General features: G+C 40.6%; 1 protein-coding gene across 4 annotated transcripts; it reads right to left on the bottom strand.

Moving 5' to 3' along the window:
• Positions 1-31,953: 31,953 nt before the first annotated feature.
• LOC147887179 (uncharacterized) lies at positions 31,954-45,608 on the bottom strand. Of its 4 annotated transcripts, XM_087394141.1 has the most exons (5): positions 42,790-45,608; positions 42,378-42,523; positions 40,861-40,978; positions 33,077-33,252; positions 31,954-32,514 (listed from the first exon to the last, which is right to left on the bottom strand). In XM_087394141.1, the coding sequence occupies exon 1, from the start codon at positions 45,530-45,532 to the stop codon at positions 43,178-43,180; it is 2,355 nt and encodes a 784-aa protein (XP_087250267.1). In that variant the 5' UTR covers positions 45,533-45,608; the 3' UTR covers positions 31,954-32,514; positions 33,077-33,252; positions 40,861-40,978; positions 42,378-42,523; positions 42,790-43,177. The 4 variants fall into 4 exon arrangements, with proteins under 4 accessions (XP_087250267.1, XP_087250266.1, XP_087250268.1 ...); XM_087394140.1 differs by having other exon boundaries at positions 32,514-33,252; XM_087394142.1 differs by lacking the exons at positions 31,954-32,514; positions 33,077-33,252; positions 40,861-40,978 and adding an exon at positions 41,984-42,172.
• Positions 45,609-72,089: the final 26,481 nt, after the last annotated feature.

Below are 72,089 nucleotides of genomic sequence, written 5' to 3'. Positions count from 1 at the left end.
TAAGCTCCATATCCTCTGGTGCCACAAGTCCAAGTATGCATCTAAGTGTGGTCATCTTTACAAACAAAGAGAAGATCTCATCAAAGTCCACACCCTTCTCTTGCTTGAATCCTTTAGCAACCAAACAGCCTTGTACTTAGCCACATCGTCACCTTATGACCATCATCTTGTAGACCCGTTTACATGGCAATGCTTTCTTTCCATGTGGCAAACAAACCAAGTAGCAAGTCTTATTCTTCATGAGTGAACTCATCTCTAATTGCATAGCATACTCTCACTTATGTTGATCCTTGCACATCCTAGCCTCCCTGTAGTAGTAAGAAGGTTCCCCATAATCAATAATCATCACATAGTCTGCCCCTCGAACAAATCTCTCAGGTGGTCTAGACATTCTAGTTGAGCTTCTCAAGGGCTTTTTCTAGAAAGATGCATTTCCTAGAGTTAGGATCTAGCTTCTTCCGAAGCTCACATGTGCATATGCCTCACACCCAACTATATGCAAATGAGAGTAAGAAGGCTTCTTGCCACTCCATGCCTCTTCAGGAATACCACCATCCAAACTCTTACTAGGTGATCTTTTGATCACATGCACTGCAGTCTTCATTGCCTCAGCCCAAAAACCACTAGAAAGACTTGCATTGGAAAGCATACATTGCAAACTTTCTTGAATGTGCGGTTCATCTTTTTAATAGCTGGATTTTGCTCTAGAGTACGAGGGGACATGAGCTCCCTCTTGATCCCACGTGTATCACAGAAATGCTGAAAGTCATGAGAGAGATACTCTCCACCATTGTCAATTCGTAGGCGTTTAAGCATTCTACCTAACTAAATTTCAACCAAAGCCATCCATTTCTGAAATACCTGGAACACATCACTATCATGAGCCATAGCATAAGCTCACACTTTCCTAGTTGCATCATCAATAAATGTCACATAGTATTTAGCCCCACCTAATGATCATGTAGGAATGGGACCACATACATCTAAATGCATCAAATCAAGATTTTCAAGCTCTTTCTTTCCCCTTCTTTAATGGGCTGATTTAGTCTTCTTCCCAAAGAGACAACTCTCTCAAAGTTCAAAGTAAAAAAACCTCAAATGCGGTACATAACCCAAATGGCATAAGAGTTTCATTCCATTTTGGCTCATATGGCCCAATTGGCAATGCCTTAACGAAGTACTTGGTTGCTCGGTTATTGCAACAACATGATCAGACACCCTTAATACATGTAAGGGATACAAAGTCCCACACTAGGCACCCCTTGCCGAAAGCATAGAGCCCTTCTGAATATTCCAACTCCCAAAACCAAAGATGGTCTGAAAACTAGCATCATCTAGTTGACCTACTGAAATGAGACTCTTGGTTAGCTTAGTTACATGTCTCACATTTTTCAAAACAAATGTAGAACCATTTGCAAAAGAAAACTTTACGCACCTACTCCCACTATGTCACATGCATAGTTATTTCAAAGATGCACACAACTTGTCTTTCCACTGTCATAAGTGGAGAATCATTCCCTATGGGGAGTAACATGGAATGAAGCACCGGAATCCAAAATCCAATCTTGGGAAAATGCATCATCTGAAGTGATAAGAAACTCTGCAAATGGAATAGACATGAAAAGAATGTCATTATCACTATCATCACTGACTGCATCGATCTCCTTGATCTTCAATTTTCCTTTTTCCTCCCTTGGACTCTCTTCCTTCTTATTTGCACCCCAATTTGCATTCTTTTTCTTATCTTTTTGCTCTCTTTTTACCTTGTAGCAATACTTTTTCATGTGGCCCTTCTTGCCACAATAGTAACACTCAATGTTCCATGCCTGTATTTGCTATGAGACTTCCCTCTTTCTTGGGATTAAACTATGATCTTTTCCTTTGCACATTTATAGCTGCATCCTACTTTTTTCCATCCATAGACTTTCATCTAATCTCCTAGGCCAACAAGCTACCCACAACATCATTAGAATTCAGTACTCCACCAAATGCAGAGTTACAAAGACAACTGTACAAAAGGTATCCCATGAGGATGGCAATGAACACAAGAGGAATATTGCCTTAGTCTCTACATCAGAATTCAGATTCTGAGCCTAAAGCTGGCTGAAAATAATATCAAATTCATTCAAGTGAGAATCAATGGAGAACCCTTCCTTCATCTGCAGCTCAAACAACCTCTTCACAAGGTAAAATTTATTAGAGGTAGTTTCCTTCTTATAAGTGGCACATAAGTTCTTCCACAAACTTCTGTAGTCTACTCATTTTCTATTGTGAAATAAAAGATTCATTCTAATAGTAGACTTTGCTAATGCATCCAATTCATTCCAATAATCCTCAAACATAGCTGCAGGCTTAGCTGCAATCTCTTCCAAGCGTTTAATTTCCTTCTTTTAAATAAGCACATCCCTTATCTATTCTTCCCACAGAGAAAAGTTTGTCCCATCAAACTTTTTAATCTGAAAAACTTCTTTTCAGAAATGGAAGAGAATTCTATGATGCAAATAAGTCAAAACCCAAATGCTAGTGCTTGTAATTAAAGAATCACACCAAATACTAGGTGCCCCCAAATATGTTTGTCACAATGAAGGGTAATATCACCAAAAACTCAAAGCTCAAAACATCAAAATGCATTTGACTCATGTGCATATATATGAGCAAATCTGGCCCAAAATAAAATGCCAATCTGCATGACAAAAGAATGGCAAACCCAATGCCAATAAGAGCCAAATGCCTCAAGCATAAACACCATCAATGGGCATAAGAATCAATAATGTCTCATCTAAGAGAGAATAGCACTATCAGTGCATCAACTGCAATGTCTCAAAGCTGTGTTAAGAAACCATGCTCAACATTATGTAATCATGTGCGCATAGCACTAACCGAATAGAGTGCTATAAAGGAAAGGGTTAGATGCCCTAACCCTAACCCTAAAAGGATTTGCATATATTCTACAATTTCAACTAAATCTAGTGTACAGCTAGTCATTTGTGGTGTGCTCTTTAGATGTGCCCTCTCTCCTCATCTCCACTCTTCTCCTCTCCCCTCTTCATATCTTGTCATGGTATCAGAGCTCCCTTGTCTTCCGCTAAGACATTGAGATCCTTGCGAGGGTGTGAGAGAGTGATTATGAGCTTGAAGGCAATTGGGTGTTCTTACACTTCCATAGAGTGATAGAAATTTTTTGTCCGCTGAGAGAATTTTCTACTCGTTTCATCTTTGAGAGTTTTCTAGTTGTGAGAGAGAGCTTGTTTCGTGAGAGAAAGATAAGTTTCCATTAGCTTTGAGAAATTTTCTTTTTGAGATATTTGAGAGAGAGAGAGAGAGAGACAAGTTTCATTCTGAGAGAGATATTGTTCTCCACATAAGGTTTTCTTAGTCCTACCTATCAAAATATGAAGAGGGGAGAGGAGAAGAGTGGAGATGAGGAGAGAGGTTACAATTAGAGAGCACACCACAAATGACTAACTGTACACTAGGTTTAGTTAAAAATGTAGAATATATACAAACCCATTTAGGGTTAGGGTTAGGGCATCCAACCCTTTCCTTTATAGAACTCTATATGTGTTAGTGCTATGCACATGTAATCACATGATGTTGAGCGTGGCCTCTCAAAACCTTTCCTCAAGATCAACATCATGAAGTAGACGTTCCCTCAAGATGATGATTCTGGGGAATCGAAGAAGGACTGAACATTACATGCCATCACACCTCTTTAATGGGAATGTCCTTTTTCTGCATCAAACTAAGAGCTCATCAGTATTTCTCAAAAAGCTCTTACCGAGTGGTTTGGTAAAGATGTCTGCAACATTCTCTTTGCTATCATACTGCTATAGTGTGACGTCACCAAGTAACACTCTTTCTCTGATGAAGTGCTCTCTAACATCAATGTGCTTTGTCTTGGAGTGATATACTAGATTCTTGGCAAATGCTTGAGCCGAAGAGCCAGAAAAGTTATGTATTGGCTATCTATCAGTATTTCGAATTCTATGATTGTGCATATTCAGGATGCAAGTACGCCAAAGGAGGCATGGGATACTTTGGCAAAAATGTACAGCACAAATACACAAGCCAGGAAAATGCAGCTCAAACAGGAGTTGCACAATGTCCAGAGAGAAAATTTGAGCATAAATGACTACCACATGAAGGTGAAGAAAATTGCAGATGCACTTGCTTCCATTGGGTCACCGGTGGAAGATGATGATCTAGTTTCTGTGACCTTGAATGGTCTAGGAAAGGATTATGCATAGTTCCGGACATCCATTGCCGTCCATGAAAAATTTCCTAATTTTGAAGAGTTGTTTGCTCTTCTAATTTCTGAAGAGTAGAGAAATGGGGGTGCATCTTCTTCAAGAGGAACTTCAAAAGAAACTGTCTTCTACTCAAATGCTGGAAGAGGTAGAGGTAGATGTAGAGGAGGCCGATCTACAGGCCATGGTAGAAATCAGAATATGCAGCAAACTCAAGAAAACCAGTCCTATGGAGGAGGACATGGTAACTCTAGAGGCAGGGGGAGCCAAAGAGGCTGTGGTGGATGGCAGAGAGGCCAAAATGCAAACAGCAATGTTGAATGCTACTACTGTGGTAAAATGGGACATATGGCTAAAGACTGCTACAAAAAGCAGAATGACATTATGAATGGAAAATTGCAGCAAGGCAATTATGCATCTTCTAGTAGATAGGGGAATGACAGAAATGAGCATCTATTTATGGTGCAGCATATGACCAATTCTGTGACAAGTGCAGAAGAACGAAATGATGTGTGGTATGTTGACTCAGGTGCATCAAACCAATGACAGGTCATGCAGAATGGATGCAAGATGCAAGGAAAATGGAAAAACTAGGATTTGTGGAGATTGGTGATGATACTGCACATCCTGTTGTGCAAATTGGTAAAATTCATTTGTCTATGCAGGATGGGAAAAAGAAATACCTATCTGATGTATTTCATGTCCCGAACATCACAAAGAACTTGGTCTCTGTTGGTCAAATGGTTGAGTAGGGCTTGCAGGTCAGATTTAATCCTCATGGATGCTTTATTGAGGATATGAAAAATAACGGTCGCTTGATAGCAAAAGGAAAGAAGAAGGGCAGGATGTTTACGTTGGATGTAGACATGCCTGAATAGAGTGTAGCAATGTTTGCACATGGGACCGGTGTAGTTGTTGATATTGATATTTGGCATAAACGCATTGGTCATGTTAATATACAGCGACTTAAATCAATGCAAGCCCAAAATATTGTTGCAGGATTTCCTAAATTCAAGGTTACAGAAATGCATAAGGTTTGTGAAGCCTATCAATTTGGAAAACAGGCAAGGAAACCATTTCCTAAGCATGTTCCAGAGAGTAAAAAGCCATTGGAATTAATCCACTCTGATGTGTGGACTACTAAAGCTGTATCTATTGGAGGCTGTCACTATTTTGTCACTTTTATTGATGACTTCAGCAGAAAAGTTTGGGTGTATTTTATGAAAAAGAAAAGTGAAGTGTTTGGGCACTTCAAAGCTTTTAAAGCTATGGTTGAAAAAGAAACAGGCCTGCAAATAAAATGCCTAAGGTCAGATGGAGGGGGAGAGTACCTCTCAAATGAGTTTGCAAGGTTCCTACAGGAGCATGGGATAAAGCAACAATATTCATGCAGTCATACCCCACAGCAAAATGGACTTGCAGAAAGGAAAAACAGACATATTGGAGAGGTATCTCGGGCCATGCTAAATGAAAAAGATCTACCAGATTATTATTGGGCTGAAGCAGTTGCTACAGCAGTTTACATAATGAACAGGACTCCCACTGTAGCAATACATGGCATGACGCCAGAGGAGATGTACACTGGTAGGAAACCAGACATTTCTCATTTGAAAATTTTTGGGTGCATTGCCTATGTTCATGTGCCAGATGAGTTGAGGTCCAAGTTGGATCCAAAAGCTGAGAAGTGCGTCTTTATTGGTTATTCTCTACAGCAGAAAGGGTATAGATGCTATAATTCTTCTACTTGTAAGTTTACAGTGAGCAGAGATGTTGTTTTTGATGAGATGAGCAGCTGGTATAAACCAGTAAATGTGATGATTGATGTAGATGCACAAAATGGTAATGCTGCACAGAATTCACAGCAGCAATCACAAAATATCAGTGGACCTACAGTGTCCTCTAGTAGTGGTTCACATACCTCGCCATGGACAGGTAGATTGAGATCAGGAGAATCTCCTCAAAGTAATGCAGATAGTGGTACGCAGGTATCACGAAAAGGAAAAGAGAAGGTAGATCAGCCCATGTTTGATGTGAATGCAGGTCACTCTTATGTGGATGGTGAATCCAGTGGCTCAGAACAGAGCATTGATGATGAGTTGGGCATTCCTTCTGTTGTTACACCTGGAGTAAGGAAGACCAGGGATGTTTTGAGAGCACCTGGAAGTGAGCCTATTCTACACAGGTCTACCAGAGCTAGGTATCCTGTGGATAGGCTGAAATATGATGGATTTACAACCATTCACTATGCCTATATGGTCAAAGTGATACGGGAACCAGAACCCACTTCTTTTGAGTAAGCCATGGGAAATGAAAAATGGGAGAAAGCCATGGATGAAGAAATGGATGCCTTGGGAGCAAATGCTACATGGGAATTGGTGCCTCTGCCTAAAGACAAGAATGCAATTGGCTGTAAGTGGGTTTATAAGATCAAGCACAATGCAGATGGTTCTGTGAATAGATACAAGGCAAGATTAGTTGTCAAGGGGTATGCACAGACATATGGCATTGATTATGAAGAAACATTCAGTCCGGTTGCAAGGATGGCAACTGTAAGAGCAGTCATTGCTATGGCTGCATCAAAGGGATGGTCTTTACATCAGATGGATGTAAAGAATGCTTTCTTGCATGGTAATTTGCAAGAAGAGGTCTTTATGGAGCAGCCACCACGTTATGTTCATGTTATTCATCCTGAGTTTGTTTGTAGGTTGAAGAAAGCCTTGTATGGCTTGAAGCAAGCACCTAGAGCATGGTCTGACAAGATAGGACAATATCTTGTCACTATTGGCTTTTAGATTTCCAAGGCAGATTTCTCACTCTATGTGAGAAAAATAGAGAAAGGGATTATGCTGCTTGTCATTTATGTTGATGATTTGATCATCACAGGTGATAGTGATGAAGATATCCTTCATGTGAAAATGCTATTGAAGCAGAAGTTTGAGATGAAGGATTTGGGAGCGCTGCGTTAGTTCTTGGGCATTGAGGTGATTAGATCACCAAGTGGGATAGAGCTCTTGCAGAGGCAGTATGGATTGGACATGCTGTCCAAATATGGGATGACAGGCTGTAAGCCTATTTCAGTTCCTTTGGAGCAAAATGTGAAGCTGAGCGTAGATGCAAGTGAGCTTCTGGAAGACCCTACTATGTACAGATGCATAGTAGGAAGTTTGATTTATGTGACTATTACCAGGCCAGATTTGAGCTATGTTGTTGGATTGGTAAGTCAGTTTATGCAGGCTCCAAGGAAACCGCATTTGGATGCGGCTAGACGCATACTCAGGTATGTGAAGTCCACATTACAGTATGGAATATTTTATGAGGCTGGGGTTCAGATACAGTTGCATGGATACACTGATGCTGATTGGGCTAGTAGTATTTCTGATAGACGATCTACCAGTGGATATGTGTTCTCTTTTGGGAGTGCTGCAGTCACTTGGAGCAGCAAGAAACAACCTACAGTTGCCTTGTCGAGCACAGAGGCTGAGTACAGGGGTGCAGCAATGGCTGCATGTGAGGTAGATTGGTTGCATAAGCTACTCTATGATATGCATCAGTCTACAGATGGGCCAGTTGTCATTTATTATGACAACATGAGTAGTATACACTTGGCAAATAACCCAGTCTATCATGCTAGAACAAAGCACATTGAGGTGCATTATCACTATGTGCGGGAGAAGGTTTTACTAGGTCTTATTGATCTAGTTTATGTCAGCACAGAGGATCAGGTAGCTGACATATTCATGAAAGCATTGGGCACAGAGAAGCTGCGCAAGTTCGGAGACCTGCTTGGTGTGCAAGAATTGAGATTGAGCTCGAGGGGGAGTGTTGAGATATCAAGCTCCACTCACGATATGCCAGGGTGACCGTCGTGCAGTTATGTCACCGACTTGTTAGCTACAGATGCGGTTGGTACACTGCCCATGAATAATAGCTGGATGACAGCTATCCTTATCTACACTAGTTCGTGGCTCAGTTAGTATGCTACCTTAGTTAGTTGAGTTAAGTTTGAGACCCACATATAGGGTTCTTCTATTTCTTTGTACTTGTGTTCTTTTGGCTTTCACAACTAAGAAGAGGAAAATTTTTTTCATCCTCCACCTTTGTGTGTATTCCCCCATTGTGTATGTGAGAAAGCCGCAAGTGAGACTCCTTCCCTCTCTCCCACTATCTTCACAGTATGATCCCATCAACCAAAAGGTCATTATCTCCATAGATATAATCTTCGATGAGGAATAAGAATGGAAAACCTCAAATACACATGAGATAGACTTACTGATTTCCCAGTCATATACAGAAAAGATTAATGAAGAAGAGAAAAAATTGCAAGAAACACCCTGAGATGAACCACAGTAACTCAGACAGTCTACTAGGGAAAGCAGACCTCCAGCTAGATTGACATATACTCAGAAAGGCAAAGCAATTTAGGTTGAAACCACCAACTATGCTCTTATGACTACCATCATGGCTACAAAAGAGCCAGTGTACTTCGAAGATCAGTACACAAACTAGAATGGAAAACTGATATGAATGAAGAAATGGATGCTTTGTACAAGAATAATACTTGGGAATTATGCGACCTTCCACCAGGAAAGAAGGCCATAGTAAACAAATGGGTATAAAAAGTGAATTACAATCCAAATGATGAGCATTCAAAGATACAAAGCCAGACTAGTTGCAAAAGGATTTGCACAGCAATATGGTCAAGACTATGATGAGACTTATGCTCCAGTAGCAAAGATGGATTCCATACAATTCTTAATATCACTAGCAACACTCAGCAGATGGAATGTGTATCAGCTCGATGTAAAGAATGCATTTCTCAATGGTTACCTAGAAGAGGAATTCTACATGCAACAATCAGTAGGTTATGTTGAACCAGGAAAGGAGAATCAAGTTTGCCATCTCAAGAAAAGTCTCTACGGCTTAAAGCAAGCACCCAGAAGTTGGTACAAGAAAATCGATAAGTATTTTGCTGATTTGGGATACATGACTTGCAATGTTGATCATATCCTCTACTACAAAGTTCAAGGGGAAGACATTACTATTGCAGAGCTCGACATGAAAGATCTTGGACTTATGCACTATTGTCTTGGAATTGCATTCTGGAGAGATTCAGACAACACCTTTATGAGTCAGCTCAAATATGTTGACAGTCTCCTAAAGAAGTTTCATTTGGCAGATTGCAAGATTGCAGCCACTCCCATGGAATAGAGTTTGAAACTTACTAAGGATTCAGAAAAGCCTACAGTTAATGATAGGTACTACAGGCAGCTCATTGGATCTCTTATATATCTGACTATCACACGGGCAAATATTTGTTATGCAGTAAGTTCACTTGCATAGTTTATGGCAAATCCAAAATAGTCTCAGTGGAATGCAGCCAAAAGAGTTTTGAGATACATCAGAGGTACAAGATAGTTTGGAATAGAATACAAAGAAAGTCATCCAATGTTGCATGGTTACTGTGATAGTGACTATGCTAGAGATCATGAGACTAGGAGATCCACACAGGGATATGCATTTTTCCTTGGTCAAGGAGCTATATCATGGTTGTCAAATAAACATCCAACTGTTTCTTTGTCTTCGACTGAAGTAGAATATAAAGCACTCTACAAGTGCATGTGAGGCTATATGGCTTAGAAGACTATTGTCAAAAATAGACTACTTTGATGAATCAAAGCCAACAACAATATACTATGATAATCTCATGCCATCCTTTAAATGCCTGCATTTCCTGTTGATTGGGAACATTAGGAAGAAATGGTTCTTCTTCATTTCTTGTAATGAACTCCCAATAGCCTTTTCCCATAAGGAAATTCGTCATTCTAAACTTCCATGCCTGGAAGTTGTTCTTGTCAAGCTTTTCTGTGACAATCTGTGAAAGAGAATCACACGCCATTACAAAACACTATAAAATATTCTGTCACTACGAAAAACACAGCTTTTGCCTCACATGGGCAAATCTGCAAAACTGACGAAAGTGGTATCTGACCACACAGTCACTTCCTAGTGACGATTTTGCATCAACAAGCAACAAGCATGATTCTGCAACTTCCAATATCTTTGCACACAGGCATACGATGCAATTTTTGCGGCAACTTTTCACCGACCAGCCGAGCAGTGGTCGCACAGCAAAAATAGGGCCTTTTTTTGAGTGCTTGCGATGAACTTCCGCCTTCAAAACGGGCCCTGAAATGGCCTCGAATCAGAAAAATAAAGTCACCAAGGGCTTCGCCCACTCCCGCAGCATATACTGCCCTCTCGCCACACCACGAAGGGCGTCTCAATCTGAGACAGTGCACTCTTGCACTTCTAGCTGTGCTACCTGTAGAGATTTGCTCCCAAACTCAAAATAGCAGGACACCACGAACTTGGTTTGCTTTCTTGAGCTCCTTACCACGAACAAGGCTCTGATACCATGTGAAGATAGTGGGAGAGAGGGAAGGAGTCTCAGTTGCGGCTTTCTCACATACACAATGGGGGAATACACACAAAGGTGGAGGCTGAAAACAATTTTTCTCTTCTTAGTTGTGAAAGCCAAAAGAACACAAGTACAAAGAAATAGAAGAACCCTATATGTGGGTCTCAAACCAAACTCAACTAACTAAGGTGGCATACTAACTAAGCCACGAACTAGTGTAGATAAGGATAGCTATCATCCAGCTATTATTTATGGGCAGTGTACCAATCGCATCTGTAGCTAACAAGTCGGTGACATAAATGCACAACGGTCACCCTGGCATATCGTGAGTGGAGCTCGATATCTCAACACATACAACTCGTATGCTTTGCTTTCTGCATTGTAGCCAACCATGATGCATTTGCATGACTTCACATCCAATTTTCTGTGATGTTCATCATGTATGTGAGCATATGCTATGCAACCAAATATGCAAAGATGCCCAATGTGTGGCTTGTGTCTAGTGAATGCTTCATAAGGTGCCATACTCTAAATCGGTTTAGTAAGAAGCTGATTAAGCAAGTAGTTTGCAGTGGCTATTGCTTCTGCCCAATACTGATTTGGAAGATGCTTCTCACTAAGCATTGTTGTCTGCTAAAGTACCATTCTTCCTTTCAGCTCTTGCATTCTACTAAGGAGTATCTGCACATGTGAATCATCTTTGAATGCCATGACTTTTGCAAAAGTTCATGAATGTTGAATACATGTATTGACCTCCTCTGTCTAATCTCATGACTTTGATCTTTCTGCCCGTCCAGTTTTCTACCATGGCTTTGAATTCTTGAAATCTAGAAAACACTTTAGATTTGTCTTTTAGAAAGTAGACCCAACAATATCTGATGTAGTCGTTGATGAAAGTCTAGTAAAGTGAACCATTGATGTTGCGGGTCTAGGCATAACCCCATACATATGTATGTATCAAATCAAGAATACCTCGTGCTCGAGATGTGCTTCTGCCAAAGTTGGTACGATTTTGTTTGCTGAAGCAACATGCTTCGCAAAATTTTCCAAGAAATTGTAGCTTAGGAATCCCAATTGCCATATTCTGATTTCTGAGACCTATCAATCTCTTGAAATTGACATGACCATATCTCTTGTGCCATTTTGTTGATAGTGGCATTTGTTGCGGTTGAGCTGACATGGAATGAAAAAATGGTATTGTAGCTAGCATTCTAAACAAGCATCCTTTCCCGACTCCTTTTCCTACTAGCTGAAATCCTCTACATTTGTCTCTGATAGTGCATTCATCTCCGTCGAAGATGACTCAATAGTTGTGTTCCATCATTTGATCTACCGACAAGAGGTTCTTGATGAGCTTCGTAACATAGAGCACATCTTTCACCAATCCTTTCGTACTAGTGAAATTGTTCATAGGGATAATGCATGTCCCTTGAATTGGATTTGGTGTATTATCTGCCATGTAGATGGCATTAATCTGGCCTTCTAATGGTTTCATCTCTATGAACCATTCCTAATGCTTTGTCATATGAGATGCTACACCGCTGTCAATGTACCAAAGATCTCGATTTGCTTGGTCGACTTGATGCTGAAATCCTCTTTTGAATTGCAATAAGTGTCTAGATACATTGTATCAGTCTTCTGCATTTCCTCACTTGCAAGAAACATATTCCCATGTTCATTTTCATAATGACTATGACCAGAATGTCCACCACGATAATTTCCTCTTCCGTGAAAATTCCCTCGATTGCTGCTAGATAGACCGCCTTGGTCGTACTGCTTCTTGCAAAAATCTCTTTCATAGTATCCAAAATTATGATAGTAGTTGTGCTGGATGTTTGACATGTTGGTGGATGCATTCCCTCATCCTTGGAATCTTCCTCGATTGGAATGATTTCCTCTTTGCTGATTCTGATGTTGCTGAGGATGATGCTGATGCTGATTCTGACTTTGATGTTGATTTTGTTGCTGATGATGACCACTTCACTGGAATGATCTACCTCCACCTCTGCCTCTACCTCTACTTCTGTCTGAAGCTGTGAATGCCTGATCATTAGAATGACCTTTATGTGTGTGAATGGCCTAAGTCTTGATTTCTTTACCAAGTAAAACTGACTAAAGTTCGTACAGTGTCAAAATTTGCCGTTGAATTGTAATACTTTGGACTAGATTCTCATATCCTTCTCCTAGTCCATTTAGGATGACTTGAACCATTTCTGTTGGATTCATGGTCTCTCCTATTGCTGCTCTGCGAGTTAATTGTTGTAATCTTTGCTCCTGAGTATGTAAGCATGACCGGTTTCGCTGCTATTACAAAAAACTTTGGTTGATCTGGTTTCTCAGTGTGAGAATCCTGGAAGTGTTCTTGGACTCATAGAGAGCTGCGAACATATCCCATGCTTCTTTTGATGTCTTGACTATGTTGAGTTGTCCTAGCATGACATCTTGCACATTTTACTTTATCAGATGATATGCATACTTATCTTTCTTGTCCCATTCTACCTGTGCTTGGGCAATGGCAAGATTTTGCTACACGTACGGAAACTATTTGCCTAGCTGGAGATCTTGCTGTTAGTGATGTGACAACAGGTGAACTAGAGCTACTGCTAGCTAGATCATCCAATGGTCTAGATGTAGATCCATTGACATACTCCCATTTGTCCTGAAGTACAGAAATGGTCTCCATTCGGTATTTCCATGTGCCATAATTAGAGTTTTCTAACTTAGCAGATGCCTCTAGATTGAGGTTGTTAGACGTAGACATGGTGCAAGAAATGTACTCAAAGTATCGTGAAAATCCACGATCTGAATCAACTGCAAAACATTGAGTGTAGCAAGCGAAATCTGAACTGTCGGTGAAGGTAGAATTACATTATATAATCCGATCTGTTACAAGGCTTGTGGCAAATGATGCCGAGAATAGCCAAGAGGCTTTACAAGACTATAATAAAGTGCACAATGCCGTGAAATAGCCAAATAGGCTTTACAATGATGGCATGTGTGTGTGAAATCAAATCATGTGCTATCTGCCCAGTGATCAATTGGTCAATGCCTTTGAATACTTTTAAGTTTACTCTTTGAACTGGTGAAGGTCAGAGGTTTCAGATAATGTGATGATGTGAAACCGTCTGTGAGCATAGGGACTGACTTCAAGTAGGAACTAGTCGGGAATTTCGGGCATGGCTTAGATTGGCACCTTGGAGAAATTCAAAGCGTCTCCACTATGGTGATCTAGTGTATTCTGATCTAGATCTATACCAAGCGTTGATCTAAGGAAAGAGTAGCAAATAATTTCTTTTTCTTTGGTTCTTTTTAGGTGTTGTGCATATGAACTAGAGATACGCGCCATTGGGATATGCAGCTGTGGAGCCGGTTTTGGCTTGTCATGAGGTGCAGTTAGTTGTTGAAGAGTCGTTAGGAGCCTTCGTAGGTGTTGCAGGAGCTTCTGATTGACGCTAAGGCTTCGTTGTTGGAGGGATGCCAAGCCAAGAGATCGTTTTGTTGCTGCTAGCTCGTAGGTGCTGCTACCTTGGAGGTTCGTCGGTGGTTGTGAGCCTTTGAGTCGTGAGCCTTACAGATCAGGCCGTGGTCATTGGTGCATGCATTTGTTGGAGGTCTGCCTCATTTAGGAGCCCGCCATTTGGAGAGGCTTGGAAGGGTAAGAGATCCCAGCACCGTATGGAAGCTCCTCCAAGGCCGTGGGCATTGGTGCATGCATTTCGCGGAGGTCTTCCTCGTTTAGGAGCCCGCCGTTTGGAGAGGCTTGGAAGGGTACTGGTCGTTGCAATGGGAGCCTTGAGCTAGAGGTCTTTGACGGGCTGTAGAAGATGCCATGAGGTTGTTGTAGAAGCAAGTAGGCGGTCATTGCTTATGCTGTCTTACACAGGGTCTTGGCTGCCAGGCTGTATGGAGTCCTTTGAGTCTATAGCATATGCTATTGGAGCCATTGAGGCTCTAGAAGTCCGACTTTTGCGCAATAGCTTCTTTGCTTCTTTGGAGACTAGTAAAGTAGAGAAGATTTGAAGGAGCGAGTCTTTGCTTTGAGTCCCTCCCTTGTGAGCTCTCTCTCTCTCTCTCAAGAATAGAAGAAGAGCACAAGCCTCTCTTTCTCTTAAAAAAACTTCTTCTCACAAAATAGAGTCACGAGACTTCTCTCTTGGAGTCTTGAGGAAATGAAAGAAATTTCTTACACCATAGACTCTAAAATGGTCACAAAAATCTCTCCAAAAATCTTTCAAAGAAGAAGAATGAACAACTCTCAATGAATGGAATTCCCTCAATCGCAATGGAAAGAATCTATGGATGGAATTTTCTCTCCACACAATGAATGAAAATCTTCTCTCAACGGAAGTGAACTTGTTCAAAGAACACTCAAGAGAACCTCTCAATCTCGGTCACTCTCACTCTCACAAGAAGGATGGCACCTCAGCGGAAGGAAGAACCATGCTCTGATACCATGACAAAATATGAAGAGGCAAGAGGAGAAGAGTGAAGATGAGGAGAGAGGGCACAGATAGAGAGCACACCACAAATGGCTAACTGTACACTAGATTTAGTTGAAAATGTAGAATATATACAAACCCATTTAGGGTTAGGGTTAGGGCATCTAACCCTTTTCTTTATAGCAAGTTTAGTGCTATGAACATGTAATCACATGATGTTAAGTGCGGTCTCTCAACACTACCCTACTCTACAAGCCTTCACTACAAGCTCTACTCTATTTAAAAGGCACCAACAACTACGTAGGAGCCGACTTCTATGCTCCAAATGTTTGTCCCACAACGTCCTATGCTCCAAACATCTTCAGCAAGCCCAATTGACAACACGGACTCACACTAGACGAGACTATAGACTCCTACAAATGGATATTCAACCTACTTCTACATTGACTCATGGCCTACATCAACGTCCTTCATCAATGAAGGCCTTCCTCAGTCCATCTTCAGCGAAGTCCTTCATTGCCATCAACAAGGCCTTCATCTCTTGCGGCCTTCATATGCAACCTCGTGTTCCGAGAGGCTACTCTAAAATAGTATGACTCTAGCAAATGGCTGCTACAACAACCGAGGATCTCCCTCGACTGAAAGCTCCCCCTATCAACCGACAAACTCCCTTCTTCCGTGCAGCTCTTGGCTCACTTCTTTGCCATCACTGCCCGTCTGCACAGCCACTTCTACAATGTCTTTCACGATAGCTGCACCTCCAGCACTGTGTGTGTAACAATACACCGAAAGATTGCTAGCAGCAAGGCTTTGCAATAGCTAAGGCAACTCACAGTGGCGATCGATCGCCTATGGGCAATGACCTCATAAGGACCTGACTAGTCCAGCCGCTCACCCAACGAGCTGTAGTGCTAACCAACCTCCACCAAGCTTGCCATCTACTCCAAATGACAATAGCACATGAGACTTGCCATCAAACTACAAATGACCCTCCGACAGATGCCCTCAATCGAACATAGCCGACACAACTCCTAAGGGCTCCAAGCACATGAATGCCTCAAACGACATCAACGAAAGACGTAGTTAGAACCTTTAAAATTATGACAAGAACCTTTTTAGATTCTGGCCTTATCCACCCTATCCACTTGGGTCACCACACACACATGTGTGGTCGAAGGGCTACCATGTGGTAGCCTTATCTCCAATGCCATGTCATCAAGCTCGGAAGGCAAGCTGCCACATTAGCACAACACCCACACATGCCACATTAGCTACCACATCATCACTACCAAGTCAACAGAGCCACATCATCAGGGTTGACTAGTCAATTGCCATGTCATCCTATCCACATCATCATTTATTGTCTTGTGCCACATCATCACCTTAGTATACCTGCCACATCAATTGCATGCCACATCAATAGATACATGTGCCACATCATCAGTGTCATCTCAACACTGCCATATCACTTGCCTAGTAAGCAGTGCATGTCCATGTGGACTACCATGTCACCAATGACACCTTAGTAGTCCAATCATCACAGCAGTCAAATGCCATATCATCATCAGTGCCATGTGGCACAGCCCCCACCTAAGCACCACTACCTCGACACACAGTCCTTGCATATGCACATAGCTTCCATCTCATCACTGTGCTTCACAAGCACACCCCTTGCTAGGCACAATCTCTGCATGTAACTCTAATTGCCACATCATCATTTTGCACTCCTTTTGCCCCTCCACCTAGATCAAGCCGTATCTCTTGATCCAAGAAGAATTTGAGGGTGCTTTAAAAAGAAAAATGCTTGATTTTTCATGCTCTACGTGCTCGTCACATCATGTGTACATTTTGGCACAAGTATCACACACTTTTGAGTCTTAGTGACAAATCCACTTCCTACACACACATGAGCCTGTAGATCGATGCATTTGACCCACCAACACCTAAAACGAACAAAGAAAAGGGATTATTTATTGCTTTTACATCACTCGACCATTGTTCTAGTTCTAGTTTAGAGTATTTGAGATCATCCATGGTGGAGAGAAGTCCAAAGCAACCAATCAAAGCCATGCCAAAAAGTTCCTAAATAGATCTATGTGGAGTCAGCCTCCCCATGTGGTTTCACATCATCGCATTACCTGAAACCTGACGTTTCATAGCTCAGTGAGCAGAGTTCACAGTGTTCAGAGACATTGGCCAGAATTCACACACACATGCCATCATTTAAAGCCTATTTGGCTTTTTTCTGGCATTGTGCACATCATTTCAAGTCTTATAAAGCCTCATGGATATTCCCAGCATCATTTTCCACAAGCCTTGTAACATATTGGATTATATATTGTAGTTCTATCTTCAACAATAGTTTAGATTGCACTTGTTGATACAGTCACTATTTTGTCATTGATCCAGACAGTGATTTCACATAAACTTTGAGTACATTTCTTGCACCATGTCTTTAACTAGCAACCTCAATTTGGAGGCATTTACTAAGCTAGACAACTCCAATTATGGCATATCAGTAGTTCTACTCCACATGTTTTTACAGCACCAGCAGCGGGATCTACAGCTACACCAACACATACCACACCTATAGCAAATTATGCCGTTGCTCGAGCACAGTAGTTCACTGAGTCCTTATTGAGACATGGTTAACAATGCATGAAGGAATATCCACACATCTAATATGGACATGCACAAATTACTCAATTTGTATGACATTTATCTTAATTAATTAATCATGATGATAAGAAAATACAAAGAAGATCATTTAATCTTAACACAACCAATAACAATATTTTTGCTGCAATTGAAAGCTACAAGTTTCCATGATCAACTAATATAATATTTCTTTCAAAGTTTTTTTTAAACTTTTATCAAAATCTATCATGTTCTATGATCAACCACTATATATATATACATATATATATATATATATATATAGAGAGAGAGAGAGAGAGAGAATTATTTTTTTGGACTTTTTATAAGTATGCATTTCTAACTTTTGGACAGTTGGTAAAGTCCATAATCTTTGATGTGAGCCCTCATGTGTGGCTAATGAAATTACCTCTATAAATTACAAATACTAGAATATCCTACGAGTAAGAAGTGATATTCCTTAATAGTTGTAGTCTCCATGGTCCCAAAGGGACACAATCCCTTTAACTCAAGTAGATATATTTCATAATAATGATAATCCTAAAGGGTTACATCAAATAAAAGTAAATGTGACCAAAATCCTTATCCAATGCATAACATTATTTCCATTTGCTGAAACTAGGTTTTTGAGATTGAATTATGAAAACATGTTCTTAATAGGTGGTCTACTAATGTAATCAATATTAGTAATCCCATGTTTATACTTAATTACAAAATGAAACTACTAAAGGTAAGTGGCCCACTTGATATGCATAAGCTACCTATACTTTTTTGAATTTGAAGATAATGATCTATCTGCATAATTCTTTCACCTAGCAAGTATTGTCTCCATTTCTTGACTACTTGTACCAAATTATAAAGCTTCTTACCGTAAAAAGGATACCTTAGCTCCTTCTCATAAGAAAGATACCTTATCCTTTCATCATTGAACATTTCTAAGTAGGATATCTTAGCCTTAATATAACCACAAAATATAATTTTCCAACTCTACGAGTTGCATGAAAAGACTTGACGTTAGCTATGAATCTTTTGTTGTTGCTAACATGTAGATTCCAAATTTGGTTGTATGTGCATTTGGTTTGTCTATGCAAAAATTCAAATTGCCTACTTTAGGCTATGTGGAAGTATACACCTATTTCTAGATTGCTTAACAGCAACACTTTCTCAGTGAAGAGATATGCTAAAAATCCCTCATGAATGGTTCTCATTTGTAAAAGAGGTATGACCATGGACCAATGAAATTTTGAATGCAAGTACACATGCATCAATTACTCACAAGTTACATAGTATTTGGAGTATTTGGAGAAAATGGTGTTCTCTTGGTTCATCTTTGATCGAGGCAATACAAAAGACATATCCCAAAATTTTCATGCCTATTCCTTTGATAGTCTCACACTCTCAACTGCCCAAATTTCACACAAAAAATTGTTTAAAAATCTATTAAAGGAGGCCTTCTTGAGGCTTTCTTCATTCCATTTGTATCATAAGTAGAATACCTTATCTTTTCATCATGCAACAATTCTAAGTAGGATACCTTATCTTTTCATAATTAAACAATTCTAAGTAGGATACCTTAGGCTTAATAGAACCATCAAAATTAATTTTCCAATTCTAAGATTTGTATGAAAATACTTGATGCTAGCTATGAATCATGTGCTCATCATGTGTTGCTAACATATGTAGATTGTAACTTTAGTGGTAATATGTGCATTTGGTTTGCCTATACACATTAGGCTATGTGGAAGTAGTACACCTATTTCTAGATTGCTTAATAGCAACTAGAGAGATGACTCTATATGCTCAAAAATTCCTCATGAATGGTTCTCATTTGTAAGTGAGGTAGAACAATGGACCAATGAAGTTTTGAATTAAAGTACACATGCTTCAATTTCTCATAGGTGAAATAGTGCTTGGATAAAATGGAGTTCTATTGGTTCATCTCTGATCAAGGCAATACACATGACATATGCCAAAACCTTCATGCATGTTCCTTTGATAATCTCATACTCTCAAGTGCCCAATTAGATTATGTACAAAAAATTTATTAAAGGAGGCCTTCTTGAGGCTATATTTATTCTATTTGCACCTAGTGAAAAATCTCTAAAGGTCAACATTGGAGTTGAGTAATTCATTAAAAAATGAGTGTCCCCCCTATGCAAATGTATTTTTTACAATTTTTGAAAAGACCAACTAGCATATTTGACCTTGTTCAAGTCTCATTTTGGAATAAAAAGGTATTAATATTTGGAACATAACTTTTTCCTCAAAATTCTAAATTCAAAGATTTTTAAACTAGATGAAAGAGCATATCTTGATCTTCACATTTCTTTTCTCAATTAGGACTTTTGACAAACTTGGCATTGAGGATGAAGTGATGAACCACTCAAATAAGATGAAGGTTCTTTAAGATAGATTAACTACTACTATTGAGTTTGAAATGGAAGACTTGAAATTATTGAACAAATGCTCCATATTTTTCCCCCATCCTTTGAGAGCCTTAGGGTGGCACTAATTGTTGCTAGAGGCATGAATATCAAGTCTAATCAGCTAATAAGTGTATTCATCCAAGAAGAGTAAGAAAAGGATTAGGTGAATACCATGCTAAAAGAGCACTAGCAAAGATGCATCATATGTAGCTCAATGGCAAGTAGCTTCATAAGAAGAACAAGAGCAATCAAGGCCAAAAAAGAAAACAATAAAGCCATTTGAAAATATTAAAATAAAGTTTTATTATTTCTCTATCATTGTAGCAATCTAGGACACATTACACCAACAAATTTAAGGATAGGCATGGACCCAATGGCAAGAAATAGTTCAAGGAACATGTAACAAGAGTAGAGTATGCTTCTAAATTGTCAAAACTAGGTGACGCCTTGTGGTGGAACTAGAGCACCCCCATCAAGGAATCCCATAGATGGGGTCTGTATACTTGATGCTTTGTTATAAAATGAGGAAGTGCTAGTGGCCATAACAGCAATATGGTAGCATGTAGAGAGCCCCCTTGAGGGGGGGGGCTCCTAGGTAGCTAATGTGATTTAGAAGTGCAACATGGAGCTTCAATCTCAAGCTCTTCATCAATGTCTCTCTCTTTAGGAGAAAGAGTTAGTGTTGAGATGATATTTGGATTCCATATAATGGCTTAGAGAGTAGAACCTAGCTTCTCAGTGGCTCTCTAATTGTTAAGAGAGTGCTAGACTAGACCTTTAGGACATATAGATCTGCTGAGCTGGGTTCTCTTGCCACTCCTTTAAGGAACATTGGGCGTAGCAAGGAGACAAGATGACTAAATAGTTTTCTTAGACCATCGGCCCTCACTTAACAACAAGCTCATATCGTGGTAGTGGCCTTTGTGAGTTTAAGCAAGCACATGGAGGCCCTTTCATTAATAAGGAGCTTTTAGAGGCCCTCCCTTTGTAGAAGCACTTGAGGGAGAATGGATTGAAAGACACCGTTCTTTGTTAGTTGCTTTTGGGAGTCATTTAAACCCCTTTCATCAATCTTTTTAGGAGATTGTTGACTTTGTCTCACTTACCAAGCCATTGAGTTGAGGATGGATTTGGTTGATCCCAAAGAGGGAGGATAGGTGTAACATTTGACAGTAGAGATTGATGTTGGGCACTATTAGCAAAGGTCAAGATTTTATCTACAGCACAACCTAGCTGATGTGATCCATGAAACACAAATAGATTTTTTTCAAGAATGTAGTATCCTAGACAATACCTTCACCTTTTGGGAGGTGATGCATTGTCTTCTATGTAGGGCTCTAGTGGCTAACTAGATCCTCTTGGCTATGGCTTGGTACATAGCCTTGCGTTGGTTTCCCATACAGGATGCATGGGACATCTTAGGCATCTAATGCACAACTCCTAGTTGTTAGCTCAATCCTACTTTGGGGAGAATTCTTAGTCAAAGTTTTTTGGAGAGGTAAAAACTCGTATCTCATTTGGTGGCTTGTTGTGGACACTCCATCTCTAATTAGTTTTGGCACATGTGATTGGCTTGTGGTCAAGGTGGAAATAGCATGAATCCCAAGTTTCTTGCACATGTGGAATAGAGAACCTTTCTAGCACAACATGGACAGTGACTCTTATTTCAAGGGAGGATGGTGGTTGACATACTTCCTTTTTGGTGCAAGTCTATGTAATGATGGAGTGAGTGTTTTAGGCCTTATGAGAGTTGATCAGTGAGTTAAGTCATTTTACAATGCAACTTGGGCTTGCAATAGGGTCCTTAATGGAGTCAAAATTTCATGTAGCTTGCAAAAAGGCTAGAAGAGATTAGCAAGGCATCTTTCATTCGAGTTGTTTGTGTATTCGTGAAGAAATGTAGAGTTTTTTTGGTTTATCTATAGTATCGCTTCTAATCTTTGCATTTTGAATTCTTTTTCTTGAGTTGTGGGTATTTAGATAATTGCTATTCATGAAGAAATATAGAGTCAATTTGGTTTATCTATAGTGTAACTTCTAATCTCTGCATTTTGAATTATTTTTCTTGAGTTGTGTATATTTAGATGGTTGCTATTCATATCACATGTGAACTTAAACTTTTTGGCTTGGGAAGATCTCTAAAATTCACACTATTTTTATTTTGGATTGATCAAAGTAGCTCAAACTTCAATATTTGGTATCAAAACAATCCAATTCATAGGGTCTATGAGAATTCAAGAAAGTTTGTTAAGTCTTTGTGAGGTGTCATGTTTGCTGTCTAAGAGTTTGCAAGGTCGAGGTAATCGCATGCTCAAAAGGTTTTTTAAGATACACTCTTTGATCTATCGAATTGTGCACTCTTCTATGAAATTGCTATGGATCCTTGAAGAAGGAGTACATCAAAGGCTCCATCATCAACTTCAATAGAAAAAATTTTACCTCTTGGCATCTTTCCTGGTTCATGCTAAAGAGTTTCTAGGGAGTGGTTTCTAGAGCTGAGAAAATTTGACAACAAATAAAGCAGAGAAACTATCCTAGGAGAAAAAAGAAGTGAGAGCAATTAGGATGATGGGACGAGCACTAGGTCTTCCATCATTTGGACATGATTAAATCAGCTACAATATAGTAACTACAACCAAGAAGGCACATGAAACAAGAGATAGAGACTTGGTTATCCTTCAAATTTTGATATGTCTTTAAGTCTTTTCTATGAATCAAAAGGATGATAGAAGGGATGAGCACTAGGTCACACTTCTTCCATCATACTTTTGATTGGATATGTCTAAACATCTTTAAGGCGATCGGGATGATAGGATGAGCACTAGGTCCAGCCTTCTTCCATCATCTAGACATGACTAAACTAGCAATAGAAAATTGGTTAATCTTGGAGGTTGTACGCATGAAGTACTTGAAAGCTACCCTAAAGCAAGAGTTTTTCATAAATCAAATGGGTGAGGATGAAACACTCAGTATGGTTTTGAATCACATGTAGTCTCTGTTAAAGCAGTTTAGTGCAATTGGTTCTAGAGTACAAAAAGAGGATACACATGCCATCTTACTGGCAAGCCTACCCCCATGGTAGTCCGATATGATGAAATTGACTTCTTTAATGCACTTTCAATACTTCTTAGTGAGGAAAGAAGCGAGGTTTCATTACAACTAGGTGGTGAACCTTCCTACATTCTAAAGGAGAATTGAAAGGCTCCATAATGTATTTGCAAGGCCTCTAGTGTTTGTCATCACTACAAAAGGGAGGGTCACATTGGGTGGAAGGACGAACTATTGAAGATTCCATGAGACAAAGATTGAGGAGTTTGCAAAACAGGATGAGATTGTAGGTTTAGTCAAAGCTAATGTTCATGAATAGGTATGCACTGGCTCTTTATGGGTGTGCATTTATTGTGTGATATTCAAGTTCTTAGTGTGTGACTGGCTTTCAGAATGGTTTTGGCTCTTAGCGAGTAGGCCATTATCATGTTATACTTTCTTGAATGATTTTGCCCAACAGTCCCATTGATAGAGGTTTGGCTTTGTTTAATTCCCCCATTCGGTTTGAGGGGGGGAATGTTGGCTGAATCCTACATGGGGGAGCATTCTGAGGGAGTGAAAGGATTTTGGAGAGTTTAGAAAACTCATATGTCATTGGTCACTTGTCATGGATGTTCCATCTCTAATTGGTTATTCTACATGGAGTTTCAGCACATGTGACTGGCTTGTGGTTAAGGCAACTGGTAGTAGAATGAATACAAAGGGGCTGGCATGTGCGGAATAGATTACCTTTTTGGCACGACATGAGTAGTGACTCCTATTTCAATGAAGGATGGTGGTTGAGATAGGTCCTTTTTGGTCCTGCATAGGTCTATATAATGGTGGATGAGTGTTTTGGGACTTATGAGAGTCGACCAATGAGCAAAGTCATTTCACAACACAAGCAAGGCTTACAATAGGTTCCTTAGTAGAGTCACAATTTCATGTTACTTGCAAAAATCATGAGCAGGGTGTCTTTCATATGAGTTGCATGTCTATTTGCAAGTGAAGAATATAGAGTTGTTCTGGTCTATTTAAAGTGTCACTTCTAATCTCTATAGTATGAATTATTATTTTTGAGTTGTGTATTTGGATCATTGTAGTTCATATCACATGTGAACCTAAACTCTTTGGCTTGTAAACATCGCTAAGTTTGCATTGTTATCAGATTGATCAAAGGAACTCAAATTTCCATACTTGTGAGCAAGATCGGATGTCATATGGAACACTAGAGCCAGATCCACTTGCAAATGGTGACCTTGCCCCAAGAAGAGGGATGACTTGGCACCATTGGCCCAAAGATGAAGAGAAAATCCCTCTTGGGCAAGTTGGTAGTAGTTATGAGGCCTTACTCTAGGCATAGATCCCTAGATGCTCTTGCTCTAGAAAGGGATTTTCAAGAACACACCTTGCACGGGAGGCTAGTGGTATCAATTCCACAAGTGGATTTTTCAAATTCTCCCCTCAAAGGGAAGGGCTCCCCCCTAATGCAAAGCCTTGATAGAGTGTGGTAGTGTTTGTCTAGAGGTGTCATTTGGGACAACATAATGATGTCAAGAGCAGCTTGAGGGGAAACCCCTCTTATGGCACCAAAATGTCCATGATTTAGGAGGAATTCATGCTGGGGTAGCGTGAAACATTGGATGGGAACACATTTAGGAGGGTGTCATGCTAGCGTAGTGGGCACACATTGGGTGGGCATATTGAGATAGTGGTCATTGTCCATGCAATGCTTCGCATCTCATGCCCTTGGTTGGAGCAGATGTCATTGATGCTATCATTAAAATTTTTGTTTTGTTTACTATTCCAAGGTGGTTTCCCTTTTTAATGTACATAATGCTATCAATACCATCACTAGATGTTCACGTACAACCCTAACACACTTACAAGCTATGGTATTTCATTTATTAATCATACAAATAATAATGCAATAAAAGGCACAAATCATATAAGATTTAGAAATAAAATTTTTTATCATGTTGAAAAAATTGGTGAGGCACATGATTTGTTGAACTTATGAACTCGAAAAGGCACATTACCATGACATATAGTAGTTTGAGGACATGATGGTGATAAGATGGCTTGCAGAAGTTGACTTCCTACCAAAGAAAAGAAACAAAGATTTGTACTTAGAGGGCAAGCTTGTGAAGCATTGGAATGACCTAGCCAAGTCCTTTGTCTAGAGCCTTGCCATATTAAAAAACCCTAACTACTACTAAATTTGCATTCTTCAAAGAGGATTATCTTGTAGCATTTGTCTTTTAACAATTCTATGGAGTCCTTGTGGAGACTCAAAGCTTTGCAATGTATTCATCCTCTTCCCCTTGTACCATTATTATGTCCATCCATACCTCTAATGGCACAAATAATGCAATGCAGATTAGGAGGTCAAGTCAGAAGCCAATGTCTTTCCATAAAGACTTATGCTCAAAAGGTGAATTGAGGAGTATGAAAGAATGAATTCAACTAGTGACAATACCCAATCAAAACTAATTTGGTGTACGTGCAACTTTTTTAGATTTGAAGGCTTGCAACAAGTTTGAATGCATAGAGAAAGTTGAGCATGTCAAATAGAAGGTAGTCCGTGAACTGGCAATGTAATCCATGAACTACTAATGTACATACATGGAAGGATACATGTACACTTTCTTTGGTGCATTTTACCACTATGAAATCAAAGATCTTCAAACACATAGAGAAATGCAAGAAAAATAAAGGAAACAGATGGGAAAGCATAGGAAAAAAAGCTATGAGTATGATGACATATATATGACCATTGTCATTGATGTTGTGGACCAAAAGAAGACTAATCTCCCACATTTCAAATGTGTTCCCAAAGACCTCAAAGAGGACAATTTTATACAGTACTAAATGGTTGCTTACATGGTTTATTATGCAATTTTGACAGCAAAGGTGTCTTTGACAACTCCAAATATGAGAAACAATAGTAAGAGTAATGAATGAAGTTTTTCAAACCATTCAAGGCCTTTGCCACCTATTCTATATGTGCAGCTAGACAATATAACTAGAGAGAATAAAATTTAAGTGGTGTTGACTTACCTTTTTATGATTGTGGAAAAGTGCATTTTCAAAAACGTAAATCTTGAATTCGTCTTGTGTGGTAAGACACAAAATCATACAAACAAGATGTTTCGTAGATACTTTTTAGAATATGATCAAAGGATGCATGTGATGGTAACTCCCTTCAAGATATTTTGAGGTTTGGCTATGTTCTGGAACCATGCATTGTAGAACTTCATGAGACAATTGACTTTGGTGATAGAAAGCTTGATCATTACATTGCAAAGTTGAATTATCAAATATTAAATCATTGATTTAGAATGACAAAAGGTGCAAATGAAAAACTTTGTTATGGGAAAAACTATATTCATTCAATTCCACATGGTTGCCTATCAATGGCCTCCTATTATTGAAGGTCATACCTAGCAAGGATTTTCTTAACTTCAACAATGTACCATTGAAATCTCTGGCAAAAGCATCTAGAGAAAATAAAGAATAAATCTAGAGACTTACATGGGTGAGAATTCAAGATGCATTTTGGACATGGTGGCACCCACTCTTTGCAAAACATAGTGGAAAATATAGGAGAAGAAATAGGCACTTGCATTTTTGAATGTCCATGTGGCACTCTGTAATGTTGACCTCGATGCTTTAGTATCTATAATGCCTAAAGAAGCAGTAGAAGCATTAACAGAGAGGAAAGGGACATGTACCTTGGGATAAGGACAAAGGAGGGAAGGGAAGAACTTGTGAGATATGGTTGTAGTGTCGGCCTGACCCAAATGAGTTGCCATTTTGGTTGCAAAATTGTCAAAGTGAACAAGGAGGATGAAAGAACAGACAGCATTCAGATGCATTGGTACTTTACACACTCCATTATGCTTTTACTAGTCCAATCCCAAGATGGTGATATCAGAACAAACAAAGGAGGAAGAGGCAAGAAGGCTATGAATAACATGCCATGAGTTGCTATTTTGGTCGAGGATGTTGACATCCTAGTTTATGTATTTGAATTGACTGGTGCTAGAAATTTATTGAAGAAGACACAAGGTATAATTTCTCAAAAACTACGAAATTCTTTGTTGGGTGCTTGGCCAAAGGAAAGTAGCAAGAGGGGACCTTCCACAAGGAATTAGAGGCCATCATTTGGAGAAGTCAATTCAATGGTGTAGATGTAAATAGCAACGAAGAGGATGGATCAAGCACTTCCACAACAGGGTATTGGTTCCTCAACTGAGGGGGCCATTGGATTTTGGATAATCAAATTATATTGGCTATTTAGACTATGGTTTTCTAGTTTTTTCTCAAACATTGTTGATGTAGCAAACATAAGGCTTTTAATGAGATTGAATGCAAAAAAGCTAAATGTGTCTCAAATACAATGGTTAGATGAGGACTCTTGGTATGCAAAAGATTCACAATTTCAAAAATAGACTTTTTTTAAAACATGTTTTGGAAATTCTTTTAGAAGAGCCTTTTACTTTCAACTTTGATGTAATATTGCCATTTCACATTTATCATTGTTGACTACATAAACTTTAATCTTCCACCAATAGTGACCATCATCTTGGCACATCACATACTTCTTATCCCAAGTTAGCACTTTCCATGCTCACCAAACTCTCTATGCTCCCATCTTGATTCCAATTAAGGGATAGTTCTACTTATTGCAAAAATGAAATCAAAACCCGAGATGGGAGACTCTAGGATCGGGATCCTAAATGTTCATGCCCCCAGTTGTCGACATCAAAATGACCTGTAAAGAGATATCTTACTAAGAGCCCCGGATGTCAACTCATGGATTGTTGTTGGAGACTTCAACAATCTAGAGTTTGAGAGAACAAGCACAATGTGTAGCATTACTATTAGAACATCTGGATTGCCCATTGCAAATTAATGATGGGAGGCTAGCAAGTAGCTCTGGCATCCACCCTCATTCACATCTGGTGGGATATCATTTATACCTTAACGTTCCATATGGGAGTGAGAATGGGCTCTCAAATGACTATTGAAGAGCCTACGCATTTTGTAAGGCTTGGTTTGCAAGTGTATCTACAGATGCACGAATCAAGGCATTTGTTAGTTGTATAGTCCCCCACCTTGGTTGTTCGCCCCTGTTTTTGAGATTCCCGAGACTATAAGCTCTCCCCAATCAAACACATCTAGGGCCAAGGCATGGGCTACTAAAATACAAAGTCCTTTCCCTCGCTCCTACCAACCACCAGGGACCAAATCTTTGACCGACTCGCAAAGAATAAATGACGCTAATGTTTGATGTCCACTGCTAAAAAGATGTCCTCCTAGATCAAGAGAATGTCTATTGTCGACCCCACCAGAGCTTGCCTACATTTCTAACGACGACAAACTATTGTGGCTTTTGACATGCTCAATCCTAAAGATCGTGTAGTTTCAACTCACCAAGGTTCAATTTTTTTTTTGGGGGGGGGGGGGGGGGGCAAGGGGAGCATGTGTAATAATCATGGACTCCTTTGTATAACGATCGTGGATTTCTGTGACTATGGTGGAGGCTTGGATGGAGAATAATCTGTTTGTGCGATGGTGAGCTAAGGCATGACTGGCTCTATGTCCACCTTCAGTGCCCACTACATGAGGAAGAGAGCCCTAGCCAATTTGCATGATTCAGTGGCTGATGTGTAACCTGTCTAAACTACTACTCGAATCCCAAGCGGATCACTGCTACTGCAAGATGCTCCTTCCCCTACTATCCCAGCCACTCCATCATAAAAAACATTTGATCCCGCATCATGAGAGCAAAGAGAGGGGTCCACTGCTGCTCTCCTTTGCCTGTGACGTTGAAGCCCCAAAATGGGAAGGGCTCCCAAATACACCAGTAAGCCCCCTTTCCGAGGCTGCAAAACCAAAACTAACGTCTCCAAAGAAATGGGGTAGTCGTCTTGAACATTGAGATAGTTCCAGGTACCCATCCTCTAGAACTTGGCGACGGATGTGAAAAAGATGTGGAAAGGAGAAAAAAGGAAGAGTTCACCAACGTGCTGACAGTCTGCAACAAAATGTCCAAAAAGGCCCCAACCAGCGGGGCTTCAGCAACTCTAGCAACCCGAGGAACTACAAGCCAGCGAGGCGGGGCAAAAAAACCCGCAAATTTGCTCCTTTGAGCAACAACACAAGCGAGGGAGGGGAGAAACACCCCGTGGTCTGCTACAATAGCAATAGCCTAGCAAACAGAGACGAAGAAGCCTCTATTGTTGCGAAGAAACAACTGCAACAAATCATCTGGAAGGGACTACGTAGGATGGAGAATGTAGGGGCAAGGATGGGCTGGGAGCAAGGGAGGGGAGGCGAGCCTAAAGTAGGAGAGAGGGCAAGGGCAAGAGAAAGAAAGAGAGAAAGAAAGGCTATTAGAACCTTCAAGAGAAGAAAAGGTCTATGAGACTGAAAAACCCAAATACAATAGAAAAACTCGAAGAGTGGAACCTCTAAGCAAGCATCCACTCCCAAAAGAAAAACCATCATACTCACGGACATCAGTTATAGATTGAGACTCTTTAGGTTTTGATTTAAACTCCCTCCCTGATGAGAGCCTTGCCTTGATAATAAACAGTCCACTTACCCTCCTTTCTAATTGTCTGCACCTTTGCAAATTTAGTTATCTTTTGCCGAAGTTGGGTTCTAGTGAGTTCTTCTGCTGTCCAAACTTTCATACCTTTCGATTTGTTGGATTGTTTGAGAATGTGAACTCTACTAGCTCTTGTTGCAAATGTGAGTATTGCATGAGAGTACCATTTGAGTGAATTCTAGTCAGGTCATCCTCTGGTCACTCAATGCTTCGTGTTGTCTATATCTCTTCATACCTTTCATCAAATGTCACTTTCACTTGATACCAATCCCTAGGTAACCCATTACTCTGATCTTCAATGCATTCTCTGTATTTGTCCTCTTTGATTGCTATGTTGACTTGTTTTCCTTGCTCATGAGAGATTAAACTGTCAAGCTTAGAGAGAGGGTTTCTCACGCATTGATGTACCGCTTCTTTGATTGAAGAATAGTTGAGCTATTAGTGAATTTGATTCTCCAAGGTAAACAAACACTTCTGGAGCTCTGCTATATGTATTATGAACTATTGGTTTTCTTCTTAAGGTCCTCAATTTACTGTTATAGGTATAACACTTGTGTGTTCATTCTAGTATGAGGCGAAGGGGGGAAGCCACCACTACTTGAGGAGAGGACTTAACTCTTCTACTAGCCATAACATTGAATGGCATAGCTATGTACTCTCTAAAAACAAGGTTATCAAAAAAGCAAGTTTGACTACTACTTGTGGTCTAGGGATGAGTTCTCTTGCAATGGCGAGCTGTGACACATTCGTTTTCTAATCTTTCAAGTTTCGAATTGCAACAAGATGTCTTCAAGAGGTGGCAATGCAACAAACTCGTTTTCAAAGCTGCAATGAAGTTCAAGCTGGACTGTTTTTTTAAGCTATGGCAGGACTGAGACAGTAGCACTTGAGTTTCTAAGTTGCAACGAAGCTATGCAAATTTGTGGCAATGGCATGGCAAACTGACAATGAGCTATGTCAGATTTGTGGCAATGGAGCGACGGATAGACGAAGTAGGCGCTTTCACCACTGATAGACAAGCTAGGATTAGGTTAAGGTAGCGTCCTGGTGTTGCTATTGAGCTACAACAAACCCTTGGCTGAGCCCATGGAGCTCAAGTCAACCAGGAGTAGGAGATGAGAGGCTAGGAGGTTAGGGAGAGACAGAAATCAAGGAAAGAGAGAGAGAGAGAGAGAGAGAGAGAGAGAGAGAGAGAGAGAGAGAGGGGGGGGGTAAGAAGAAGAAGATAAGGGAGGGGAGAAAGAAGGCGACAAGGCCCACTACATGAGAGCCCACTACATGAGAGCTTAAGCAGAGATGATGAATAGCATGGGACTTCAAAGCTAATATTAGTGATCTTCGTCTTCCACCTTTCCTGGTTGAAATGAAGATGTACCCACTCACCTTCCTTGAACTTTACTACCCTCTTTCCCTCATTCGCAGCCACTGCTAAACTCACCTACTACAAAAACAAAATCTTTTGTCTGAATGAGAGGAAGGACCAATGGCTTACCATAAATAATTTCTGCAAGTGCCTTACCTATTGACGAATGTATAACACTATTATAAGCAAACCCCACATAGATAAATACCTTTCCCAAATACCTTGTTCATAAAAAACATAGCCGTATAAAAGCCCAATAAGGTCTTATTGGTAGCTTCACTATAGGATAGCCCAGGAGCTCACACAATGTGTGGAGAGTGGAATCACAAACTTCTTTACTTAATGTGCATCAAGTAGATGTGAAGACTCATCAATAGATAATAATCCAGCCAGATATAGAAACAACCAAAACAATATATTTCCGTCCAAAGCTATGGAAACAATACAAAAGAGATAGATCCAAAGACACACCAGAGCGTGGTCCTTTGATCTTACCACAAGGTACTTCTACTATCTTCCGGATATCTCTAGACTTGAGCCTGCGTGCTCCACCTCGAGCATTTGTAGACTCTCCATCCAATATCTCAGCTTCTTGCTGCCCTGATAGACAGCCTAAGGTTCAACCCTGTGAACTCAGTCTGCAGCACACCTCTGGCTCACCTTCACCTCCAGTGTTGAGGCTCAAGGGAGAGGCTTGCTGGCTGCTCCTGTCTGCACACTCTTGCTGAAGTGCTGAATCCAAAATGAGGCCCGTGTGCAGGGATCAGCCCTTGGTCCAGCCTTCAACCAGGCCTGGTTGGCTGGATATAACCATCCCAACCAGCCTGTCTACCCAGGCCAATCTTCCTGCTGTACTCCCGCCATGTTGCACCACATACAGGGCCTGATCCAGGTTGTTTTCCTGCCCACACCCACTGCCACGTGGCTCACCATACAAGTTTCTGTACCCCAGGATACCCTGCCATCTTTCCTTCTCAAGGTCGCCATCTGATGCAGCCATGCTGGTCCCTCTAGGTACATCTCTCTTCTCTCTTTGATTCCTGCCCCCATGGCAGCCATAGTGCTGCCCATGTGGCCTTCCATCAGTTCCCAGGTCCACCCCCCCCTGTTATCCTAGTATGGCGGCTTACAAATGGGGAGGTGACCTTTCCAACAAAGTCGACATCATCTTTGTAGAGCTTCTTCATGGCTTTCAACTCTTCCGATGTATTAGACAATGCATCAACTACAACATTCTCTTTGCTAGAAATATGCTGAATTCATAGTTGCACGCTGAAACGGAAACGGTAATGGTAGAAACGCCGGAGTTTCCGGGCTGAGCTGAAACGGTAAAATGAGCAATGGAAATATGGTACAATTTATGTGTAAAAATAAATTTATGAGGAGAAGGGGGAGGAAGAGAATGAGTAGTAGGAGGAGGAGGATGGAGAGGAGGGGGAAGAGTAGGAGGAGGAGGGGGGGAGAGTATGGGGACTCCAGAGGATGAAGGAAGAGTATGGGGAGAAAGAGGAAGGACAGCAAGAGAATGAGGAGAGGAGGAGGATGGAGAGGCTAGGGTAGGAGAATGGAGAGGTTAGAGTAGTAGAGGGTAGTAGAGTGGAGAGGCTAGAGTAGGAGATGGAGAGAGTAGGGGAGTAGAGGCTAGAGTAGGAGAATGGAGAGGGTAGAGGAGAATGGAGAGGCTTGAGGGTGTTTTAGAAAAATCCCCCCAAAATGTTATTTATTTTTTAAATAGAAAATATTTTAAATTAAAAAAAAAACAGGCAACCAGAAATGCCGTTTCGGAAACGGCTGGCATTTCCGTTTCTGTTTCAGCCGCAAGGAACGTCGTTTCATGCAACTATGGCTGAATTTGAAAATTAAATGCAGGAAAAAAAATTACCCTTCACACATGCTTTTCTTGAACCAAGGGCTGTTGTATAAAATACTCAAGACTCTGATGTCCTGTGTGTATAATAAATTCAGCACCCAGAAGATACCGCTTTCAGTTCTTGAGAGCATGAACACGCTTTTCTTGAACCAAGGGCTGCTGTATAAAATACTCAACACTCTGATGTCCTGTGTGTATAATAAATTCAGCACCCAGAAGATACCGCTTTCAGTTCTTGAGAGCATGAATAACTACCAAGAATTAATAGAGATGGTTAGAAACTTGATTTCAAATAGAGGAACTCACTCTTCTTTCCATTTACATAAAACTTATTCTCTGGAATGTCCCAACACAACCGGCAAAATCTTCTTTTCTTTTGGTAAACAAAATAATATCATTAAAAAAGTAGCACCACTGGTGTCACCCATCCTTGGGGCATCGGATCAGCCTCAGAGCAAGAGATTAGTGCAAAGAGATAATCCAAGGACTCTACAGAAGCTAATTCACTGGAGGTTGAACCTGGATCATAAAGAAATAGAGTTGATGTATCACGAACCATACTTCAAGATTTCAGTAAAACATAACATGAGCCTATCCATGTTTTCCTTTCTATAGGGACATTCCAAGAACTTGTGAGCTCCATCACAACAGATACATAGACGTGCATCCTTGTGCTTCTTGATTCTTGAAGGGGGCTAATTCTACCCATTTTCTCGACTGTCCTGAAGGTTTCCAGCTTGATTTTCTTACCGCTTATTCCTCCTGAAGAGCTGAAAACTAATATGTTTCTTTCCCCCCTCCAGTTGGGATTACGACCTGCTGATGATTTCACATTAAACATATCTAAATCCTGGCACAAATGCCTTGAAGTCCACTCATAGATTTACTTGCTCGCTGATCTTGATCTTTATGAGTGAAGACTAGAACCTTTATAGTTGTCTAGAAACGATCCACATACTATCCAACTGTCTCGCCTTGCCTTGGCTGAAACGTACAACATATCTCGCTTGAAATTAGGTGGTAAGAACTGTTCCGGTAGCATAACATTGAGTTCAACAATTACCTTTTGTGCTTCCATCGTCTAGTGCCATAGATCTGCTGAACCATCATGAAAAAGAGTAATAAAGTTGATCTTTGCTCCCACTGTCTTGGTTCGCTCCTCTCTCGCAGAGTATGTATCCAATTGCCACTGAACCATCAAGGAAAAAAGTAGCAAAGTTTATCTTTGCTCTCTCAGTTGGTTCCTCCCTCGCATAGTATGTATCCAATTGCCGCTGAACCATCAAGGAAAGAGTAGCAAAGTTTATCTTTGCTCTCTCAGTTGGTTTGTTCCTCCCTCGCATAGTATGTATCCAATTGCCGGTGAGCCATCAAGGAAAAAAGCAGCGAAATTTATCTTTGCTCTCTCAGTTGGTTTCTCCCTTGCGTAGTATGTATCTACCTGCCATGTGCAAGATAACAAGATTGACCGTTCCTGGTCCCATTGCATTCATTCCAAGCATTCCGGAAAAATTCCCCATCATACCTAGGCATAGCAGTCTACATCCCTAACTGCATCCCAATGTTACCATCAATCACGTTAGGTATCATAGCCGGCATACCTCCGAACATCGGTCCCCGATAGCCTTGCATGCAAGGCTGAAATCCATAAGGGAAATTTCCAAGCATCCCCATGCCTTGCTCAGGCTGTCCAACCATCGCCTGAAACACTGAACCACCTCCGAAGTAACCTATGGGGATAGAAGATGGAGGGAAAGTATGCTGTCCCGAACCAAAAATGCTCTGGGGATTTTCACCCATACCTGATGCAGGAGGCATTGCGCCAAGTTGCAGAGTCTTCTTCTTCTTCTTCTTCTTCTCAAGCTTGAAAGGGGCATTCACCAATTTTGCAAAGCATAAATCCTGCACTGTGCAAAAGTCTAAGCGGTTCCCTGCAACTGTACCCTGAATTAATCGTTCATCTGCATTTAGATCTTCAACCTCTTCCTCTTCATGACGAGAACCCTCAACAGGCTGTTCTTCATCTTCCTCCCACCATGCAGTACAATCAAAGGACCTCAATTTCTCCTCAGCATCTGTGCTATGTGCCATGACTGAAAAATTCGCTTGGCTGCAAATTTATTACAGCAATTAGTATTTGCTGTCCTGACCCAAACAAAAACCACGGGCTCACCCTCTTGAAGAAGATGGCGATGTCCCGGCAACAAACCACTGTAACTGGCCTTTGGGATCTCCAAAGGGCAGTGAATAGTTAATAACCAATGAATACTTAATTTACAGCTACTTAGAGCTTTTCACGGCAAAAAAAACAATTAGAACACAACACCCGAGATATAGATTGCCCTCGTCTTGCACCAAACACCAGATTGGCCCTAAATTTAGCGCCCCTTTTGGTATTCTTTATCTTTTATTCAGAAGGTATTTCGATACAAAGAAAACACTATTGTGCATCAGCCCAAAGTCACCCAAGTGAATAATCCGTTCACATGCACTTCCGTCCTACTATGCAATCACAGAAAAGGCATCCCAGTCTAGTGCAACCTTCGATAGCACCCTTCTTCCAATTCTGGCTGAGGGTTCTAACCTAGCAGATCTGATACCCACTAGGGGAGTCTTGGAAGGAGAGAAATCAACCCAATCTCTCTTGGTAGCTCTACTACCCGTCAAGGGAATCCTGGCAAGACAGAGGCCAGTAACACAACCACACTTGGCTGTTCCTACCAAACAGAAAGGCCAGCTTCACAAAGCAATAGGATTTGAAGGTTTTGAGGCAGTAGGAAAACTCCTGGAAAGCAATCAACCGATCGGAAAGCTTGGAAACCCTGGGAGAGTAGCAAACATGAAAACAAATCTCCCTAGGCAGGTTCTCTAGGGGAGTCACATGTTTGTGTGTGTGTGTTGTAGAGGTACATCTAGTGCTATGATGTGTCTAGTGTGTGACCTAAGTGATGATGTAAGCCAAAGGCCCCCACATCGAGGTTCCTTTAATTTAGGCCAGTCCCACTGATGTAGGGGTTGATTGCCACTAATTTAGGGGAGGTGCCTATACCATCCTTTCTTTCTATAAAATGGAGGTCATTCCTTCATTCTAATACGTGGATTTTGCCTCACTTGTGCTCTCACTCTTTGTGCCATGATGAATCTTCTACCCCACACTCCTCTACATCTTCTGGCCAATCATTTTCAGTTTTGCACTGATCTGGGCTGCTCAGTGACCTCCAACAATTCGTCTTTAGGATTTCTCATATGGGAGGCCAACCAGGTGCTTCGAGGGTTGGCGAATTTCTCCAGCAGGCCTCCGTTTCCACGGTTGCTTTGCTGATTTTCACCTGCTAGACACATGCACCATAGAGCAAGCCCTTGAACATACTTATCCCAACATACCCCTCCTCAAGGGTTTGCCTCTTGCAATGTCAAGGATACATCTAGACTCATAGTTTCTCATGCCATCTCATGGTGACACATATCACATGACCTACATCATATGATGACCAGATGTGATTTACAAAAGATAAAACACATAGCATTCTTTTTGGAGTACTACTCCAGGCAGAGAACCTCAAAATTTGACCAAGTGATGATAAGCAAAAATTCAAAGACAAGTTGCTCAATAGCATTCTTTTTGGAGTACTACTCCAGGTAGAGAACCTCAAAATTTGACCAAGTGATGATAAACAAAAATTCAAAGACAAGTTGCTCAAAAGGCAAAGTCCTTGTCTTCTACCACAAAGTTGGATGCTTCTTTTGCTAATGGAGTTCTCTCTTCAACCAGATTTGTCATAATCCTCTTTTTCTCATTGCAAAACTTTTCAAAGTGATTATTCTTTTCACAATATGGGTAAGGGTTGATTCTATAACAATCCTTCTCAAGGTGATTGTTCTTCCCACAGTGTTTACAAGCCTTGTACTTACTCTTTGAAAACTTCACTGCAAGTGCCTCTGTATGCATTTTGCCCATTCTTTCCTCTTGTTGTAAGGCAATGATGATGCCTTCTAATGAGGGTTGAGGAAGATTCTTCAAAGTAGTAACCACATAGTCAAACTCCTGAGACATGCTCTTTAAAAGCACTGCCATTGCATCATTCTCAGTGACAGGAGAATTAATTGAAGCTAGTTGTGTCATAATACTTCTCATAGTGTTGACATGAGCAGCAACATTATCTCCCTCCACTTTAAGTTCAAAGAACTTAATTTTCAGATTTAATTTGGAAGTATGAGAGCTAGCACCAAACAATATGTCTTACTTGTGCCATGCTTCAAAAGGGGATTCCAAATCTGAAATGTCGTGTACATAGTCATCACCCAAACCTAATGCAATGATGGCATAGGCTTTCTCAATTCTCTTTGCATCTACAGGTGTAGAAGTAGAGTCAATGGCTTTTCCTTTACCTTTTGTTGTAGTTGATTCACTTTCCTGAGAGGTTTGAGTTCCTTCCTTGACTAAGTCCCATAGATTTTCCTTCATAAGCATAAACTTTATCTTCATCTACCAAGTATGGAATCCTTGGCCATTGAACTTGTCAATTTTATAAGTAGCCATGAGAGGGTCTTACCTTTGTCAAGCAGTGTCTACTCTCTTACAAAATGACTAATTTTGTGGAACAAAGAAATCTCCCTCACCATACAAATGTAGATTGCTAGAGATAAATTCAGAGAATCCTAATTGTTTAGCATATTCATACCCTGTTGGCTTCTCCCAAAGTTTCTTGGCTGGGGTCTTCTTCACTTTGAATTTTGTTCTTCTTGTAGTCTTCTTCAAATGATTAGCATTAGAAGAACCTTTAGAGCTTGGATTTTGACAAGAGATCAGTCCCAACTGAATTTCAATTGAAAAAAGCATTCTCTGATCTGTACTTTGGCATTACTTCAATCCGCAAGCATCACTCTAGCATTCACTCTAGCATCAAATGTCCAAAATTGTCAAAAATGCATTGCAGTAGACTAGCTCAACTTGGAGGGCACAATTCACACAATTGAAGAAGAGTTTGAGAGGGCTTTTTGTGCAAAACTAAAGCTTGAATACCCAAGTGAGTTCACCACAGAGCATTGCTGAAATAGTGCGCCTTTTTGTTTGGGAGAGTTGCACCTTCTTTGACTGTCTTTTCTCTGATTTCTCCTTACTCCAGCAAGCATTGGTCTTCAAAATTCATCAGCAGTAGGCTCTAGGCATGGACCAACTTGTGCTAGAAGGGCTCAGGCAATGGTTGAGCAAAAGGGCGAAATTGCGTGTTTTGACGTTTCAGCTTGCTTGGATCAACGCGGGTGGAATACACCATCTTTGGGAGAATGCTCTGGCCAAGGGAGCGCCCCATGGTGTAGAAACTCCAGCTGGAAGAGCTTGGCAAAAGTCGCAAGGAATGGGGAGAACAGAGCTAAGCAAATTCTGAGAAGGAAGAAGGAAGAAAGCTCAAAACGAGGTGTTGGAGAAGATGATGAGGTGGCACTACTAAAATGAGTTCTACAAATCCTACCAGCTCTGATACCAAATGTAGAGGAGTGTGGGGTAGAAGAGATGCATCATGCCACAAAGAGTGAGAGCACAAGTGAGGCAAAATCAATGTATTAGAATGAAGGAATGACCTCCATTTTATAGAAAGAAAGGATGGTGTAGGCACCTCCCCTAAATCAATGGCAATCAGCCCCCACATCAGTGGGACTGGCCTAAATCAAAGGAACCTCCATGTGGGGGCCTTTGGCTTACATCATCACGTAGGTCACACACTAGACACATCATAGTACTAGATGTGCCTCTACAACACACACACACACAAACATGTGACTCCCCTAGATGCACACATGCACCATAGAGCAAGCCCTTGACCATACTTATCCCAACAGATTAGGCCTCTGGTAAATTACGAATTTCCAGAACAGCCTGGCAAGCTCCTAGAGATTGTGAAATTGGATGGATCAGCCCTGTAAACACACCAACCAGTGAATCGCTTTGTCTGGAAGCGGAAACAAGCCTGGATCAATGCACAAACTGAAAACGCAGGCCTTGGCAGCACCCTGATGAATTGCAATTTCAGAAATCAGCTCCTGGAACAACTATGGTGAATTGCAATTTCATGTAAGCATTTAGGAACGGCGATTTTGCAGTCTGGACTGAGAAACTGGCTCTTGGATGGTGTGTGGATAGCTGGGAAGGAAGAAAAACGAGATTCTGATCTGAAAATCCACTTGATCCAAGAATAGCTTCCTTTGCTTGCCCTGCAAGTCACGGCAAGCAAGTCACTGGATTTTTACCCCTCTCTAACCCTCAGATCCTTTGCCTTGGCCCATGGAATTAATTGCACTGAAATGTCCTTTACAAATTTAATCAGTTTGAGGTTAGGTCAGTCACTGTAAATTCCTAAAAATTAGAAATTCACGTCCCCGTGACACATTGTCTAATTATTGTCTACACATCTATGCACAATACACATTAAGGAAAGAAGCTTTGGATTTGAATACATATATCTAGATGAATCCAGGAACATTCCCAAACTCATATTCTAAAAATACAACATAGTGCAATTTCAATCTCATGATAATCACTCATAAGGTTGAAAACCATAAACTCCAGCACGCATAGCAAGGACTAGCTACTATGACATCCCCACTGACGTTGTCAGCGCCCAACAGTGCTGAGTGGGTGTAGACCATAGTATAAAAATATGCTCTCACACATACAAATCCACACACCCACAAATACTTGAGCATCCATTTATACAAAGTCTTTGTACTGAGCTTTGTCAGCAGTCCGGAGGTGAAGGGCAAACTCAGCCATGACGAAGGCATTAAGGAAAGAAGTTTTGGATTTGAATACATCACTATGCGAGTTCCTGGGCTCTCTAACTCTACTTTGGGGTTAGCTTCCGTTATGCATACCCTCTATTGTGTTCTCTAAAAACTGGAGATATAAGGCGATTTATGAATGCACTTCTTCTGCTCTTGCGACTCTCGCTCATCTGCTCCACTTTATCCACAACACTAATAGACATCCTCTGCTCCATCTTGAGTTAATGGCTTCTAAGACAACTGCTCCTTTGCCATAGCATCACACATAACCTCATTCATCCCCTAACACTCATTCACTATGTTGTGTTAGTTCACTCAATTTTGAAAAAAACACAAAGAACAAAGTTGATTTTTATGATTATACATCCTCCAGTTTTTTTGTAATTAAAAAAACCTACAAATAAAAATTATTCAAACGATAACATTTCTATCGCAAAAGATTACAAGAAATCTCTGAAAAAAATAAAAAACAAAAACCCTTTTTTATGAGTGCATAACTTTTATTAGTAGGAATAACTTCTTTATTAGTACAAATAAAGTTTTATTCATACGAATAAAGCTCAATGACATGGTGATATGGCAATGATTGTTTGTCCAAATTTTACCCCTCATCCTATCTTTCAGCCAAAAATCATAAATATTTTGAATCTTGAATTCAAGTCTTCTCACCTAGCTTATTCATAACATAGCCTCTCAATGCTTTGAATAGCTCCTAGGCCCCCATCTGCTGGACCGTCATCAGCTATGCCTTATCCAATGATACTGTGGCTGTGACCTTCAACAGGAGGTTGATGAACGGTGGGCTCTGAGGTACACATTCATTTTTTACATTTTTCGTGATGCAACTTTATATGTATATTTTGGATTGTATGTCTAAATACCAACTATGGAAAAGATTAAAGATATATGGGGTTCAAAGAAATCAAGTTTTTTCTTAGTTACATATGGAGAATGAGCATGCAATATTTGATGGAATGTGTTTCATCCTGCTTCTTCTCTCCGACCACCACTTATACCTTTTTGGCTGTCCATTGAGGATTAGTTGGGGCTGCCTTCTGTTGCATAGGCGCTTCATTCCTTTGAACCTTCAAGTTTCTTTGTGGAACACACTTTTTCGAATCACCTACATCTTGACTTCATAGCAGGCAGCAGCACAACATATTAGTTGAAAGTCAAACTGTTAGTAGCAATGGAAGAAATCATTTGACACAGGCATATGGAAAGCTTCAGCAAGCAGAAGTAAATTAAGTAGTAGCGCTCAGAGAATACAAGACCCAAGCAGCAACAAAGCCACACCCAAGCCTGCTTTGCCTGTCCTTTCTGGCTTTTATTTGCAGCCATGTCTATTCACACAGAAATCACAGGCTGCAGCTCCCACTACATCCATACAGCCTCCATTTCCATCGATGCATCATTTACTTCATCATCACACCTCCATCTTTCTGTTGAGGCTTTATTTAAATAAAGCTATCTGTCAGCTTGGGTGCCCATCTCAGTAATGCCTTTCATCCATAACTCTTTTCTAGGGCAGGCACATAGCTTCTCTATAGTCAATAATTGGTCCAAAACGATACAAGAAACTAGTCGGTGTTCCAACAAGAATCAACCCGCATGACCAGCAGGTAAATTCATTTTGCACGGGTAGAGTCGGAACTTAAGTCCAACTTGTTAATTTACCTTTATCAGAAAAAGAAGATTGCTTCACATTTGATGCTAACGACAAGATGCACTCCCATCTTCTTCCTTGCAGGTATTTTGATCATTGAATTTCTCAAGGAAAATATATCCAAAAATTGTCTGCAGGGGTCCTCCCGAGTAGCTTCTACCAAGAGAACTAATAGAGTAGGGAGTGGCTCCCCTTTTTTCTCGGAGTCCACCACAGGTTTGAGACCTTGTGCTTTATAGCTCTTCTTGATGAGCAGGTTGTTTGGCCACTCAGGGTATTTTGTTTGTCATGCTATGTATGATGTATTTCTACCATGAGCATTGCTCTTGCAGTTTTTTCTTTCCTTTGAAAAAGAAAATAAATGAACCATAGGTCGGGAAAGCGAGAAGGACCTCTACAAGAGAGAAGGGGGAGAAAAGAGCAACCAACATCTCTCCATCAAGGCCACAGATAGTATTTCATATAATGCTCTATCTAACAAATAAACATGCTCATACTATTCAATGCATACTATTCAGTGCATCGTCATGGATGGAAAATCAATAGGAAACAAAGGAAACAAAACATGAAGGAAGACGTGCGGCAGACTCTCCTGGGTAACGTGGTTCTTTCAGTGCCACTCAACTGATGAATAAAGTAATGAAATCAGTCCTTCAAGTTTCCTTCAATCACAAAGTTCAACATGAGGAGAATTGAAATTAGTTACGATGTAGATTTATCATTGTAGTCCATAGCTGAAACTCTGAACCCACTGTCTTATATCAAGATTTACCATTTGAAATGGAAAAAGTTAAAACACATTTTAACACAAACACAAGTGAATCAGCGATAGGAGGACTTCGTAAAACAATAAAGAAACAGCCATACCATAGGCTGAAGGCAAGTTGCCCCCTTTGAGGCATCAAATGGAAATGGAGATGGTGCACTGAAAATGAATGTATAAAAGCTCTCCAGGAAACCCTTCGAAACCCGCGGACATATGGCAACCCTGGACAGAAACATGCCATCAGCAGCTTTCATGCTGGTTATGTTGCATTAACGTGGAGATCAAACAGACTTTACCAAAATGGCTTCTCCATTATTGAAAAAATCACCAAAAACAAAATGAAATCTACACCAAAAATCACTGCTCCTATGTCGTTACATAATAAATCAAATGCCAGCTGAGCAAGGGAAGGATAATTCTTGCACATGACATCATTGCTGGTGCTTCATTGTGGAACAAAAGAAAGAAAATGGGGAGGGCCAGATGGCCCCTGACTGACCTATCCTCTCCCACATGTCGATGCTCATGTATGTCAATGAAAGAACTACCACTGACAGGATGGGCAGGGCAACATGGAATGCCTGAGTGATTATTTTAAGAACTTCCTCTGGAGAGCCCCTCCACTCTTGCCAAAAGGCAAACGACAACTCTGCATGCAAGGAGCCAACCTCGGCCCTTTTTTGCCAGCCCACTATGTCATGATTCAAGCTCTGCGAATGAAGTTCAAGGAAAAACCTTGCTGATGGTGTAGTTGTTGAAGTATGTCATGGTAGAGAGAACCATTGGCCGCATGTAAAGATCCAGACAAAATAGTACTCTCATCTGGATGAATCCTGTTCAGACGCTGCTGTAGAGAAAAATGAACCATTTTGCAGGGGGCTCAGGCAAATCCCTAAATTGTTTAAAAACGCAATGCTTTGAACACAGTTTTGTTTTTTAAGGATTCCAAAACTTGAGCATATTCATGCATTTTGTTAGCTTTCTTTAAGCCATCAATCAATGCAATGCAGACTGTCGTTGAGGGAACACGCCTGCTTTTTCTCATGTGTCCAAATATTTCAAAAGCCTTAACCACCTTGTTCTCCTTACAAAGGCTTTCAATCAATATGCTGTATGAAAGGCCTTCAGGTACCCATCCTTTCTCTGACATATCTTGTAAAACAATACAAGCCTCCTGTACTCTGCCCGCATTGCAGAGACCATCAATCACTTGAGTGTATGCGTATACCCCAGGACCAAAACCCTTTTGTGTGATCTTGTCTAAAAGGAAGCAGCCTGCACCAATCTTCTCATGTGTACAAAACCCATCGAGTAGTATCCTGTTTGTGATAGCATCAACCACAAAACTGCCTTCTGGCATTTGATCTAACACCTTCGTAAGGTCATCATATTTATTTAGCTTGCTAATGCTACTGATAAGTGTGTTGAATGTGACGGCACTGGGCATAAAACCGTTTTCAACTAAGGCATGGTGCACGTTGAGCGCCTCATCAAATCTGTTGACCTTCAAAAGAAGACCAAGGAAAGCATTATGAGTGAAAGAGTCCTTTTTTATGCCGTTCCTGTCCATTTCAAGCAGTAAATTATTAGCCTCATCCAGCTCATTTGCCCGGCAAAGACCATCAAGTAAAGTATTATATGTAATGGTGGTGGGAAGGCATCCCTTTCCTGGCATTCTCTGAAAGAGTTCATAGGCCTTCTTGACTCTACCTATCTTGCAAAGACCGTGTATGAGAGAGTTATAGGTGACTACATCAGGACGGCAGTTTGCTTTCCACATATTATGAAACAAAGTGAAGGACTCGGCCAATCGGCCACCTTTACAATAAGCATTGATGAGAATGTTGTAAGTCTCAACAGAGGGCGAACAACCCTGTTTCATGATATCCTCGTATATCCTGCGAGCCTCATCCACTCTTTCGGCCTTGCAAAGGCCATTTATCAGCGTATTGTAGGTGACAATGGTGGGCGAGCAGCAGCGCTCCAACATTTCGTTGAAAAACCTGTAAGCATCATCTATTTTACCAGCCTTACAAAGTCCATTTATTAAAGTACTGTAGATGAAAACGTTTGGAACACAACCTTTAGCCCCCAACTGAGAGAACAATTGAATTGACTTCTCCAATTTGCCAGCTTTACAAAAGCCATCCATGAGTGCACTATAAGTCACAACGTCAGGGTTATGTCCGACCCCTTGCATTTCTTCAAGGACCAACTGTGCTTCGTCTGTCATGCCTGCCTTGCAAAGCCCAGTAATGAGGGATGTATAAGAAATTAGATCAGGGAAGCACAGGATTTTGCTGGACGCTTCCAAAAGGGCGCGCGCCTCTTCCAGTTTCCCAGCTTTCCCAAGACCGAGGAGGAGGTTGTTGAACGTAATTTTGTCAGGCCTGTGGCCAGCAGCAAGCAATTGGCGGTATACAGTTTGAGCATCGTCGATGCGATCGGCTTTCACAACTACGTCAATCAGTGCATTGAAAGTAGGCAATGTAGGAGTGCAGATGAAATTGCCCAATTCTTTCAGAGTCTCTATCGATTCTTGAACCATCCCAGCAAGCCCATAGCTTTTGATCAACAGGGTGAAAGCTTCGGCTGGAATTGTGAGCCCCTTCTTTCTCATTCCTTTAAGCACTGCCCATGCCTCATCGAACTGCCGTCTCTGCGCTATCCTTCGTATCAACAGATCGCAAATGCGCATAAACTTCCGACAACCATCATGTTGGTTAGGCGTGCACAAGTGCTCCGAGACGGCCCAAATGAAGAATCGGAAAGCCACACGAATTTCGCTTTGGGTCCGGATGACCTGGAGCACGTGATCGGGGGTAAACTTGGCAGCAACGCAGTGCGTCAAATCGCGCTGCACGCGAGAGCTCCACTTCCCCTGAGCAAGGACATGGGCCAAAGCCTGCAGTTCCCGAAGAAACTGAGGAGGAAATTCCTGAGAGGGGAGGGGAAACCAGCCAAAAGTCTCGCGACGGTAGGACTGGAAACTGCGGGGGCGATCGAGGGAAGGGAGGGAGGAGGGAGGGGAGTAGAGAGGGCGAAGTCCATGACCACGTTTGCGAGCAGTAGAGGCAAAGCGGCAAGGGAAGCTTGGCCATCGCCATAGCCACAGCTCAAGCTTTCTGGGACTCAACAGCACAAAGCTTGACATCAAAAAACAAACTATGAGTAATTGCCAAAACTCCCGCTGCCATCCATGCAAGCTGCTACTCCTGTTGATGCTGCCATCGATGCAAGCTCCTGCTCGTCGCATGTGCTGAGCGTCTGACTCTCGGACTCCCTCTCACCATCGCCATATGCATTCCCGCCTCCTGCTATTGCTGCCCTCGCTCTGCGGTCCCGTAAGGATGCCTGCGCATAACTGTGCGGTAAACTGCGGATGCCTCCAGAGTACTCCGTCACAGATTCGGAAAGTTCAGACTGCACAGACAGATCAGCTTATTCTGGAGGATTCTCAGATTGGTGAAGACCGAAATAGGGAAGAGAAAATGAGAGGCGAATGAAAGAAGAAGGTGACACCAATTTTCTCATTGCCACAGAGCTCACACATAAGGGTCTATGGATCAAGCCAACCTTCTCAAGCCTATGCTTCCTAGTTGAATTACATTCAATCATTCATTAGGCCTGCCCACGATCAAACACGGTGGCAATGCCACTAGACCCTCCAAGAGAATAGAGAAGTTGCCTTTGGGGAATAACATGGGATACCACAATCTAACCCTAAAGTTCTAACTAAAACTACCACTATAATTACACTTAATAGTAACCTTGAACAAGTCAACGTGACTTTTCTCAAAGGAAAACCATAATCTACACAAAGCCACACCCATTCCATAGGCCCCTTGCAAGGCCAAAAAGTAAAGAAAAAGGAATCCACTGAAATGGTGTGGAGGATGACCAGAGGAGAGAGAGAGAGAGAGAGAGAGAGAGGGGAGGGTGTGGAAGAAAAGGTGGAGATCATGAGTAAGAAGACTTGAGGAGATAAAGAAGGGAAGAGAGAGAGAGAGAGAGAGAATGTCAACCACTTTAAAGTCTGCATTGAAGTCCAATGAAGAAGAGCCAATAGGAAAAATGCACTTCCAAAAATTTAAGAAATGCCTAATTTTTGCTTTGCCAAAACTGCATCATTGCTAAGGCTACCCAGAGGGAAGGCCAAATACTGTAAAGGATGCAGCATTCGAAAGACGGTTTCAACAGGTGTGCATGAGCTCTGGGAAGTGTAACCATGCTTGTACATTGAGGATGAGTAGATGCACTCGCATTGACTTTCCTCTACCCTCTGGCATAGAATTGCCATTTGTAGGAGGCGAAGGGGAGCGAGTTAGAGAGGGCCTAGGTGGAGGCGGTGGTAGGCGAGGCATAGGGGAAGGGGTGGGAGAGGGGCAGGGGAAGGTTGGAGGTTAATTAGGTTAGCTTGATTTAGATTAGGGGATTTAGCTTAGGTTAATATTTTAATTAAATCACCAATGAAAATTTTCAAATAATCATGCAAATTTTCCATCCAATCCAAATTCAATCCAAATTCCCAATGAGAACACAATTAAAACAGAAAATTACAAACTCAATGCAAAAAGTTTGACGCGAATCCAAAGCTCGAGCAAAAAGTTAGAGAATTTTTAGAATTAGTAGACCCATTTTTAGTATTCTAAAAGTACTTGGCACCCACCCATCTTCATTAGAGTGCATTCCCACCTAAGGGAAATGTACCCCCACAATTTGCGGATTGGCAAAGAATAGTCTGTTCTCAAGGTTTTCGCCTTCCTCTCCGGATTGTTGGAAGCTCCCACTAACATCGGCAATTCGAGTGAAGATAAGCGTGAAGATAGGGAAGAGTGGATTTCGGGGGGTTTGAGCCAATCTGCAGCCTTCGTCTTGGTCCAACAGCCCAACAAAGTAGGGCATTTATTGCATCAAAGCAACTAGTATTTTGAGCAGAGCTGTTCCCACTGTTCCCACGAGGTTACTATTAAGTTTCACCTGATGTTCTCGATTCTTCACGGGAATGCACTGTTACCGTAGGCAGCCTAGAGGAAAGTTTGGATTTTCTGAGCTGCTGTTGTGCCATGTGTCTCAATGGTAAGCGTCCCACAACTAGATTTTGGAAGATTTGATTCTTCTTAGGCTCTCGAATCCTCAAGACATTAGCCCAAAATTTCACTCACTAAAGACTTTTGAATAGATTATGATCGCTTGCCGTCAATTTTAGAGGCAATGATAAGTGGCTCAATTTGCTAGCTCCTAACAATGGCAAACACAAGTCTCGGCCAACATCATTTATTCTAGATATAGAATTCTGTCAAGTAACAGAACACATATATAAGCTACTCATAGGCTACTGATCTTGTACAAAAATCAGCTACAAATCTGCTACCTTGTGATTCGTAACACACAAGGCACAAAGGCCACAATCAGTTGGCGAGTTAGTTTCCTATCGGGCAGTAACAGGAAGAAACAATATCTATATAAATAGATTGATCACAAGGCTAGTTGCAATGGTCATGAGAGCCTAGCTTAGGTCCATCTTGATCCGGCATAGCAAAGGTTTTAGCAGACTTCAAAATTTGATGATTGACTGAAGGTTTGGTTGGTGAAAATTTGATCACACTCAAAGGCAGGTATTGTTCCAACAATTTTTGACATGGTGAACAAAACTTTTGCCTGTTCCAATTTCCAATCTACCTGGACAGATTCACGAAACTTTTTAGACACCTTTCGGGTAAAGAGTGATCACGGTGAGAGAATGTTGACATCACATAAGGAAGATCACCTGATTGATTTAAGTTTCCTCGAAACTCCTTCCTAAAGATGAGGAAGCAGGGAATGAATTTAGTGGAAAAGGGAATTTTCTTGATCATGCTTTAGAGCACGGCATTAATAATGGAGCCACTCAAAAAATAGCCCAAAGCTAATGTACTTTGACTGATTTCGGTTCCCAAACTTCTCATTTCGTCAGGAGCCTCTTGATAGAAGAATTCTAATACTCTAACGTATGTAAACATGTTTACAATCCCAAATGCTAAATATTGTCGTACTAACCAAAATATGCTCATTGGAATTGATTGTATCCCTTATAATACTTCTACATTGTCTAATAGTTCGCTCTCTTTCGCCACCCTCACCCTCCTCCTCTCCACTCCCCCCGCTTTGCTCATCGACACCACTGCCATCATCAATCCAACCCCTATCTTTGTAAATGCATTATCCCCATCGCCCTCCCTATGATCCTCCTCGCCAACCACTGGCACAAACACTAGCTTGTACATCGATATAGCCCCAGTAGCATCAGGACTGAAAATGTCACCAGTGATGTTGCAATGGTATCTAGAAGCTGTGGCCTTTCCCTAGATACATGTCCACTATCACGCCTTGCTCTATTCTTTCAGGAGAGTGAAAGCCTGTAGCATGTAGCAATAGATGATCTAGCCTTCATTGTGGAAGGAGCATAAGAAGTATGAAAATCCTGCGCACCAATCAAGCCAACTGGTATGGTAAGACTTGCAAAAGAACAGTGCTGAATCTGTCCAAGATTTTATGAATGTGGAGCTCAAAGAGAAGCTTAAAGAATGCCTCTGTGTTTGCCTCTTTGTGGAATCAGCAATCTGCATCAGTTCAACCCATGGAAGAAGGCATTACAAAAGCACCTTATTTATAAAGCGATCACGTAGCAAGGGTGCAAAGTCTAGCTAGTTGTATTTAATGTGGTGATTGACAGCATGTTATCGAGGGTCTCTACCTCTTGCCTTGGATCGTATTCATCAATGTCTCTTCTGTGTTTCCTAATTGGAAGAGACCCCATTGAAGCAACTCTGAAAGGGCGAAGAGAGGAATAAAAATTTGGATAACTACCCTAGAGGACCTTCGCAATTCACACACAAATATTCATAGAAAATCAACTCTAGACAAACCATGAGGACCTACAACTAAAGAATAGCATTGATAGAACAAAGCCAAAAGTCCACAATGCCCATTGAGCCAAATCTTGCCATGGAATCTTGGGAAAGGAAGATGATTGTTGCTATTATTAATCATGAGCATTGGATCAGGGGATAATAATCATGAGTATAGGGATCACGAGAAGAGGGTAAGCTTCCTCAACTTAGGTGCCACAAAAAACATATAGGATCCAGTGGAAAGGGACATCAGATGATAGAGAGACTATTGTTGATCTACTCCAACAAAAAGCTTTTGCAAAAGTTGAGGTTGTCGACAAAGAAAATGGCGGAGAAGACATAATGAAGGGGCAAAATAGATCGTGGATCCCATGGACCGAATTTGATGATGGAGGAAATTCACTGCATTTTGCAACTCAAGTTATTGAATCTCTAACAAATGTTTTTTTCTAGACATAGCTCTGCAAATTTTGCCACATTAAGCATCACAAGGTTGCTAAGCTCCTCCATAGGTGTATATTGGCTATATAGAATTGTGTGTGCCAGGCATGAAGAGTTTAGCCAATCCGATGGAGAATCTACTAAAGGAATCCTCTTGCATAGTTACGGGACAAATAGGCTTGCAAATGTCCTTTGTGAATATTCGCATCAGGTCAACAAGCAAGTTCTCTCTCCTTGGTTGATTCTAGTATGAAGAACATGAGCAGTTAGCTAGCGAAATGTTCAGCAGGAAGCTATCATCTTTTGATCAGTTGCTCTCCATTTAGAGGAGAAAAGTAGTATTGTTGCGAGCAAGCTCAAGTCATCCTCTTACTCCACTTGAAATTGCAATTGTAATTGTAATTGCTACTGTTAGAGCCGCCGGAGTACTCATGAATTATGGTCCTCTTCCTTTAGAAAAGCCCTACCAACTCTTTGAGTATCAAAACTTTCAGTTCTACTATTGGGACTGTGCAAGTGCAGGATGGCATGCGGTTTTTAAAATTATTTTGAATGAGTCAAAAAAGACCATGGTAGCACTCGTCGACGCATAGCCAAAGACATATGTAAACCTTTATGAAATGGCTTACTTAGTATAGTGGTTTGTCTGTGCTCCTGCGAGATAAAATAGTTTTGATGTGATGTTAGCATATCTTGACTGTTCTGTTCTTAAAAGTTAGCATTATTGCTCACATTATTTGTGGTTTTGAAGCACATGAATCGTCTTTACCGCATGAGCATCCCCTTCCTTGGACAAGTAGCCATGACTTTCTATGTAGCATGGCAATAGAACAATCCGCCTTTGCGAATATTGCTCTAAGGTCAAAGAAATTGCCAAAAGAAGACGAGCATTTGAATTTCTCTTAGTACGGCATTCGTGGTGATTTTACCTGCTTTCAACTATGATTATGACTATTGACATTCAAGTAATATGGCAATGTCTTATCCATTCGTGAGGCTTATTCTCGGCGCTAATATTCTTGGCATTTATATTTTCGACATTATCTCGGCACCAAGGGAAGGGCATGTTCCCTCGGATTACAACTCTTCGGGGAAGGAATCACACTGCCTCCCCGCCCACACTATGTGTGGTTATAATAATTATATATAATATATTATCATGTAAATAATTTTCAATTACTCGTCCATTCAAAATTTCTTGTTTTCAATCTAAATTCTTATAACAATCCTCTCGTTTAATGCATGTTATCGATGTGAGGGAGCAAGGAAATCCAAGATGGATGCAAGATTGAAGCATGACTACATCTTTATTCACATGGTTGTAGTCCATGTGACAATATTGTATAAACTACAATGAGGATTAGTTATTGTATTGCCTTGTTTATGTATTTGTTGGACTTCAACTTCCAAAATGTGGACATCACAAAATCAATAATAAATGACCACCCTTGACATTTGCAAGGAGGATCGAGTCCTAACAGACCCAGTGTCATGTCTCATGTCCACTAATTTACTCATTCACTTTTTTCCTTTAAATTTTCATAAAATCGTATGACTCAGCTTCACAATGGAAAGGCTGCCTACCACCGCAAATCTAGTTCTCTCCTGCCTCACCTTTTTTCCTCCTCCTCTCCTCGCGGACTCGCCTCAGTTTTCCTATCGCTTTTTGTTGAACAGCCTTCCCAATCCTACTTTTGGGAGCTTAGAGCGAAGGTTCCGGCAACTATGTGCAATACGTGGAAAATTCCAAAGGTATTCTCCGACGAAGGCTTTATATTTAAATACATGCCAGAGAACTCACTACAAGCCATTTTGTTTAGTACATGCTTCCTTTGTAGATTGTGTCATTAGTTTGCAGGAAGGCTCTCAGTTTCGACTCTTGATATGAAATATGACCAGGAGTCTCATCATAGAAATGTGTGCCACGAAAGTAGGAGTCCAAGAGATGAGCTCAAATGGTGGACTAGCAGAAGTGTTAGACTAGCTGATGGTAAGGGCAGATAGTAGCGGAGTCTAGATTATCATGACGCAAGGCTCATAACGCCATAGCTACTCAAGACAAGACAAACATCTTGCTGGCTATAGATCACTTTTTATGAGCCCTGGTCCATTAAGCAACTTTCCCCTCAATTTTCACGAAGATGTGGAGGTGTGTTTGAGCAAGAAAAATGATACATCCCAGTATGAAGACAACGTGTCTCAGCAACCTTAACGCAGTGTCAACGTCATGCTCGGCAATCTAAGAAGTAACACTTGCATAACACAAGTACAAATTTTTGGATTCCATGCGTTCATCTTTTCGACTTCAAATTTTTACTGGCTATATCTGTGGTGAACGGTATGCTTATAGTCAAATACTATATCGTTGGTTCACAAAGGCATAAGTGAATTGTCTACTTATTAATGAGGCATAAGTCCTATGAAACTTTTGACTTGTGTGGAAGATTTCATTGGTGATCTCACTTATGAACTGGTGGAGAGAGAGAACTTGATTATGGAGGATTACAAAAAATTGAATGAGTAGAAGTGAGCGAAGATTGGGTGCATCTTTTATAATGATGCCTTGGCAATGACATAGGTCCAACTCTCTCATGGACTTTTGAAGAACTTAGACAGTTGCTAAAATAAGGATTTGTTAATCGATTATTGTTTTGTTTGGCTTGCTCATTTTTTCTTGCTCGCTTTTTTTGGTTCGCTCACTTTTTCTCGCTCACTTTTTGGTAATCCTCCTTATTAATTGTCATGCATGTCTAGAGGTTGGAGCAAGAGCTTGTTCGATGCCTTTGTTGGATCAAAAACACAATGGAAAGGTTTCGCCCTCAACGTTCAGTACTCCCTTCGTTCTCTCTTGTGGTGGCAAACCTACAAAATAGTCAGAACTCCTAATGAATTTGGCGATTGATAAAGATGCAAAACGTTCTCTCCGAAAGGCATTCTAGGCAATGCCTACGTAGAAGGTAGTATTCATTTATCTAGATAACAACCGCTTATACACGATTGGTACTGAAGGGTTGTTATTGGTAGCACTTTGTAGGTTGTTTCTATAACAACACTAGACTTTGTAGATAGTGTTGTATGTACAATATGTGTAGAGAATTCATACTATGCTTTGACAAAAATCTTTAGTCTAACGTATGCCACAATCTATAGGCATAGATAATGCATGAGAGTACTTAACAGTTTGGTATTTGGAGGCGTGATAGTCTTTTGACTTGGTATTCATGATGGTTTCCTTTGTGGCGATGAGAAATTAAATCGTCAGAACATCTATGGACTGTCCCTTTCATGGATGTTTTTACCGAAGCTATACTTCTATATTAATATAAAAGTTTGGTGAAATTTTATCACGCTAGTTTTTTTAGTTTCATAATATAGTACACTTTTACAAATTTTCTTTTGAGTTTTGAAGTGCAAGATGTAAATGCTAGTGAAACTTTGAAAATTTTCACATAAAAGTTTCAAATCCTGGCAAATGTTTTAAACATTTATTTTTACTAGGATATACAAACTTTCAATAGCAATATAAAAGTTTTCTTCTTAATGAAACTAACATGAAAAAATCATCCATGGTCCCTTTTAATGTAGTTAGAGTTGTAAGGTATTGTGAAGTCTAGTCAATGAATCATTGCAGTGATTGTCAAAACCAAATGGCATAAGGTTACATATCAAATCAAATGACAAGGCATGATTTAGATGTATATCATGCCTTTTTCCACCAGCTTAAAAAAAGGCATGCATCAAAATATGAAATCTATGAATTTTTGGCCGATTTGTTGCACCAAATTTAAAAGAAGGTTTCCCATAATAGGGAGCAAGAGGACACTATCTATTTTGGCAACAAAAACCATATTCCAACATCCTTTGCTTTTTAATTATGCTCGGAAGGTCACTCCTCATAAACCCATAAAGCATGTGCGAGCAAGCATGTGTTAAAAATTACCCCTATCTTTGCATTTTTTACATTTTCTCATGTAATTGGTTAAGCCCCTATATGTGTTTTTACAGTCCCCCCCCTTTAAAAAATTACCCCTCAGTGCACTAAAGTGTTATGTTACATGTTTTGAGTGACCCCCTTGGGTAATTGCCAAACCCAATTGCATCACATTAAAGTATTCCTTAACTTTGCACTACTCAATCCTAAGTAATGTGAAACATAACCCCCCTTTTGAATACTTTACTTCAAGAAAGTATTTTATGAGACACTTAGATTCTTTCTTTGCTTGCTTGATTTTCCAGGCGCTTCAACAAATTTTTGGTTGCTTTTTTGTGCTCAATCGCTTTTTCTTGCTTGCTCTATTGACTGCCTCCTTGCAATTAATACTAAAACCAAGGGAAATGTATTTCCTTGTGCAACCATTGTGCCGGTTCTATTTTAATGTGGGTTGTAGTTAATCCTAAACAAAGGAAATACATTTTCCTTGTAACCGCTGTGCCGGTTTTTGGAACTATTTTAGTGCTACTTGTAGTTAATCCTAAAACCAAGGAAAATGTATTCCCTTGTGCACCAATTTCTTGTGCAATGATTGCAACTAGCAACTATAATAAATGTATTATTTGTTTAAAGTTGAAACTTAAAAGAGATTACACTTGACAGAGTATAGCAACTCAGCCATTACTGAGAGAAAAAGTTGAACAAAGAGATTACATCCAAAGACAATTTATAACAACTTAGCAATTTCTAAGAGCCTCATCAGGCAAAAATTAAACAAAAGAGATTGCATCTACATCCAAAGATAGTTTTGTCGTGAATATGGATCATCTTTAGTTCTTTGCATGATCCCATGTTGATTTTTTTAATTGCCTGGCATTCGATGATTCATTTATTGCCACCATTAACTCCAAGCCAGAGAAAAGGAGCTTCTATTAGTGCTTGAAAAAAACCAACCATACAATAAACAATCCAAAAGGTGTTGATCATGGGATAAATAAAGCACAACGAACTTGGTAGAAAGAAACCAACCTATTTTTGGGAGCCTAGCTCACTACTTAAGGAATCTTGGGAATAGGGGCTAACAACTAGGTTCATGGCAAAGATATAAAAAATGCTTTCAGGACAAGACTTGTAAATCACTTTTGGCTTTTAGCCATATGGCAATGCAAATTGTCTCCAACACTCTATCTACATACTGATGGAATCTAACATCCACCTACATCTATTCCAACCACAGTTTGATGGGCAAGCCTCCATAGACTACCATATAGAACAAGTAAGAATATTTCATGGTCTAAGGTTGGTCCAAAGATTCAACTAGAAGCGAGATATCTCCCTACAATGAACCTCTTTCTCTATCCAATGCCCCTCCCTCGAGGGGTTCCATGTTTTTGCCTCCAGCTAGAGATATTAGCCAATGAGGTGGTATATAAAAAGAAGGGCACCTCCTCAACCCTCTCCAGAAGTGCCCTACTTAAGAAGTGGGCCAGAACCACTCACTTAAGTTCCACTCAATCTACCAAAGAGGCCATACCTCTCATAACCAAGCTACCACTGTGCACCCTCCTATCATGTCAAGACTGTGTTGGGGTCTATCTATAGTCCACACTCTACCCAAATGGCCCACAATCCTGAACCTTTTCCACTCTAGCAAGCCTAAATCCTTGTCGTCTTGGAGGTCTCCCACCAACTCAAGGTGGAGAAGGCCTCCGGCCCCCCTCTATAGTATCTGTGGTAGTAGGAGCCAAGTGGTCTACCATTAAAACTGTAGTATCTGTGGTAGTAGGAGCCAAGTGGTAACCCATTAAAACTAAATCCTAAGAGGTACCTCTACCTCAAGAACTTTCCACACAAGATGGAGAAGGCCTCCTAGCCCCCCTCTGTAGTATCTGTGGTAGTAGGAGCCAAGTGGTCACCATTAAAACTAAATCCTAAGAGGTACCTCTACCTCGAGAATTTTCCACACCACTGATGAGGTGTTAGGGAGCCATGCAACCCCTCCCACTAGCAAACAGAGATGCTCACAACAATCTTTATCATCCATGTGCCCGCTCTCCTCAGATATGAAAGTGCCTGCACTCGTGCCTCTGCCTCCAATGGGAGATGTCTTTAGGTCCAAAGTGACTTGGTTGGACCACTATCCCATTGCAACTAGCTAACGTGAGTTTGATGCCCCAACATGAGACCCACTGGATTTTGAGCCCCTAGATGCCAAATGATTGGTTACCACTCAAACTCCTCAAGACATGAAGGATTGGCTGAATGAGTCCCCCGTGCAAGTGCTACCAAACCCTATCTTTGAAGACTCCTCATGAAAGGGGAGCCCTTCCCTATGATTCCACACCTATGAGACTACTGCCACTTCCTCCTATATGAGGTGTGTTCCAAAGAGCCCCCCACCAAAGAAAGAGATTTTAGGGGGTGAGGCCTCAGACCACTAGCTTGCCCAATAGTGCTCTTCTCCACATCTCTAGATCAATGATTGCTACCTGATTGCTAGCCCTCCTAGTGCCTATGGACAACTGCAATCACTTTATGCTAAGTAACCCTGGTTCTGGTGTTCCACATACCATCGAAGCCTATCCATAAAAAGTTGTGCATGCATAAGCTGCCCATGCATCATTGGTGAAAGCGTTGACAAAATATGAAGAGGGGAGAGGAGAAGAGTGGAGATGAGGAGAGAGGGCATAGCTAGAGGGCACACCACAAATTACTAGCTGTACACTAGATTTAGTTGAAAATGTAGAATATATACAAATCCATTTAGGGTTAGGGTTAGGGCATCTAACCCTTTCCTTTATAGCACTCTCTAGGTGTTAGTGCTATGCACATGTAATCACATGATGTTGAGCGTGGTCTCTCAACACATTCCCTCAAGATCAACATCATGAAGTAGGCCTTCCCTCAAGATGGTGATTATGGGGAATCGAAAAAGGATTGAGCATTACATTCCATCACAACCCTCTAATCGGAATTTCCTTCTTCCGTGTCAAACCAAGAGCTTGTCGGTGTTTCTCAAAAAGCTCTTTACCGAGTGTTTTGGTAAAGATGTCTGCAACATTCTCTTTGCTATCACAAGGCTGTAGTGTGATGTCACCAAGTAACACTCTTTCTCTGATGAAGTGTTCTCTGACATCAATTTGCTTTGTCTTGGAGTGATATACTGGATTCTTGGCCAATGCTTGAGTTGATTGGTTATCATAGTATATTGTTGTTAGCTTTGATTCATCAAAGTAATCTATTTTTGACAATAGTCTTCTGATCCATATAGCCTCACATGCACATGTAGTGAGTGCTATATATTCTGCTTCAGTCGAAGACAAAGAAACAGTTGGCTGTTTATTTGACAACAATTATATAGCACCTTGACCAAGGAAAAATGCATATCCCTGTGTCGATCTCCTGGTCTCATGATCTCTGGCATAGTCAATGTCATAGTATCCATGCAACCTTGGATGAGTTCCTCTGTATTTTATCCCAAACTATATTGTACCTCTCATGTATCTCAAGACTCTTTTGGCTACATTCCAGTGACACTGTTTTGGATTTGCCACTGTGCAAGTGAGCTTACTGCATAACAAATATTTGGCCATGTGATAGCAGATATATAAGAGATTCGATGAGTTGTCTATAGTACCTGTCATTGACTATAGGCTTTTCTGAATCTTTTATAAGTTTAAAACTCTATTCCATGGGAGTGGCTGCAATCATGCAATCTGCAATATGAAACTTCTTCAGAAGACTGTTAACCTATTTTAGCTAACTCATAAAGGTGCTGTTTGAATCTCTCCAGCAAGTTACTGAATTCCAAGACAATAGTGCATAAGACCAAGATCTTTCATGTCGAACTCTACAGATAAGTCTTGTTTCAATTTCTTGATGAAGCTGTCCTTGATTTTGGTCACAATCAGATCATCTATGTACAAAAGTGCAACAATAATGTCTTCCCCTTGAACTTTGTAGTAGAGAGTATGATCTCCATTGGATTTCATGTATCCTAGATCAATAAAATACGTGTCGATTCTGCAGTACCAACTTCTGGGTGCTTGCTTCAAGCCCTAGAGTCTTTTCTTGAGATGGCAATTCTGATTCTCTTTTCCTGGTTCAACATAATGTGCTGGTTGTTGCATGTAGACTTCCCCATCTAGATAACCATTGAGAAATGCTACATCAAGATGGTATACATTCCATCTGCTGAGTATCGCTAGTGATATCAAGAACCATATGGAATCCATCTTTGCTACTGGAGCATAAGTCTCATCATAATCTTGACCATACTGCTTTGCAACCTTTTGCAACTAGTCTGGCTTTGTATCTTTGAATGCTTCTCTCTGCATTGTACTTCACTTTGTATACCCATTTGTTTGCTATGGCCTTCTTTCCTCATGGAAGGTCACATAATTCCCAAGTATTATTCTTGTACAAAGCTTGCATTTCTTCATTCATAGCAGATTGCCATTTTGGCTTGTCTACTACATCTTCGAAGTACTCGCTCTTCTGTAGCCATGATGGTAGTCAGTCATAAGAGCATAGTTGGTGGTTTCAACCTGAATTGCTTTGCCTTTCTGAGCATATGTCAATCTAGCAAGTGGTCTTCTTTCCCCAGTAGACCGTCTGAGTTGTTGTGGTTCTTCTCGGGGTGTTTTTGGCAATTCTTGCTCTTCTTCATCAACCTTTTCTGTAGATGACTATGTAATTGGTTCGTCTATCTCCTGTGTATTTGAGGTTTTCCATTTTGATTAGTCATCAAAGATTACATCTTTGGAGATAACGACCTTGCGGTTGATGGGATCATACAAATTGTATGCTTTGGTTTCTTCATTGTAGCCAACCATGATGCATTTACGTGACGTCGCATCCAATTTCCTGTGATGGTCGTCATGTATGTGGGCATATGCGGTGCAACCAAATATGCGGAGATGCCCCATGCATCATAAGGTGTCATACCCTGAATCTGTTTGGCAGGAAGTCAATTAAGCAAGTAGTTTGCAGTGGCTATTTCTTCTTCCCAATATTGATTCGAAGATGCTTCTCACTAAGCATTGCTCTAGCACTGTCTGCTAAAGAACCATTCTTCCTTTCAGCTCTTGCATTCTGCTAAGGAGTATCTACACAAGTGGATTGTCTTCGAATGCCGTGGCTTCTACAAAAGTTCATGAATGCTGAAGACATGTATTCACCTCCTCTTTTTGATCTCATGACTTTGATCTTTCTGCCTGTCTGGTTTTCTACCATGGCTTTGAATTCTTGAAATCTAGAAAAGACTTCAGATTTCCCTTTCAGAAAGTAGACCCAACAATACCTGCTGTAGTTGTCGATGAAAGTCAAGTAGTAAAGTGAACCATTGTTGCTACGAGTCTGGGCATAAACCCATACATATGTATGTATCAAATCAAGAATACCTCATGCTCAAGAGGTGCTTCTGAAAGAGTTGGTTTGCTTTTGTTTGCCGAAGCATCATGCTTCCTAAAATTTTGCACGAAACTGTAGCTTAGGAATCCCAATTTCCATATTTAGATTCCTGATATCTATCAAGCTCTTGAAATTGACATGACCATATCTCTTGTGCCATTTTGTGGATAGTGGCTTTTATTGTGGTTGAGTTGACATGGCATGCAAATCTGGTACTATAGCTAGCATTCTGTACAAGCATCCTTATCTCCTTTTCCTACTAGCTGAAATTTTTTGGATTTGTCTCTGATAGTGCATTCATCTCCATCAAAGATGACTTGGTAGTTGTGTTTCGTCATTTGACCTATTGATAAGAGGTCACTTGCTGAGCTTCGGAACATAGAGTACATCTTTCACCAATCCTTTCGTACCAGTGAAATTGCTCATAGGGATAATGCATGTCCCTTGAACTGGATTCGGTGTATTATCTACCGTGTACATGACATTCTTCTAACCTCCTAATGGTTTCATCTCTGTGAACCATTTTTGATGATTTGTCATATGAGATGATGCACTATTGTCGATGTACCAAGGATCCTGATTTGCTTGGTCGACTTGATAGTTGAAATCTTTTTTTGAATTGCAATCAATGTTTAGATACATTGCATTAGTCTTTTGCATTTCCTCATTTGCAAGAAACATATTCCCATGTTTATTTGCAGAATGACTGTGACTAGAATGTCCACCATGATGATTTTTCCTTCCGCGGGAATTCCCTCGCGATCGCTACTGGATTGACCGCCTTGGTCGTAATGCTTCTTGTGGTAATCTCTTTCATAGTGTCCAAACTTATGATAGTAGTTGCACTGAATTTTTGACACGTTGGTGGATGCATTCCCTCGTCCTTGGAATCTTCCTCGGTTGGAATGATTTCCTCTTTGCTGATTCTGATGTTGTTGAGGATGATGTTGATGCTGACTCTGACTTTGCTGATGACTTTGTTGCTGATGATGGCCACTTCTCTGGAATGATCTGTCTCTGCCTTTGCTTCTATCTAAAGCTATGAATGCTTGATCATTGGAATGACCTTTGCATGCATGAATGGCCTGAGTCCAGAGTTCTTTACCAAGTAGGCTGACTGAAGTTCTTCCTGTGTCGAAATTTGTCGTTGGATGGCAATACTCTAGACTAGATTCTCCTATCCCTCTCCTTGTCCATTTAGGATGACTTAAACCATTTCTGTGAGATTCATAGTCTCTCCTGTTGGCTGCGAGTTGATTGTTGTAGTCTTTGATCCTAAGTACGTAAGCATGACTAGTTTTGCTGCTATTGCGGAAACTCTGGTTGATTTGGTTTCTCAGTGTGAGAATCTTGGAAGTGTTCTTGGACTCCTAGAGAGTTGCAAACATATCCCATGCTTCTTTTGATGTCTTGACGATGTTTAGCTGTCCTAGAATGACGTCTTGCACATTCTACTTGATGAGATGATATGCATACTTGTCTTTCTTGTCCCATTCTACTTGTGCTCGGGAAAAGGTAGGATTTGCTACTATAGGTGTAGAAACTATTGGTGTAGCTAGAGATCTCGCTGTAGATCCTGCTATTGGTGCTATGACAATAGGTGGAGTAGAGCTACTACTGGATGGATCGTCCAATGGTCTATGTGTAGATCCATCGACATTCTCCCATTTCTCCTGAAGTACGAGAATGGTCTCCATTTGGTATTTCCATGTGCCATAATTGGAGTTGTCTAGCTTAGCAGATGCCTCTAGATTGAGGTTGCTAGACGTAGACATGGTGCATGAAATATACTCAAAGTGTCGTGAAAATTATAGTCTGAATCAACTGCAGAACACTAATTGTGGCAAGTGAAATCTGAACTGTTGGTGAAGGTAGAACTGTAATATATAATCTAATCTAAATTACAAGGCTTGCGACAAATGATGCGGGAAATAGCCAAGAGGCTTTACAAGCTCGAATAAAGTACACAATGCCGTGAAAAAGCCAAATATTAGGCTTTACAATGATGGCATGTGTGTGTGAAATCAAATCATGTGCTGTCTGCCCATTGATTAATCAGCAATGCCTCTCAACACTCTCAAGTCTACTCGTTGAACTGATGAACATTAGGTTTCAGGTAATGTGATGATGTGAAACCATATGTGAGTGTAGGGACTGACTTTGAATAGGAACTAGTTAGGAATTTTGGGCATGTCTTAGATTGGCAGCTTGGAGAAATTCAAATTGTCTCCTCTATGGCGATCTAGTCTACTCTAATCTAGATCTAGACCAACCATCGATCGATGAAAGAATAACAAATAATTTCTTTTCTTTGGTTCTTTTTATGTGTTGGGTTAGATGCATCGACGTAGAGGCTAATGTATGTAGGAAGTTGATTTGTCCGGCGAGAATCAAAAGTGAGTGATACTTGCACCAAAATGTGTGCATTATGTGACAAGCGGATGGAGCATGAAAAATCGAGCGATTTTTCTTTTGGAGCGCTCGCAAATTCTTCTTGGATCAAGAGATACGACTTGATCTAGGTGGAGGGGCAAAAAAGGAATGCAAATGTGCTCAATAATGATGTGGCAGTCAGGGGTCACATGCAGAAATAGTGTCTATGAAGGGATTGTGCCTGTAGAGCATGACAAAATATGAAGAGGGGAGAGGAGAAGAGTGGAGATGAGGAGAGAGGGAAAAGCTAGAGATGACACCACAAATGACTAACTGTACACTAGATTTAGTTGTGAAAATGTAAAATATATACAAACCCATTTAGGGTTAGGGTTAGAACATCTAGCCCTTTCCTTTATAGCACTCTATAAGGTTAGTGTTATGCACATATGATCACATGATGGTGCTATGCACAGATGATCACATGATGTTGAGCATGAACTCTCAACACCTTCCCTCAAGGTCAACATCATGAAGTAGGCCTTCCCTCAAGATGATGATTCTGGGGAATCGAAGAAGGACTGAACATTACATTCCATCACACCCCTTTAATGGGAATGTCCTTCCTTTGCATCAAATCAAGAGCTAGTCACTGTTTCTCGAAAAGCTCTTTACCGAGTGGTTTGGTAAAGATATCTGCAACATTACTTTTGCTATCACAATGCTACAGTGTGATACCACCAAGTAACACTCTTTCTTTGATGAAGTGCTCTTTGACATCAATGTGCTTTGTCCTGGAGTGGTATACTAGATTCTTGGCCAATGCTTGAGCCGATTGATTATCACAGTATATTGTTGTTGGCTTTGACTCATCGAACTAGTCTGCTATCTCTGACAATAGTCTTCTGAGCCATATAGCTTCACATTCACCTATAGTGAGTGCTATATTTCTGCTTTAGTCAAAGATAAAGAAACAATTGGCTGTTTGTTTGACAACCATGATAGGGCCATGATATAGCACCTTGACCAAGGAAAAATGTGTATCCTTGTGTCGATCTCCTGGTCTCATGATCTTTGGCATAGTCACTATCACAGTGTCCATGCAACCATGGATGACTTCCTCAGTATTCTATCCCAAACTATCTTGTACCTCTGATGTATCTCAAGACTCTTTTGGATGCATTCCAGTGAGACTGTTTTGGATTTGCCATAAACTGTGCTAGTGAACTTACTAAATAACAAATATCTGGCTGAGTGATAGTCAGATATATAAGAGATGTGATGAGCTGCCTATAGTACCTGTCATCGACTATAGGTTTTTTTGAATCTTTAGTAAGTTTCAAACTCTAGTCCATGGGAGTGGCTGCAATCTTGCAATTTGCCATATGAAACTTCAGGAGATTGAGAGGAGACTGTCAACATACTTGAGCTGACTCATGAATGTGCTATCTGAATTTCTCTAGAACTCAATTCCAAGACAATAGTGCATAAGTCCAAGATCTTTCATGTCAAACTCTGCACAGATAGGTGTTGTTTTAGTTTTCTAATGAAGCTATCCTTGCTTCCTGTGACAATCAGATCATCTACGTACAAAAGTGCAATAGTAATGTCTTCCCCTTGAACTTTGTAGTAGAGAGTATGATTTGCATTGGATTTCATGTATCCCAGATTAGTAAAATATTTGTCGATTCTGCTGTACCAACTTTTGGGTTCTTGCTTTAAGCCGTAGCGCCTCTTCTTGAGATGGCAAACCTTATTCTCTTTTCCTGGTTCAACATAACCTGCTGGTTGTTGCATGTAGACTTCCTCATCTAGGTAACCATTGAGAAATGCATTCTTAACATCGAGCTGATACACATTCCATCTACTGAGTGTCTCTAGTGATATCAAGAACCGTATGTAATCCATCTTTGCTAATGGAGCATAAGTCTCATCATAGTCCTGACCATATTGCTATGCAAATCCTTTTGCAACTAGTCTGGATTTGTATCTTTGAATGCTGCCATTTGGATTGTACTTCACTTTGTATACCCATTTGTTTGCTATGGCCTTCTTTCCTGGTGGAAGAACGCATAATTCTCGAGTATTATTCTTATACAAAGCATCCATTTCTTCATTCATAGTAGTTTGCCATTCTGGCTTGTCTACTGCATCTTCGAAGTACACTCGCTCTTTTGTAGCCATGATGGTAGTCATAAGAGCATAGTTGGTGGTTTCGACCTGAATTGCTTTGCCTTTTTTAGCATATGTCAATCTGGCTAGAGGTCTACTTTCCCTAGTAGATCGTATGAGCTGCTGTGGCTCTGCTTGAGGTGTTGCTGGCAATTCTTGCTCTTCTTCATTAACCTTTTCTATAGATGACTGTGAAGTCGATGCTTCCATCTCTTGTGTATTTGAGGTTTTTCATTCTGATTCCTCATCAAAGATTACATCTCTGGAGATAATGACCTTGTGGTTGATGGGATCATACAACTTGTATGCTTTGCTTTCTTCACTGTAGCCAACCTTGATGTATTTGCATGACTTTGCATCCAATTTCCTCAAAAATCCATCATGAAATGTCTATGGGATAATGGGAAATGATTGATGGAAGGACTTGACAATGAGTTGATTATGGGGTCCACAACCACCAAAGATCTCTCAATGACCTTATAGCCACATGGGGAGACTTTACAGTGTCGAAAGAAGTCTTATGCTAGGTAAGAGTTGCTTGAACAAAGGTAGATAAAGACACTCATGGAGCCAAACACTAGGATCAACCAAAGAGTTTGAGGATGCTAGTAAGAAGGCTTAACCTAAGAAAAGATTTTCATACAAGCCACGGTCAATTCCTTAGTAAAAGGAAAGAATCGTCTGGATGGAAGAGCATTAGCAAGGAGCAAAAATGATGTATGAGTAAGATACCAAGCCTAAAGGCAACTTCCAAAAGAGAGATAGAGGCAGTAGTAGCCTTGGCTCAAGGGAAAAGAATCATCATTTGGAATTGAGCATGTATATGTAGCTCCTAATAGAGACTTAGAGGCTACCAAAGGTGCCAAGAGACCAAGTGAGGCAGCTACTAATTAATTTTTTAGTAAAGGACTTCAATCCTCCTACCTCCATATTAGCTACCTCATTACACAACCACTTAAAACAGATCTTGAGGTATGCAAACTAGTCTAGTTAGACATCTAACTAAACGGTATGGAAAATTACAAATACAGCTTTCTAAGTAAACCTCTAAATGGTATGACTTTTTTAATTTGAGGATACTACAATAATTATTCTTTTGCTATACCATCTAATTGAAAGCATCACAAATTTGCACTCCATTAAATAAGAGCACCAACAAACACTAATTATTTAGTTAGAAGCCTAAATCAAGTGCACTTGATAAGAAGATATTATCCAAATAGTATTTTAAATACATTCTAGCATAGTTTAATGCTTATAGATATGAAGGGTCACCATCTGTCATATACCTCTTCAATCCATGCTTGGAAATGTATGAGAGCTAGAATGTGATGTTCCAAGATAAGAGAGTGTGGAGAGAGTTTTTGGATCTACTATTATAAGCATTTTGCATTCTGAAATGGATATTACTCCTTCTATATCTATTGATCTATTTTGAGCAGTTCAAATGGTGTTGTGAGTTCCTGATTTCAATAATATACTCTCTACATTGTCCATCATGAAGTCTTGCATTTTGTATATGAATTGTGCATTGTGCTTTGAGTTTTATTACTTTTGCAGGTTTCAGATGAACCCCAAAACACTAGGAATCTTGCTATACATGTACCCTGCCAACTCCAAGACTATAGTTGCCAAAGAAAGAAACGTTCGAAGTGGATGAGGAAGGATAATAGGCATAGTTTTGTGGCAGAATGATTTCTACTACGGAATTGATGAAGATTTGATACGAGAAGCATGAGAAGCATCTGTGAAAGGAAGTTCAGAATATGGATGGAATGGAAAGTAATGGGTGATGGTCTGCATGTCAAATTTCACAGATCATTTGCATCTCATATGTGGCTATGAGATAGTAGCAATTGCAAGAGTTGGATGCAGAACCACATACTATTGAAACAACAGTAAGAGCAGAGCCCTCTGGGGTAGATGATAATGTCCCAATGGCAACTCAAGATGATGTTGGTATAGCTTTTCTAGATGAACAGTTGCAGTGCTATGTGGTTTTGGTAATTAGAACTATGACATTGGCTTAGTGGCAAAACAACTGTCGCTTACGGTACAACCCACTTAAAGTCAGAGGGACTGGACGAAGAAATCCGAGCACAAAATTTGAAGATGAGGAAATTCATACGCGAGTAGTAGCAGAGGGATTGGAAACCATAACCGAGGAAGCTGCCAAAGAATCCAATGATGATCAACAGTTTAGCAGCACTCACAGTAATCCATGGTATCTAAATCCAGTATCAACCAAAGCAACCATCAGAACCAGATCGAACCAATATCACCCTCCCTAGATCAAACCAAACAAAGGAGAAAGGAGAGGTTAGTTTAAAAGCTAGCATATGCAATACCAAAAGACTTAGCAAGACATAGCACCACATTGAACCCATTTAAGTACTTCACTTCAAATGTTGTGAATTTATTCAATTCGGACACCGACCTTGCTCATGCATCCCCTAGCATACTCCCATTCTTCCATTGTGATATGCATCCCCTCATCTCTCTACGAGTAGAAAGATTTTGGTAAGTCGGTTTTTCCCACTACCATTTTTTAATCAGGTACTAGTAGTCCTAGTGAGGTGGGAAAACTCACTTGCTCCATATAATATGGAAGCTTACATAAAGAGAACAAGAATGGTTAATCCAATAATCTAGCCACAAGTGCCAGTAGTGCTAGCAATGCCACAAGCACTAGTAGTGCCAACAATGCCAGTAGTTCCAACAAAGCCACGAGTGCCAATAGTGGCAGTAGTGCCACAAGTGCTAATAGTACCAGTGATGCCACTGATTCCACTGGCTAACCTAATGAATCTGAATGCAACAAGTTTGAATTGTAAGTTTGTAGAGTTTAGGGGTCAAAAAAATGATGACCCTGATAGTCTCGTAGCACAATTTGAGACTCGATGGTGGGCGAGAAGTTTCAACACAATGTTTGGGGATCTATAAAAATTACAACAGTTTGCAGGTACCTTGAGTGGTAGGGTGATGAGCTAGTTTAGCCCCACATGGCCTCGCACAATTCATGGATTATCTAGAACTGAAGACAGCTTTCTTGCATAAATTCTATAAATAGAAAATCCCAAATGACATTCGCAAAAAAATACAAGACCTTTGACAGAAGACATTGATGGTGGAAGATTACACATACAAATTCTGGAACCTCAATGCCAAGTTGGATGCAACGGAAAGACCCACAACTAAGACATTGGCGGAATATTTCTGCAAAGAATTGAGACAAGAGATACGTAGTGTAGTAAGTGGATTGGAAATCCACGGAATTAATGGCTTCAATGATTTAATGGACGTAGCTAAAAGAGTGGAACAGAGATGCAGATCGTTTAAAAGTCTATCCAAGCATGACGATTCAGCCAGTGAGTCTGATTCTGACACAAATGAATTTGGAATTAATACGGACGAGGATACAAAATCTGGGAGTGAGGATTCAGAGGATGAGGACAAAAAATCCAAATAGATGCAGAAACATAAGAAAAAGAAGTCTAGCAAGAAAGAGACAAAGAACTCAAGAAAGGATAAGAAATCAAAAAAGAAAACAAGTGATATAGAGAAACTCTTGGATGAGAAACTAAAGGGTTTCGGAGCACTGAAGTCAACGGCTCCACCAAAGTGTGAGATCTACACAAAGAATCACTCAACTTGGGTCTATTGGTTTAACCCCAACACTCAAATGAATCCAACACAACAGGTACCCCAACCATCAGCAATCGGTGCTAATCAAATGACCATCGACCTAGTAGTGGCGTAGAATGTGAACCAGATTCAGCAAAGTAATAATTGGAATCAAAGAGGCAACTGGAGCTAGAGGGGGAATTGGAACCCACAAATGGTCTAGGACCAACAAAATTTTGGCATAGATAAAGATTGTAGGTACTATTTGGAGAAGCACACATACAAGGCCCGTACTGCCCATTGTGGTGCAAACATAGAATAGAGCAAGGTTTGGATATTACACATTAGCCACCAAGGTGGGGACCACCTCAATAGGACCAACCACCAGCACATACAAATGTAGTACTGATTGAAGAATTGAGGGATACCTCCGTGCATCGGATGAAATCCACAACACAGGTTTACAAATGGTAGTAGTGCGACTGTTCAACATGCATGAAGCAGGGAGGATTTCCACAGAAGGAGCAAGAGAAGATCAATGTGTATGTTGTAACATGATCCAAGGGTCTAGTTCAAGAACCTACAAAGGAAGTGCAACCAAAGAAGGAGAAACATCTAAAGTGGAAGGACCAAGAGGAGGTCTGGATGGCGACATTAAAGCAAATTGAGAAAATGCAAGTGGAACAACAATCAATCACATTAGAATGGGAACCTAGATGCTCTTCTCTTGTAGCTAGTATAAATCCGGAGAAGGAGACATAAGTAAACCCTATAGTTCGGAATCAGGACAAAACTATCAAATTGGAGAATTTTTTGGAAGGATTGTTGATAGCCCTTAAGAAGGTGGAAGTAAAGATTCTAGTGGAGCACCTATTATGGACGGTCCTAGAAGTAAGGAAGGGGTTGGAAGTAGATCTGATCTAGCCCCACCCAGAGTTCCAACCTCAAGAATTTATACCACCAAGTTGATTAGGGAAGGAAGCACCAATTATATGCTAGACAAAACCCGAGGATGTAGATTATCTGGTGCCAGTAGTAAAATTTCAATACCAGGGTTAGAATCTGATGGATGTATTGCTAGATGGGATGCGGGGTCAACATTCTACCCACAATAAATGTTCAAGAAGTTGGGACTTTTTGGATCGGAACCCTAACCCATTTCAGGTTTGCATGGCAGGAACAAAGGAGAATTCAGCCAACAAAAATAATACGGAATCAGTTGATACACATGCCATATTAGAGGGGTGAATATGGGAATAGAGCTAGATGAGGAGGAGGAGCAAAAGTTCCTAGATGCCAATCCATCAGTGGTCCCACTGTTCAAGATAGACATGGAAGCAATCATCTAGCATAGCAGCAAGGTGAAACTGCATAGTTACAGTGGAAGATCCAGCACGTGATGAGGGGTTTGAATCAAAAGAGGACCAGCCTACCATATCAGAGGCCAAACCAGATGAGGGGGAGATCACACTATACTAGAAATATGGAGAGGAATTAATCTTGAAGGCTGAATCGGCATATGAAGATCATATGTGGAGAACATCGAGGGTGAAAGAAGATGACTTGGAAGAGTTCAGCCTGGGAACAGAGGCTGAACCAAAACCAATTAAGGTGAGCATATTTGCTAATGGAGCATTTAGACAAGAATTGGTGAAGTTTTTGCAAGAATATAAGGATGTTTTTGCATGGGAGTACACAGATATGAGGGGAGTAGATCCGGCTCTCTATGTTCACCATATCAACCTGAAAAAAGAAACCAAGGCTGTAATTTAGCAAATGACATTGAATGAACCCAAATTACACAAAGCAGGTGAAGAAGGAGATACACAAGTTGTTGAGAGTAGGATACATTTACTTGACAGATAAAGTCACATGGCTATCACCAATTGTAATTGTGCCAAAGAGAAATGGGAAGCTCCAGATCTATGTGGATTATAGGAAGCTAAATGCAACGATGATCACGGATCCATTTCCTTACCTTTTTGTGATACACTGCTGGATATGGTAACTCGGCATCAAATGTATAGTTTTTTGGATGGCTTCAACAGGTAAAATAAAATACAGATGGTTGAGGAAGATAAAGAAAAAATAGTGCGTCACAAAATGGGGAGTGTGTGCCAGCAACGTCATGACATTTGGATTGAAGAATGTGCCACCAATGTTCCATTCATGGATCCACAAGGTCTTTGAGCCGTATCTAACCACATTCATGCAGGTAATCCTAGACTTCAACGTGTTTGAAAAGAAAGATGAGCACCTAGATCAGTTGCGGTTGTGCTTTGAGAAGTGCAAAAGTGCCAAGTTAAGCTTAAACCAACAAAGTGTGTGTTTGCAGTAAAGAGAGGAGTGTTACTAGGTAACATTAATTTGAAAGAGGGAATGGCAATAGATCCCAAGAAAGTGGAAGCCATCCAGAAGGCCAAGGTCCCATGGAATTTTAAGGAGTTACAGATATTTGTGGGTCAGGTGAAGTGGCATAATTGGTTTCTACAATATCTATCGTATGTTTGCCACCCTCTCACCAAGATAACCAAGAAGGATGCTCCATTTATTTGGGGGCTAGAGCGGGAGAAAGGATTCCGGTTGCTGAATAAGATCCTGGTAGTTGCTTTGATACTACAGTCATCAGATTAGAGTTTGGACTTTCATGTGTTTGTGGATGCATCCGACATTGCCATCGACTTAGTCTTGATGCAGAAACGATGCAAGGGATGGTCTTTGCTGCCAGTGTACTACGCAAGTTGGACACTCACATGCAGAAAGGAACTATTCAGTCATGGAGAGAGGTCTTGGAATAATTTATTATCTGGGCAAATTTCATCATTACCTATTGGGAAATAAGATCATATTCCATGTAGATCATCAGGCATTGTTTTATTTGGTAAACAAGGTGCAACCAACCGGGAGATTGGCACAATTGATACTCCTTTTGCAATACTTTAACTACATGATAGTACATACACTAGGAAGCCAGCACTTAGTGGTGGATTACCTGAGGAGGTTGGAATTAGGTGAGGTACCTTTGGAAGGCATCCCGGATGCTTTACCAGACATAGAGTTGTTTGCAGTAGAGCCTATGTGGGGTATGTATTGGAATTTGGTATGACAAGATGATATAGTTTTTCATGGATGGGGTTTTCCTGAAAGAAATGTCATAGGATCAGAAGAAGAGGATGACACTAAAGAGCCGACCATTTGTGGTAATCTCCGGTATGTTATATCATCGAGGAGCACATAAGGTGTTACTAAGATGTGTTCTAGTGCATGAACATACTACAATGCATCAAGGGGTATCTGGTGGTCATTTTGCAGGAGAGATACAGTGAAAAAAAATCTTCTAGGAAGGCTTGTGGGGGCCAACAGTTATCAGAGTGCACATGAATTCACAAAGCGATGTTGGTACTGTTAGAGGGACGGTCATCCAATAAATGTAGATAGGATGCTTTTGAATTCAATTCTTCCATTGGAACCTTTCCCAAAGTGGGGCTTGGATTTCATGGGACTGTTTAAACCGACAGACTAGTATACTGAAATCAAATATGTAGTCATACATGCACAGACAACACGCACGCATGCACACACACACACAAAAGACATAAAGAGATTAAACCCAAATTAAGAGGAAAAAGAACTCAATCCACATGCAAAGAGACACAATCATAAGAAATCCTAACTGCATTCTGTGTATTAGTACTGTGGTTGTTTTGTAGATGTATGCTCATTAAATTTGGAGTCGATATGTGATTCACCTTAATCGTTTTGTGTAATAAACAACAAGAATTTAGTCAGGATGGATGTCATGAGTAATTTATCCATCATTGATGTAGTAAGCATGAAAGTTCATTGAACTTTGCAAAATTTCCTAGGGTAGAGTCTGTTCCATGATAACCCATGACACACAATGGTCGTGGTCATTTATAATTATATTGTAGCCTCTACCTTTTTTTGTAAATACCATTTTGAAGTTAGTAGTAGCCTGGTATGTCTTTTCAATTTTGATCTTGGCTTTTGCATGTACGTGCGTGCGTGCATGCATGTGTGTGTGTGTGTGTGTGTGTAGAAAGTCCCATGAATAATTGAGCCATACAATTAATTTTATCAATTGGATAAAAAGTTTAAAAAGGGAAACATAAGGAAAAAATATTTGAGACATCTAAGTTGAAAAATGCAATAGCTAGAGTTTGCAATAATGTCCACCAAAATTAATAATGTGTAATAATATTGAATTTGACAAACACAATATTGAAAAAAGATATCAAATCCTTAGGTAGTCCAAGTTCCAAGGTCAAGGTCCACTTACCTACCAGCATCCAAACAAACTAGGTGTTAGAACATCATAGTTACGTTTGAGTAGACAAGTAATGCTTGTTTTCCCCATCTTATTATCACTTTATCTAGGAATGTAGACAACCATATGGATTCTTAGATAATTTAAAAAATGTTAAGTCACAAGTGGAGTTTAAGTCAAAAGTGGAGTAAGGAGCGAATGAGTGCATGGGTTGAGAAGGGATTAAAGGAGGTATGGGAGGATTAGTGTGCTTGGTGTGTGGGGTGGTTAAAAAGAGAGTGTAAAGGGGAGATTTCATAGGGGGTACATAAAAGAATAATCTATAGTTGGGGATGTGTGTGTGTGTGTGTGTGTGTGTTGCCCACCCCTAACTCAGAGGGTAAGACCACATGGTGGGGACTAAGCCCACCAAGTGGAGCTTACTCCCCACGTAGTAATAATAAGTGAATAAATTTGGATTTGTATGATAAGTGTCAAAATGTAAAAATGATACCAATAGTAAATACATAAACCACTTCTGCAAAATAGACATGAAAGTTAGTAAAAAACAAGGTGGATCACAAAAAGACTAGGGATTATCCATGCTAAGGAATTATCCAATGGATATAAATTAATTGTATGGCACTAGCGCAACCAAAGGCTAGTTGGGAAATCAAAGTGTGTGTTTAGATTAAAACTT

This window comes from Dipteris shenzhenensis, chromosome 23 (assembly GCF_047967505.1).
Source record: "Dipteris shenzhenensis isolate YYH24624 ecotype China chromosome 23, Dip_SZ_1.0, whole genome shotgun sequence".
Lineage (NCBI taxonomy): Eukaryota > Viridiplantae > Streptophyta > Polypodiopsida > Gleicheniales > Dipteridaceae > Dipteris > Dipteris shenzhenensis.
This window is presented reverse-complemented; position numbering and strand designations above follow the sequence as displayed.

Bases quoted from the DNA above. Each gene is read 5' to 3' on its own strand.
- LOC147887179 (XM_087394141.1), bottom strand. From the start codon at position 45,532: ATGCGACGAGCAGGAGCTTGCATCGATGGCAGCATCAACAGGAGTAGC.